General features: G+C 45.3%; 1 protein-coding gene and 1 pseudogene across 1 annotated transcript; both read left to right on the top strand.

The window, feature by feature from the left end:
• The first annotated feature begins 435 nt into the window (after positions 1-435).
• Positions 436-18,829, top strand: THNSL2 (threonine synthase like 2). Its single transcript, XM_065929171.1, has 9 exons — positions 436-552; positions 2,300-2,534; positions 4,841-5,035; positions 6,090-6,242; positions 9,477-9,707; positions 13,241-13,389; positions 13,488-13,613; positions 16,445-16,596; positions 17,104-18,829. Exons 1-9 carry the CDS (start codon positions 451-453, stop codon positions 17,327-17,329), a joined length of 1,569 nt encoding a protein of 522 aa, XP_065785243.1. The 5' UTR covers positions 436-450; the 3' UTR covers positions 17,330-18,829.
• A 25,321-nt stretch (positions 18,830-44,150) lies between these two features.
• Positions 44,151-44,615, top strand: LOC136162861 (ubiquitin-ribosomal protein eS31 fusion protein-like; annotated as a pseudogene).
• The last annotated feature ends 27,474 nt before the right edge of the window (positions 44,616-72,089 follow it).

The raw sequence follows: 72,089 nt of genomic DNA on the forward strand, positions 1-72,089 counted from the left end.
CATCAGGCACTCTATCAGATCTAGTCCCTTGAGCTATAGGGAAACCCCTAGAATAGATCTATGCTTAATAAAAAATGTTTTCCTACCAAACGATGTCATGAATCCTCGTGGATTCTGAATTCCTGACGCACTAGCTCTAGTTTGAGAAATAGCTCGTCAACCATGAGATTTTTGCAAGTGGAAAGTGTGAAGACCAGCGAAGCTAATGGCCTTCCTTCTTTCCACCTGGCGCTGTTTCCTAATCTGAAACATCCGGCGATATGGTACTTCCAGGGCTGCAGTGACGATTAAGAGGCTGAATAAAACGTTTGACAAAGTGGTTTTTAAAAAGGCCAAATGTGGAATACAAGGTTCCGTCTCCTGTTCATTCCCTCCCGTTTCCTCCTCCACTTATTCCGCCCTCGGCCTCCTACCCATGAGGCCCTGCGCATCCTCCGACCCGAAGCCTGGATGCTGCCCGCCGAGTCCCGCCCGCAAGACCGGAGCCTGGCACGCCCGCTGCGCTCGATCCGCCTCCCGGCCGAGCCCCGCCGCTTCCGGAGCCTGGGCCGGGTAACCACGCCGCCCCGGCGCCCGCAGCTCTCGCACCATCCAGCCCAGCCGGCCGATTCCAGGGTGGGGGTTGGGGTTCCGCCCCACGCGAGCCGCCGTCCCAGCGGCCGAGCCTCCGGCGGGCGCGCCGGCCCCGGGTCCCCTCCCCGCCTCGTCTCCCGGCGATCGCGGCGCCCTCTCGGAGCTCATCGGTAGCGAGACTTCTGAGCTCCGAAACGTCTCGCGATTTCGCTCAACCCTGTCTTCAGCGTGGCTGGGTCGGCCTCTCTTCCCCTTTTTTTCAGCCTCTAGTTCGGGCGCTGCGACTTGGAGGAAACCTGGGAGGGTTGAGGGTTCCCGATGCTTCGAAAATTTTGCGGGATTTCTGCAATTCTCGGAGAGCCCCGACACTAAGAAGCCTGTTGGGTTTTCCTAGGCTGGGAGTGGAACTTTATCCCGCAGACCTGATCAAAAACGCCTTGGCCCAAGGCCAGGCCAGCCGGAGGACTGGTGCCAGTGACTTTGGAGAGGCTGGAGGCGCCTGCCATGGCCCTGCCTTGGCCGCCGTCCCAGGGGCGCACGGATTGCCTCCAGGGGTTCGGCCGCCGGGGTTTAAGTCTCCGCCCTGCCCACATCCTTGGTCAGAAAATCTCTTGGCCTGGAGGAGGAGCCCTTCTTGAGATGTTTCCCTGCCTGGCGGCCATCTCTTGTTTCCTTTGCTCTTCATCCAGATTATTGGTCGGATATTTTCTGACCCGTCTCCACCCTGGAATAGGGCCCAGCAGAGTCACAGGAGCAAATTATACAATCATGCGCCAGAGGTCATTAGTCCAGTCCCCTTATTATGCTTGGAGTCCCCGTTCAGCAGTCCAACCCAGGTGCTTGATTTTCCTGGTTAACTTCACCAGTTCACCACGTCCTGTGGCAGCTGCTTCTGCTTCTGGGCTTTTCTATCTGGTTTGTTGTTGCTGTTCAGACTCTTTGCAACCCCCATGGACTGCAGAAGGCCAGGCTCCCCTGTCCTTCTTTATCTCCTAGAGTTTGCTCAAACTCATGTCCATTGAGTCTCATCATCTGCTGCCCCCTTCTCCTCCTGCCCTCAATCTTTCCCAGCATCAGGGTCTTTTCCAATGAGTTGTCTCTTCACATCAGTTTGCCAAAGTATTGGAGCTTCAGCTTCAGCATCAGTCCTCCCAGTGAATATTCAGGGTTGATATCCTTTAGGATGGACTGGTTTGAACTCCTTGCTGTCCAAGGGACTTGCAAGAGTCTTCTCCAGCTTTCACTTCGAAAGCATCAATTCTTTGGCGCTCAGCCTTCTTTATGGTTCAACTCTCACATCCCTACATGACTACTTGAAAAACCATGGTTAAAGTTAAACATATTTAACCACTTAAACAATAGTTAAAGTCAAACCATCTGACTCTCAGTTTTCCAGGTAGCGCCAGGGGTAAAGAACCCGCCTGCCAATGCAGGAGACATAAGAGACTCGAAGTTCGATCCTTGGGTTGGGAAGATCCCTTGGAGGATGGCATGGCAACCCACTCCAATATTCTTGCCTGGAGAATCCCATGAATAGAGGAGTCTGGCAGGCTACAGTCCATAGGGTTGCAAAAGAGTTGGACACGACTGAAGTGACTTAGCACACATGCATGCCTGATGAGTGATGGCCCAGGGGTTAGCTGAGGGAGCTGGGTGTTCTTGGGCTTTGCCCCCATGGGGTACTGAGCTTGGAGATTAAGTGCCTCTGGGGCTGGTCCCTCTGCAGGCCCCTGGGATCATGTGGTATGTCAGTACTCGGGGGATGGCCCCACGGATCAACTTCGAGGGGGCGCTCTTCTCTGGCTATGCTCCGGACGGGGGCCTCTACATGCCCGAGGAGCTTCCACAGCTGGGCAGAGAGACCCTGCGTGAGTGGAGCATGCTCTCCTACCCCAGCTTGGTGAAGGAGCTGTGCAGCCTCTTCATTGGACCTGAGCTCATTCCTAGAGATGACCTAAATGGTGAGCACCCCTCTACCTTTCTACTCTCCCACCTCACTATTCTGCCAGCCCAGCCCCCAGAGTTGCAAATCCATCTTTTAACCTCTAGGAGATCCCTAGTCATCTTTCCCAAATTTTGGAGTTTTTCCCAGTCTCTGAAATCCCAGAGTTGGAAAAATCCTCAAAGAGTTTCATCCATTCCAACTCCCACCCCCAGTGTGGGGAATGCCAAAGTGATCGGCAGAGAATTTGCTTTTAAAAAACCTTTTCAAAGGTTTTTTAATGGTGAAGAGACTTCACCATTGACCTTGAATGAGATGCTTGAATGTTTGAATATTTCCTTCTTGCATATACTTCAGCATTCCTGGGCTTCCCTGGTGGCTAGATGGTAAAGAATCTGCCTGCAATTCAAGAGACCTGGGTTCAATCCCCGGGTTGAAAAGATCCCCTGGAGGAGGGCATGGCAACCCACTCCAGTATTCTTGCCTGGAGAATCCCCATGGAGAGAGGAGCCTGGCGGGCTACAGTCCATGGGGTCACAAAGAGTTGGACTCAGCTGAGCGACTAAGCATAGCATAACACAGCACAGTATATAAAGCACCCAGACCCACAGATTGCTAGTTTGTTTCTTCAAATGGTAACTCCAGAAGGGACTTTGAGAGTGTTCTGGACCAGCTCATTTCAGACTGTTATGTGCCCACAGATTGTCCCTGGGAATCTTGTTAAAATGCAGATTCTGATTCAGTAGATCTGGGGCAGGCCTGAGAATTCTGCGTTCCTGTCAAGCGTCCAGGCTTCCCTGGTGGTACAGGGGTAAAGAATCTGCCTGCCAATGCAGGAGACTCAAGAGATGTGTGTTCTTGATTCCTGGGTGGGGAAGATCCCCTGGAGGAGAAAATGGCAACCCATTCCAGTATTCTTGCATGGAAAATTCCATGGTCAGAGGAGCCTGGTGGGTTACAGTTTATAGGGTTGCAAAGAGTCAGATATGACTGAGCAACTGAGCGTGCATGTATCAACCATCCAGATGATACTAGTGCTGCAGGTCCATGAACCAACTATATAATATAATCCATAACCTAATGGTGAGAGTTTGAGACTGAAAAGAAATCAAAGTGTAGTTTGGGACTTCCCTGGTGATCCAGTGGTAAAGAATATGCTTTCTAGTGCAGGGGACACAGGTTCGATCCCTGGTCCAGGAAGATTCCACGTGCTGCAGGGCAACTAGGCACGTGTGCCACATCTACTGAAATCAGCTCACTTAGAGCTCGTGCTCTGCAATAAGAGAAGCCACTGCAATAAGAGAAACCACTGTAATAAGAGAAACCACTGCAATAAGAAGCTTGCTAGTGCAACTGGAGACTAGCTCACTCACCCCAACTGGAGAGCAGCCCACCCACAGCTACTCTGGGTGTAATAAAAAATAAATTAAAAAATTTTAAATGTGGTTCAGTGACCAGCACTGATGGCATTGCCTGGATATGTGTTAGAATTCTCATTACTTCCTCTGACTTACTGATCCAAAACCTGCATTTTAGGATCCCAGGTAACGAGTTTGCCAATTAAAGTTTGAGAGATGCTACTCTAGATGGGCTTAGCGTTAGGTAGGATCCCAAGTTTCTGACATCACAAGCGTGAGATTAAGTAATGCAAAAACAAAGAAACAACTCTCTATCTTTAGGAAGGAAAATTAGAAGAGATGAAATATTTGATTTGTTTGTTGCATGATTGTTTAATTGAATCTCTACTGGAATACATGCACACAAGAAACCCAAATGGTGAAGAAACCTATAAAGTAAAAAAATGAAAGTCTTACAGCATTAATTCTGCTGTCTGGGAGAATCACTATGAGGAATCCATGAACAGTTTGGTTCATGTTTTTCCAAACTTTTCCCCCTAGGATTATACAATCATATTCATACACAGTATCTCTTATGATAAAAATTTCAGGTTTTTTTATCTGGTAACGAGATAGAAAATTCAAATTTAAAAGTGTAAAGAGACTAAGAATGAACTTGGGGGACGAGAGTGTGTGTGTGTGTGTGTTTATGTGTGTGTGTGTGCTCAGTCGTGTCCGACTCTTTGTGACCCCATGGACTGTAGCCCACCAGGCTCCTCTGTCCGTGTGATTTTTCAGGCAGGAATACTGGAGTGGGTTGCCATTTCCTCCTCCAGGGGATCTTCCCAACCCAAGGATCGAACCTACATTTCTTGTGTCTCCTGCACTTGCAGGCAGATTCCTTGCCACTAGCGCCACTTGGGAAGTCCTAGAGGAGGACGAGAGAATGCCGTTTTCACTGTACAATTTCCCTTCCTTCTCTCTGCAGATCTGATTGATCGTGCCTTCAGCAGATTCCGCCACAGAGAGGTGGTGCATCTGTCCAGGTTGAGGAACGGGCTGAATGTGCTGGAGCTGTGGCACGGGGCCACCTATGCGTTTAAGGACATGTCCCTGTGCTGCGCAGCACAGTTCCTGCAGTACTTCCTGCAGAAGAGGAAGAGGCACGTCACCGTGGTTGTAGGTGTGCATCGTGGGCATGTGCCCTGGAGCCCCACAGCACCCCAGCTGGCCGGTGTCCGCCCATGGGATGCCCTCCACTGATGTCTCCTGGGGAGTGTGTTACTGATTCTTTTAGAGCAACTTTTTTTTTTTTAATTGATTTATAATACTTCTGAGTTTCAGGTATACAGCATAGTGATTAGAGGAGGCAATGGCAACCCACTCCAGTGTTCTTGCCTGGACACTCCCATGGACGGAGGAGCCTGGTGGGCTGCCGTCTATGGGGTCGCACAGAGTCGGACACGACTGAAGTGACTTAGCAGCAGCAGCAGCACAGTGATTCAGTTATATGTATCTATTGTTGTTGTTTAGTCACTAAGTTGTGTCTGACTCTTCTTCGACCCCACGGACTCTAGCCCATCAGGCTCCTCTGTCCATGGGATTTCTCAGTATTACAAAATATTGAGTATAGTTCCTTGTGATATACACTAGATGCTTGGTGGTTGTCTATTTTACATAGGTGAAGTGCTCAGTTGTGCCTGACTCTTTGTGACCCCATGGACTATAGCCCACCAGGTTCCTCTATCCATGGGATTTCCCAGTCAAGAATACTGGAATGGGTTGCCATTCTCTTCTCCAGGGGATCTTCCCGACCCAACAATCAAACCTGTATCTCTTGTGTTTTTTGCATTGCAGGTGGATTCTTTACCCACTGAGACATCAGGGAAGTCCTGTTTTAAATATGTGTATATATATGTTAATCCCAACCTCCTAATTTGTAGAGCAGGATTCTTAATGTTCTCTTCTGCTGCGGACTGTTTTGACAGACTGATGGAGGCTGTGGAATCTTCTCAGAATAATAATTTAAATAAATAAAATACATAGATGATATGGTGCCAACTTTACAGGTGCCTTGATTTCTATCCATGGGTCTCTTGGAGGTTCAAGGACCCCAGGTTAAGTACTGGGTTCCTACCCTCCAGGATATCCCCTCACTTGGCAACTGTGCTTTAGGGGCCCATTTCTTTCCATCTCCCTTTGTCTAAAGAGGAGGGTTCCTCCTTTTTCCCATCCAGGAACTTCTGGGGATACGGGAAGTGCTGCCATTGAGAGTGTTCAGGGGGCAAAAAATGTGGACATCATTGTTCTGCTGCCTAAGGGTCACTGCACAAAGATTCAGGAGCTCCAGATGACAACAGTGCTAAGAGAGAACGTCCACGTGTTCGGAGGTGAGTGTTGGGACTGAGGTTCTAGGGGCAGCGTGGCCCTGCCTTGAGTGGCTCCATGTTGGGAGGTGGACTGGAACCAAACTAATCAATTGTCTAGCTGAGCATCCTTCTTCCTCTCCTTTCTCTCTCCTTCCCGTCCTTCATCAGTGATATTTTGAGGTTGGTATATGCCCTGACTTAGCCCTAAGTAGGCTAGTGGTTACACAGTCTCAGAAACTATTGGAGGTGACTGGTGCATAAACCATTACTAATAAATAGTACATCCAAGGAAGTGCAGGTTTAAACCTATACCCCAAAGGATGCCACCTCCATGCACATTCAACCTGTTTGTGCCCTGTCTGCAAGGCAGCCACCTAGACCCATAGCCTGAGCCAGATGACTTGGATTTTTTTCCAGGGCACTGAAGTTCAGAGGGCAAAAGCACATTGCCCTCTGAGAGAATGTGCTGTTACGTGTTGGCAGCTCACACCCTCCTTTTCAGTGTTGAATCAACTAATGCGTTTGGTTAGCAGGTCTAAGTATTGAAAATAGGAAGCTACTCAGTGGTACCTGTGGCTCATGACTCCTATTTCCTGAACTGCATCATGAATCATAGCATTTTATGCTTGCAGAAAGGCAAAAGAATCTTAATGTCTGGCCATCTATTCTGAGTGCATCTAATCATTATGAAGCCCAAGAGTGTAGGAAGGCAGGGTGAGTTTGAGTGGAGCCATACTTTTTATTGTGGGTTTCCCTAGTGGTTCAGACAGTTAAGAGTCTGCCTGCCGTGTGGAAGACCCAGGTTCAATCCCTTGGTTGGGAAGATCCTCTGCAGAAGGGAATGGCAACCCACTCCAGTATTCTTACCTGGAAAATTCCATGTACAGAAGAACCTGGCCAGCTACAGTCCATGGGGTTGCAAAGAGCTGGATCTGACTGAGCAACTAACACACACTTGTATACTTTTTTGTTGTTTATTTCTACCTGTCACACCCCACTGCACCCCAGGGAGCCCCAAGGAAGGGGTAAGAAAATGAGCAATAGAGATCTTGGTGAAGTTTTGTGCACTGTGGCCTAGAGCAAGCTGTCTAGGGAGCCTGACTTGGTTTGGTCACTCACCCGGCAGGACAACAAATGTGGTAACCGAAAACCCTCCTTCTGTAGCTGACCTGGCCTCCTGTTATAGTCCCATAGATGATGTTTTATATAACACCAGTTTTGTCAAGGACCAAAAACACAGTGAAAACAACCGTTACCCAGGGGAGTAGCATGAGTATTCTTTGTCTATTTGTTCAAGAGCAAACAAAAAGCCTCTCCTACTCTTTTCTTTAGCAAACCCATATACATTCCAGTGAAAAGTTTATTGTTTAGCTAAAGCAAATATTGGCAGAATTAACCTTGGTGATTCATTGCCCATATCTGGCCACATATTGGGCTTTCCAAGTGGCGCTAGTGGTAAAAAATCCACCTGCCAGTGCAGGAGATACAAGGGATATGGGTTTGATCCCTGGGTCAGGAAGATCCACTGGAGTAGGAGACAGCACCCTGGTCCAGCATTCTTGCCTGGAAAATTCCATAGAGGACTCTGGCAGGCTGCAGTCCATGGGATCGAAAAAGATTTGGATGTGACTGAGCAGAGCATCTAGCTACATTTTCATGCAGTCATGACAAGGTTTTAACACACAAGATTCAGGTTCCTAAGGGTTTTTGTTAAACCATAAGCACCAGAATTGCTATTTATGGATCTGCGACTGTCTTTGCCCCTAGAATCAGATCAGAGAATAGCTTTTTGTGCCTCTGTTCTGGACCTGCATCCTTCTCTCCTTGTATACAGATGTTGGAAGTCTTTTATCTAAGGGCATGTATAGAAGCATCATTCCTGATCATGAGTTGGAGAACGGTGCACATTAGAAAAATGTGGCAGACATGTGGATGGTGATGAATACAGTATGTCATAAGTGTGCCTAAATTAGTTTTTATTTCACAACAGTACCGTTCAAGTTCTTCCTTTCCTTTCTGGAATCTTCTGATTTGGTTTCCAGGAGGATATGCATTAGTTCGGGAGCTAGCAGTGGGTGTGTGTTTTCCCCTGGACTAGGGAGCTCAGGGAGCAGAGATGGGTCACCTGGATTGTTGTGTCTTAGACACTGATGTTTTCCGAAGTCATTAACATCCATTGTACATTATATACTCGATTCTTCTTAAGCACAGAATAATCAGCCAATGCTAGTTATATATTATTTGGGATATTTTTGCCTGGAAGTAACAGAAAACCTAACTCAGACTGACTTGAACAGGAATATTTTCTAGCTCATGTACTTGTAAGTCTAGAAATGGAACAGGCTTCTGACTGGTTGTTTCACTGCCTTCTGGGAGCCAAGTAATCTTGGTTCCATCTTACCCAATTCTCAAGCTTCTTGTGGTTCATGATGGTTACTGAAGGTAACCAGGTCTCTCTTCCTGTGGCTGTCTCTTGAAAGCAGTGAATCTTTTCCTTGAACCCCAGCAAATACCCCCCTTGTAACATGGATCTGGAGTTAGTCCTGCAGTCTCAGTGCTACTCCATGATGCAAGGGGAAATGAATGGTAACCTCCATGCTTACTCTGGCATTTACCCCCAGTAATCTTATCCCCCTCCGGCCTCCAAGTTTGGATTCAATGGAGAAATAGACCCAGGTTTTAGATAAGAGGTTAATGTCGGCTTGATTGCTGGTTGGACTGGGTTGAGGGGTGCAACTTGGACTAGGCGCTAATTTGCCCAGCAATTACCCAATAATTCATCCATAAATTAAAGTGCACACACACCCAGCTTAAGGAGAAATCCTGCCCTTGCCAGCTTCCCTGCCACGTAGGCGCCAAGGGCAGAACCTCCACCCTTTGATCTAAATGAGGGAACATGGGCAGACCCCACAGAAAGAGCAACTCTTTCCCCTCAGCCCCTGATGGAGAACCATGGAGTAAAGCTCAGCCTCTCACCATCTTACAACCTGATGAGCTATCCTGTCCTTGTTCCCAGAGCCTGGGGAAGCGGGCATGGACTACAAAGAGGAATTCTTCCCCCAGTGGCCCAGAAAGCTGACATTCAATATCTAATTTTAGATAATGGTAGAAACATTGGACCGTAAGGATATGAGCCATGGGTTGAGTGAAGGTCCCAGTGGGATGGGCTGAGTCTGAAAGGCCTTGTGGGCGCATGCTGACCATCAGGGGGTTCTCCGTGCTCCTGACAGCAACTTCTCCTCTCTCCCCTGACAGTGGAGGGTAACAGTGATGAGCTGGATGAGCCCATCAAGACGGTGTTTGCCGATGTGGCCTTTGTCAAGAAGCACAACCTGATGAGTCTGAATTCAATCAACTGGTCCCGGGTCCTCGTGCAAATAGCCCACCACTTCTTCGCTTATTTCCGGTGTGCACCATCCTTAGATACGCACCCCCTGCCCCCCGTGGAGGTGGTCGTGCCAACGGGGGCTGCTGGTAACCTTGCAGGTGAGGAGACCCCTGGACGGAAATGGGCTTTCCAGAAAAATGCCCATGGTCCTTGTCCTCCCGGCCACCCTTTGGCTATAACCTAGGTTGGGTCCTTTGTTATTGTTTAGTCACTTAGTCATGTTCAACCCTTTGCAACCCCAAGGACTGTAGCCCACCAGGCTCCTCTGTCCATGGGATTTCCCAGGCAAGAATATTGGAGTGGGTTGCCATTTCCTTCTCCTGGGGATCTTCTTGATCCAGGGATCGTACCTTGGTCTCCTGCGTTGGAAGGAGGATTCTTTATCATTGAGCCACCACGGAAGCCCAGGTTGGGTCCTAAGTGATGGGGAACTACACAAAAGAACCTTCCAGAAAATGTTCCTCTGACTTCCTGGGAGGACATCCCAGCCTCTTGCCACAGGGGAGAGCAATGGGTTAACCCCAGTGTGCTCAGCCGCCTGATCTGATGTGTCGCTCAGCAGAGTGTGGGGAGATGAGGTGAAGGTTCAGCTGCTGTTCCCGGATGGCAGAGCCCTCTGCCAGGACGTGGACTTTCCTCCCAGCCCTGCTCTGAGGATAAGGGCTCACCTGGCACGGCGTGTTCTCCTCGGAGACCGTGTGATGTGGAAAGAGTCCTGGACTTGGGCTTCTGGCTCCAGTTCTGTCCTTTACTAGCTGAACGGCTGTCTCTTAGGTTCAGCTCCTCGGCTATCAAAGGGAGACTGGACCGCTTATCATATCTCTCAGGACGAACGTGAGGCTCAAATTAGATTCTGTGTGTGTGTGAACTTTGTGAAGGTCGAGTGCTATAAAGCTGCGTGGCATGAAAATCGTTTCCTGTAATAATTATAGGAACGTTGACCAAGCACTGACTATGTGTCAGGCAGTGCTCTGAATCCTTCCTTCCTATCAATTCATTTAATCCTCACATGGGCCTGTGAGGGGCATGATACTGTTACTTTCATTTTACAATGAGGAGGCTGTGGCACAGAGAACTCCTTGGATGGCCTGTCCTTGGTTATGCACTGGTCAGTCCCAGGGCCGGGATGGCAGCCCAGGCGAGCTGGCTTCAGAGTCTTCGCCCTCTTGAGCTTATGAGGCTGCCTCTTGATGGACGTGACTTTTTTCTGATGGTTCTGTTAGTGGCATCACTTCTGATGGGTGCCCAGGTTGGCTTAGGTGAGACCATGAAAACATCTTAGTGCCCAGGAGTCTTTTTGACTTCAGCTAACACAGGGATGGAAAGAATGAGTTGGCTGTTAGACAAGGACGGCTCAGCCTTCTCACCCGTCTGTGGAGTGAAGCCCACCACACTGCCCATTTGCATCACTCCCCAGGGAATGGTGCCATCTGCCTGTGCCCAGTATCTGCCACAGAGCCTGGCACAAAAGCAACGTTTGCAGAGGGATCTCTGATCTAGCCCTGGTCCATCAGGAACTAGCTGCTCGACTTTAAGCCTGTGGACCTCCTAAGCCTCCATTGTCATACAAGGATATCATGGCATTTACTGAGGATCTCATGAAATAAGACTGTGAAAGTGCTTTGCAAAATTGAGTGACATTGGGTGGTGTGGGTATCCCTAACTCCTTTTACTTACAGAGATAAACTATTCATGGTAACAGGAACCTTCCTAAACTACGTTACCTTTCTGGGCTCTCCATCTCTCGGGCTGAGGCATTCCTTATTTGTTTTACGCAAACAGTTGCTGTCAGGGTGGACAGTGGTTGCTGCTCTGTCCTCCCTCAGCCCCTTCCCAGGAGACTCAGCCTGAAAGCGCTGGCTCTTGGTCTGGGGACTCAGCGTGTGCTCCAGACTTAGACAGACCTCTAAGTTCACATCCTCACTCTGCCGCTTAGCAGGCTCTGAAAGTGAAAGTATTGGTAACTCAGTTGTGTCCGACTCTTTGCGACCCCATAGGCTGTAGCCCTCTAGATTCTTCTGTCCGTGGGATTCTCCAGCAAGAATACTGGAGTGGATTGCCATGCCCTCCTCCAGGGGATCGTCCCGACCCATGGATTGAACCTGGGTCTCTCAAATTGCAGGCAGATTCTTTACCATCTGAGCCACCAGGGAAGCCCAAAGCAGGCTTTGGGTGGGTCTTTCAACTTCTCAGAACCTCCATTTTCTCTTCTGCAAATGGTGTGTGTCAGTACCTGGTGGGGGCAGGATTTGGCATGGAGAACAGCATCAGGGCACAGTAACCCCCTCCTACTCTTTCCTCCTTTTTTTTTTTTTTTTGGTAGCAGCTTTATTGCTCTATGATTCACATACCATACAATCACCCGTTTAAAGTGTTCAGCTTAATAATTTTTAGTGCACACAGATTTATGCAACCATCACCATAATGTTTTACAGCATTTTCATCACCCTAAGAGGAAGCCCTGTTTCCGTTAAGCAGTCATTCCCTCATCTCTCCCACCTCTAGGCAGTCACTAATCTATTTCATCTCTGTAGATTTTCCTATTCTGGACATTTTATGTAAATGGAATCATTCAATATGTGACCCTTTTATGTCTAGCTTCCTTTCACTTAGGATAACATTTTCAAGGTTCGTCCATATTGTAGCACGTGTTAGTACTTTATTCCTTTTTATGGCTGAATATTACTTTATTGTATAGATGTATCACATTTTGTTTATACATTTAAGAGTTAATGGACATTTGGGTTGCTTCAGCTTTTTAGTTATGAATAATGCTGCTATGAGCATTTGTGTGTATGTTTTTATGTGGATCTGTTCTGAGTCATCTTAAGTATATACAAACCAGGAGTGGATTTCTGGGTCATACTGAAACTCTGTGCTTAACTTTTTGAGGAACTGCTGGACAGGTTTCCAAAGTGGCTGCACTATTTTACATGACCACTAATAGTGTATGGGGGTTCCAGTTTCTCCACATCCTGACAAAAACTTGTTTTTTGATTCTAACTATCCTAGTGGGTATGAAGTGGTGTATCATAGTGATTTTGGTTTGTGTTTTCCTGATGATTAATGATGTTGAGTGGGTGTCCCTGGTGGCTCAGTGGTAAAGAATCCACCTGCCAATCTCTGGGTCAGAAAGATCCCTGGAGGAGGAAATGGCACCCCACACCAGTATTCTCACCTGAAAAATCCCATGGACAGAGGAGCCTGGTGGGTTACAGATGTTGCAAAAGCGTTGGATACCACTTAGTGACTAAACAACCGCATCAGTGATGTTGAGTATCTTTTCATGTGTCCATTGGCCGTTTGTATATCTTTTTTGGAGAAATGTCCTTTTTGCCTATTTTTTAATTGGATTACTTGTATTTTTATTGTTGAGTTGTAAGAGTTCTTGATATATTCTTGGCTCAAGTCTCTTATTAGATATACAATTTGCAAATGGTTTTTCCTATTCTGTGGGTAGTCTTTTTATAGTGATAAATTGATAGTGACATATTGATAGTGTCCTTTGAAGCACAAAAGCTTCAAAAAGCACAAAAGTTTCTTAATTTTGATGATGTTTAATTCATCTATTTTTTCTTTTGTTGTCTGTGATTTTGGTGTCATGTCTAAGAAACCATTGTTCTCTCATAAGCTGGGTGCATCGCTCAGAAGATGGGGCTGCCCATTCACCTGGTCGTGGCAGTGAACAGCAATGACATCATCCACAGGACCGTCCAATGGGGAGACTTCTCTCTGTCTGAAGCGGTCAAACCAACCTTGGCGTCAGCCATGGACATTCAGGTGGGATGTGTCGGCAGGTCTGCCCCAGGTGTTGGTTGGGTGGAGGTGGACAAGGGCTGAGGTCAGCATGACCCCTGGGACCCTGCCTCTCTGCTCAGGTTCCCTACAACATGGAGAGGATCTTCTGGCTGCTATCTGGCTCTGACAGCCAGGTGATAAGAGCCCTCATGGAGCAGTTTGAAAGGACAAAAAGTGTGGGTCTACCCAAGGAGCTACACAGCAAGGTCAGTTACCACTCACACCATAGAGAAAGGAAAGGGTATCGCCACGAGACCAGACCTGGGGTTTGAAAATCTTTTCAAGGAAAGGAGATGCTTGGGTGTTTTTTTGAGTACCTGCTATGAGCCTCACACTTCTGTAGTTTATGAGGATTTATTTTTTGAATGGGGAGAGGTGGTTGGTTTAGAGGTTATTGGTTTAGAGTTAGATGCATATAACTCCAAGCCAGTGATGAGACCTTGGATTAGTTTCTTAAACTCTGTGCCTCAATTTCCTCATCTGTAAAATGGGAATCATGAGAATGCCTGCCTCATGGCATTGTTGAAGATTTTAGTCCATCAAGTGCTTTGTATACTGCCTGGCAGTATGGGGCTTAATACATTAAGTATCATTATTTTATTCATTATTGTTGTTGATTTCCAATAATAACAACTGGAAGCCACTTTCCCCATCCAGTATGTGCAGAGACTATTGTTCAGTTAACTTTTTAAAAAAAAAATAAAGGAGAGGGAGTTTCTTGGCAGTCCAGTAGTTGGGGCTCTTTGCTTCCACTTCAGGGGACCTGAGTTTGATCCCTGGTCAGGGAACTAAGATCCTGCAAGTCACAGCACTGCCAAAAAATTAAATTAAAAAAATAAAGAATAAGGAGAAATTTTGTCTCCTAGATGGTTAGGAGTCTAGGGCTCAGTAGCTCAGTTGTGTCTGACTCTTTGCGACCCCATGGGCTGTAGCCCTCCAGGCTCCTCTGTCCATGGGACTCTCCAGGCAAGAATACTGGAGTGGGTTGCCATTTCTGTCTCCAGGGAATCTTCCCAACCCAGGGATCAAACCCGGGTCTCCTGCATTGCAGGCGGATGCTTTACCTTCTGAACTACTAGGAAACCCTCTAGAGAGGGATTGCTTTTATTTTAATGTAACCTGGTGGTGGAAACTTATTTAATATCAAAAAAGGAATTCATATATTGAATTTGACTTTTATTTTCTATACCACATTCCTACCAACTCGTCATCCAGACTGTGTATACCCCCAACAAGGACCTCACTACCTCACATCAGCTATAGTTGTTACAAAGTTCTTTATGTCAAGCCAGAATCTGCTCCTTCTAGCTTGTATACTGGTGAGCTGATTCCCATACTTGAAGAGAATCTTCCTTTACCTGCTAAGCCTTCCTGGTTCCTTTAGCTGTCCCTTACATGGTATAATTTTGAGTGGTTAATGTCCATCTTAAAGAGTTGTTCCCAGAACTAGATACAGTTCTGTGGACTCAGTCACTCATACAGACTGGTGTGGAATTTGTCTCCTGGAATCTATGCCTCTTTTCCTCTCTTTTTTTTGGCCATGGCCTGTGGTTCCCCGCCAGGGATCAGCCCTGCCCCCACGCTGCGTTGGAATCTAGGAGTCTTAACCATTGGACTACCAGGGAAGTCTCCCTATGCTTCTTTGATGCAACCTGTTTTAATCAGTTTGGACTGCTATAACAAAGTATCACAGACTGGTGACTTGCAAACAATACAAATGTATTTCTCACAGTTCCAGGGCCTGGAGGACCGAGGTCAAGGTGCCAGCATGGTTGGATGCTGGTGAGGGTCCCCTTCTGGGTGGTAGTAGGCCTCCTTCTTGTATCCTGATATGGGGGAATATGAGACACTAATAAAGATACTAATTCCATTCATGAAGGCTCCACCCTCATGACCTAATTACTTCCCCAAAGCCTCACCTACAAATACCATCATATTGGGATTAGGGTTTTAATATATAAATTTGGTGGGAACATGACTATGAAGACCATAATACAACTAACGTTCAGCTTATTTAATGGTTTGTTTTGATATTCCTTCTCCTCATGCAAATGAGATGCTATGTGAAGACAGACACCATATCCCCTAGTTCTTCATTCTCTCTCTGCCTGTACATGTAGAAGTTACTCCATCTGCTAAAACAACATTGATTCATTTGTTCATTTATTCGTTCATGTTACTTATCGACCATGAGCCAGGAACAGTGCTTGGTGCTAGAGATACAAATATAAATAAAACACTCATTGTCTGCTGTGAACCATAATGGGTCAGGAAGATGTCTAAACAATTTATAATAACCTGTGGTTTCTATTGGGCTTCCCAGGTGGTGCAGTGGTAAAGAATCCACCTACCAAGGCAGGAGACATGGGTTCAATCCCTGGGTTGGGTAGATCCCCTGGAGAAGGGAATGGCAACCCGCTCCAGTATTCTTGCCTGGGAAATCCCATGGATTTGAGGAGCCTGGCGGGCTACAGCCCATGGGGTCACAAAGAGTCAGACAGGACTTAGCAACTAAACAGCAGCAACATGGTCTTTATTGATTGACGTTGATTGTATTCATGGTTTTTGGCACATGCAGTGCATTTTCAGAGAATGATCAAATAAACCATCTACACCGAGGGAGCACTGCAAAGGGAGTCTTCCTCTTTCTGAGGGTAGTGGGCAATTTTCCTAAAGGAAAGCTGGAGATCTGGGTGGAAACTGATGGGAAGCTATTCCCACACCTACAGGGAGGGGGCGCGCTAACAGCAAAGCACTAGGAATGCTTGAGTGCCCTTAGCCTGTGTTTCCTTTGGTGGTTGAACAATCATATGTGCTATTTTGCTGATTCAGAGCTGAATTCTAACTCAATGTATTGATCTGAAACTCAAACGTGTCCTTCCTCTAACTTGAGTGAATCTGTTTACAGCTGGGAAACATGGGAAACTAGCTTTTTCTCTGAGCTGAATCTGAGCCATGCAATCTGAGTTTCTGACGTGTATCCAGATGGTTGTATTGGGTGGTGGGTTTTTCGTCACCTTTTCCCCACTCCCCTCAGCTTGCGGAGGCAGTAACATCTCAGTCAGTGTCGGACGAGGCCATCACCCAGACGATGGGCCGCTGCTGGCAGGAGAACGAGTACTTGCTGTGTCCTCACTCGGCCGTGGCCGTGAGCTGCCATTACCAGCAGGTGGACAGGCAGCAGCCCAGGTACTGGTGGTGGGCGCCTGAGTTTCGGGGAGGGGGCACCCCTTCGGACCTCTCTGGGCCCATCCTCTTCCCCAAGCAGGAGGGACAGGAATGTGAACAACTTGGTTTTTTGGGGGAGGGGGCGTGCCCCACATGGCATGTGAGATCTTCATTCCCTGACTAGGGATCGAACCCAGGCCCTCTGCAGTAGAAGCACAGAGTCTCAACCACTGGTCCACCAGGGAAGTCCCACAAATGGGTTTTATGAGCATAGTGGGTGCTGAGTGAAGATGTGTCCTGAGACTGTGGTCCCAGAAGAGGGAGCTGGAACTCCAAAAAGGAGCAATTGGCCAGCAGAGTCATTGCAGAGATGAATTCAAGGGACCAAACATGTTTCTTTTCCTCTCTCTCTCCACCCTACCTCTAACCTTCCCCTGTTCCTTCTTCTCCCTCCTCACCTTCTTCCGGTACCTGCCCCACTATCTATTGTCTCCCACCCCCTGTTTTCACCTCCCCCTGTCCCCCCAGCCCTCCCCGCTGTTGTCTGGCTCCGGCCTCTGCAGCCAAGTTCCCGGAGGCCGTGCAGGCCGCCAGGCTGACCCTGGACACCCCGGCAGAGATCCTCGCCCTGGAGCACAAGGAGACACGCTGCACCCCAATGCGGAAGGGCGATGACTGGACTCGGATGCTCCGGGACACGATTGAGGACCTGAGCCAGCAGTGGCAGGGGCGCTTCCAGAGTCTCCCGGCATAGCCCCGCTGGAGATGGCTTCCTTTAGGCCTCGGACCCCGGGAGGTGTCCCCTGTGAGCTGCCTGGTGCACCTTCTCCCCATTAAGAGTCTGAGCAGGAGGTTCTCAGGGGGCTGCTCTGGGGGGGGGGGGGGGGGTCTGTGCTCTGTTCCCGGGATGCTCTGAGCTGTCACCGCCTGGTGTTGCGTCTGATCCCTGGGAGGTGGGGAGGGCTCTTGTAGATGTGGCTGGGGATACACTCCCAGTGCCGGCCAGTGCCAGGAGCATTGCTGCTGCCTCTGAAAGTTTCAGTGGATGAGAATATGCCTGCCAGTGCAGGGGACACCGGTTTGATCCCTGGTCCAGGAAGGCCCCACGTGCCAGGGAGCAACAAAACCCCTGCGCCGCAGCCACTGGGCCTGCGTGCCTGGAGCCTGTGCTCCACAGTTAGAAGCCTGTGCACTGCACGGAAGAGTAGCCCCCGCTTGAAGCAACTAGAGAAAGCCCGAGTAAAGCAATAAGAATAAGTAAATACATAAATAAATTAATAAAAGTTTAAAAAAGGAAAATCTGGGGCTCAAAGTCAACTTTGGCTCCAAGATTTTGGACCCTAGGCCCTAAAACCTATGCAGGTGGGGACCGCTGACTCCGTTAGCACAGGTCTGGCTTGAGTCTTAGTTTATCTGGTCCCCACACCAGATCCAGAGGCCTTGACCTGCCTTGTCAGAGGCTTTGTTGTTGTTGTTTAGTAGATAAGTTGTGTCCCACTCTTTGCAACCCCATGGACTGTAGCCTTTCAGGCTCCTCTGTCCGTGGGATTCTCTAGGCAAGAATACTGGACTGGGTTGCCATTTCCTTCTCCAAGGGATCTTCCCAGTCCAGGGATTGAACCTGCGTCTCCTGCATTGGCAGGCGGACTCTTACTATCTGAGTGTACTAAACTATGTATAATTTCCCTGGTGGTTTAGTGGTTAAGACTCCATGCTTCTAATGCAGAGGCACAGGTTCAATCCCTGGTCAGGGAAGTTCCACATGCCATATGGTGTGGCAAAAAAAAAAAAGACACACACACACATATATATATAAACTACACAAACTGTGTGCTAAAATAGACACGAGGAAATAATAACAGCACTTATATTTATCTCTTCTCCCCCCTTGCCAGTGGATTGCCTGTGGGCCCCTTTGGATGGCAGGTGAGGCCGTGTGGAGAGATTTTGACCACTAGAGGGCACTGTTGGAACTACTCTGAGGGCTGCTATGAAAGGACCCAGTGGCCATCTAGCCAGCAAAGCTGTCTTCTCCCCATAGTAAAGGGGGGTTTGGGACGGACATGTGCACGCTGCTGTATTTAAAGTGGATAACCAACACGGTCCTATATAGCACAGGAGACTCTGCTCACTGTCATGTGGCGGCCTGGACGGGAGGGGAGTTCGGGGGAGAACGAATACGTGTATACGTACGACTGAGTCCTGCTGTCCCGCTGAAACTGTCACAACATTGTTATTCAGCTATGATCCAATATAAGATTAAAAGCTAAAAAGCTGCCTTCCTTCGCCCTGAGGTCTACAGGAGCTCCTGGTCGCCCAGGCTGATCTCTGCCTGCCACCCGATATCAGAACTTCCAGGCCTGCATCTCCATGGTGTCCAGGGGCTTGAAGGGAGAGGCCAGAGGGCACCCTCTTGCTGAAAAACTTGACGTTGAAGCATGACCCTCAGCACAGAGAGAGCAGGAATGCTGGACACACAGGAGGATGGGGGAGCCTCCTAAAAGGATGACCATGACCCTTACACCTCAGCACTCGACAGCTTCTGAGACACTTAAAGAGCAAACATGATGAAGTCCCCTGAACCCATTTATCCATCAGGCATGACAGGCCTGATACTTCGGGGTCATGAGATATTTAAGAGGCCCATGAAGATCTTTTAATTTCTTTTAAAAGCTGAGGAGGGCATGGCAACCCGCTCCAGTATTCTTGCCTGGAGGGGCCCCATAGACAGAGGAACCTGGCGGGCTACAGTCCACGGGGGTCACAAAGAGTTGGACATGACTGAATGACTAAGCACAGCACACAAAAGGAAACAAATGAATATAATCTGGCTTGGATTGTATTCGTGTTTATGCCAACACAGTACTACAAACATTTTTTAATATTTTTGCCCACTCAAAGCAGAAGTGCCCGGGGCCCACCGAAGTCATAATGCAGCCCTGAAAGTACCTACTGTACACCAGGTGATATTTCATCAAATCAGCTAATTTAATTCTGATGGCAAGCTGTGAAATGCATGTTACTATCAACTAGGTTTTAGAACTGAAGGAACTTGTCAGGATGGCACCAAGAGGAAGCAGAGGGGTGGGACTTGAGCCCCATGTGACTTCAAGTTCAGCGTGCATTTTTCATCTCCCCAGGTCATAAGGAGCTAGTCACATTCTGCTCTGGTCTGCCATTCTCCATCCTGCCCCAGACCGTGGCCCTTCTGCTGGGTCCTCTTCCACCCTCCCTTACATGGGAACAGCACAGCCATACTGCTCCAGGAGGCCTGTTACGGGCTTCTGCAAACCTGTTTCCCAGGTCTCTGCCTGCAGCACCCCCCACCCCACCCCCACCCCGGCACCCAGGACCTGCTGCGTGTGGCCAGAGACAGTGGTTCCTTATTCTCTGCTGCCATATTTCTGAGGCCCTCAGGGCAGTGTTGGGAGTCACATGTGCATGCCAAGTTGCTTCAGTCGTGTCTGACTCTGTGCAATCCTATGGGCTCTAGCCTGCTAGGCTCCTCTGTCTATGAGATTCTCCAAGTAAGAACACTGGAGTGGGTTGCCATGCCCTCCTCCAGGGGATCTGCCTGAGCCAAGGATTAAACCTGTGTCTCCTGCAAGGGCAGGTGGATTCTTTACCTCTGACCCACCCTGCTGCCACTGCTGTTGCTAAGTCGCTTCAGTCGTGTCCGACTCTGTGTGACCCCCTAGACGGCAGTCCACCAGGCTCCACCGTCCCTGGGATTCTCCAGGCAAGAACACTGGAGTGGGTTGCCATTTCCTTCTCCAATGCATGAAAGTGAAAAGTGAAAGTGAAGTCGCTCAGTTGTGTCCGACTCTTCGCGACCCAATGGACTGCAGCCTACCAGGCTCCTCCATCCATGGGATTGTCCAGGCAAGAATACTGGAGTGGGGTGCCATTGCCTTCTCTGCTGACCCACCCTGGGAAGCCCTAAATAAGGTGTGCGTGCATGCTTAGTCACTTCATGGGGTCACAAAACCCCTCACCTTCTGGATGATTTGGAGACCTGTCCAGCACTGAGAGGTCACCATATATCTATGAAAGGGACCCAGAATAAAGCCACTGGACACTGCACAAATAGCATGAAACATGAACTTCAGGATATTCTGGCCGTATTCTGGGGCTGATTGGAGGAAAGGATAGGAGTGAGATGAGGTCTGAAGAAACATCTACCCTTGTGAACACATACAAAGGCACACAGACACACACACAGACACACACACAGACACACACACAGACACATACCTACATATACATAATCGTACTTACATGCATCCCCCTCAATGGCAAAAGCAAGGATCCTGTTACCAAAGAAGTTAGAAGTAGGATGAAGTTGTCCTTCTGTGTCATCCACTAACTGGCAGTGTGACCACACACAGGCCGTTTCGTCTCCCCGAGTCTCAGTTTCCTCATCTACTAATTATAACTCTTACCTTGCTGGTTTATTTTGAGAATTACATAAGACCATGCATTTCCAATAGCTAGGTAAATGTTAAAATGTCATACAAATGCTTCTTCTTATTAACATAGTTTAGTCTGCCCTGAACAGTTTAGTACTTCTAAGCTGTCTTGTGTTTTTTACTAATTGCTTCCCAAATTTGTCTTCTCTTGCCTCTTCCTGGAGAATAAATTTCCCTCGTGGCCCCATGGAGTTGGCACAGCTCTGGGTGCAGTGTTAGAGTTGTTCAGGCTTCATCAGCGTGGCCAGCACAGTCTCTGCGAGGGTCAATGGGAGACTGAATGTCAGTAGGGGCTCTGCTGGGCCATTAACAAGTCTTGTTAGTTTGCATTGATGAAGATGATTGGGATGATTCCACTCATAATGGGCTGTTGTTGTTCCGTTGCTAAGTCATGTCTAATTCTTTGAGACCCCATGAACTGTAGCCCTCCAGGCTCCTCTGTCCTCCACTATCTACTGGAGTTTGCTCATATTCATATCCGTTGAGTCAGTGATGCTATCTAACCATCTCATCCTCTGCCACCCCCTTCTCCGTTTGCCTTCAGTCTTTCCCAGCATCAGGGTCTTTTCCTATGAGTCAGCTCTTCACAACAGGTGGCCAAAGTATTGGAGCTTCTGCTTTAGCATCTGTCCTTCCAATGACTATTCAGGGTTGATTTCCTTTAGGATTGACTGGTTTGATCTTCTTGCAGTCCAAGGGATCCTCAAGAGTCTTCTCCAATATCACAGTTTGAAAGCATCAATTCTTCGGTGCTCAGCCTTCATGCTCAGGCTTCCTGGAAAGAGGAGAGGGCCCCCTTCTCACATGATCTCACATCCGACTCTCACATCCAGCTCTCACTACTGGAGAAACCATAGCTTTTACTATACGGACCTTTGTTGGCAAAGTAATGTCTCTGCTTTTTAATATGCTGTCTAGGTTTGTCATAACTTTTCTTCCAAGGAGCAAGCATCTTTTCATTTCATGGTGGGCTCAGCCTCTTGTAAAGCATGTTTCAGACACTGGCCCCTTCAGTCCTGACAAGGACTGAATAAGAAAGTAGCACTATGGGTTCCATTCTAGAGATGAGGAAATGAAACTCAGAGAGGTTAAGTAATTTGCCTAAGGCCACCCAGTCAGTGAGTCCTGGGGGAAAGATGTGAGGCTGAGTGCAAGGTCTGTGAGCTTAACCTCAGGCTAGATCAGGAGAGGAGCTCTGGGCCTGATGGCTCCCATGTTCACTTCAAATCAGAGCCTGCGGGATCGATGGGTCGAGAGCCACGTCTGAGGGTGGAGGAGAAAAGAAGAAAGCACATCACTAGGAGAAGTGCCATCTGGAAGGAGTGGTGGTGGTGGTGGTGCACAGAGCCAGCGCCTTTGCAGGGAGCTCTCCTCCGGCTCAGGCTCCAGCTTGGAGCTGGGTTCCTCCTGGGGACGCCTGGAGCTGGTGTCTGCTGAGTGGAGTGGCTGTGGCCGTGGGACCAGAGGCAGGTGAGAATCATTCGGTGGGAATGTCAGCTGCTGGCCGGGAGGCCCAGCCTAGTGGCTCCCACTGGAAAGACTCAGATGGATGAAGTCAGGGAGCTTTTGCTGAGTTTTCTGTGTCCCCAAATAAACAAAGGGTGAGCAGCACAGGAAGGGCTGGACCACTGGCTTCCCAGAAAGAGGAGAGGGCCCCCTTCTCTGTCCTGCTCATGGCCTTTGCCCAAGAAAGCGTCTTCCCAGAATTCCCTTTTAGGCCCTACCCATCAGTTAATGAAAGAATAATATTCCACAACCTGGGCATCTCCTAGGTGCCTGCTTGGCAGATGCTGAGGGCCAGCGTGCTGGCTTCCTAACAATTGCTGCGGAGAGAGAAAAGGTAGGAAAAGATGGGGCGGGGGTCAACTTATGGAGAAGGGTAAAGTTTGTGGGAGCCCCCAGGGGCTGTCCTAAGGCTGTGAAGTCTGGTTACTGGTTCTCCAGTGCAGGAGACCAGGCGTCCTCCTGCGGCCTCCTCCTCCTCCACCTGCCCTGACCTGTGTCGCAGCGACTGGTTTAGGGCCTGCTCCCCAATTACTAAAACATTCCTTAAGGGCTGCGGTCAAGTACCCCATAAACCAGGACCTGGCCTCCACTCCTAGCCTTCCCTGAATAGAGCTTCATACTCAGTGTAGAACAGAACAGCCAGGGGCACTGCAGGGCCCAGAGGAGGAAAGATGACTAAGCTGGAGAGACTGGGGTGGGGTGAAGAAGGCTGGGCTGGGTCTCCAAAGGTTTGATGCTCCTAGACTCAGGACTATCTTCTCAATGGTTTAGCCATCAAAGTACCTGCCTGTTCAGTCGTGTCCGACTCTTTGCAACCCCACGGACTGTAGCCTACCAGGCTCCTCTGTCCATGGAATTTCCCAGGCAAGAATACTGGAGCGGGTTGCCATTTCCAACTCTAGGGGCTCTTCCCAATCCAGGGATCGAACCTGCATCTCTTGCGTCTCCTACATTGGCAGGCAGATCTTATCACTGCACCACTTGAGAAACCTCAGCCATCACAGAGATCTATTATAAGAAGGTGAGGGACCTCCTGCTGTAGCGAAAGAATCTGTGTACTTGCTCCTTGGGGAGGGGACCTCCTTCCCACTAAATGAATGTACAGAACCTAAGTCACCAAGGCCAAGGTCCTGTGGAGTGTACAGAGCTAAGAACTGAGGCAGGGGTCTGGGTGGTCCTGTCAGGATGAAGCCCCTGGAGTCTCCTTGATTTGGCCGCTAGGGGGACCTACTAAGCGCCAGCTCTCCAGCGTCCCCCTGGTCTCCTCAGTCGCCGGATCACAGCCTTCCACCATCCCTGAGCCAGACCTCATCCCGAGGCAGGGACAGCGCTAACTTGTGCAACCCACGCAATCTAGGTCTTGAGCGTTCAGAACAGTCAAGACCCAGCTCTGGGCAACGCTCCTTAAAATGCAGGTCCTTTCGAGCTGCATTCTCGCCCCCTTCCCCTGTGCCCCTCAACCTCTGGACCAATTTGTTGTCCAGTTGTAAGTCGCGTCCAACTGTTTGCGACCTCATGGACTGCAGCACGCCAGGTTTCCCTGTCCTTCGCCAACTCTGGACTAAAGAGCCCTCCAAATTCTTCTGCAAGTCTGGAATGAGCCCAGCCGATTATTCACGTGGCCAGCAGAGGGCAGCAGAACACACCCAAAGTCTCTCTCCTTCCAAAAATGACTGACATCTCCCCACCCAGCCCCAGTCCCACCCGCACACCCCACAGGCATGCAGGTTTGACTTTGTTCTCTAGAAATTAGAGCCCCTGAAGGTCAGAGGGGTGATGGGCCCCAGAGATTTTTATTTTTAGCTCATTGCTTCTCAAATTTAATATTGGGAGCTCCCTCTTTTAAAAGTTAAATATGTATATAATGTGTTTGTGCTTGTGTGTATCACATGTATTGCCAATATTGTCTTACATGGTTTTTCTTTTGTAATCATGCTACTAAAACATATACAAGGGTAAAACTACCTATGAGCCTGTTGTGCTGATAATGCCCATACAACGAGAAACAGAAATGAACATCCAATTAAACGAGAACAAATCTACAAACAAAATCAACAAAATTCAAAGTAATCCCATTGATGTATGTGATCTCTTATGTACTGCACTCAAATTTCTGGTGTCCTGTGACGGGGCACTGCACTCCTTAGACATGATTGTTGTCGCTCGTTTAGTGTATTTACCTCCCTTTTGAGGTGGAATAACTTCCTCCTCCATCCCTTTTTGTATATTACACATGGGGACACATCCCAAGCACAGTCCGTTGTGATGTCATATAACCTTTACATCTGTTTGCCTCTCCTTACTGGTTTGTGATAATTGTGATATTGTTGCTTGCAACTGTAAATACAGGTACAAATGCAGACAGTAAAATTATGTGTTGACTTATTTTTAAGGTGGCTGGACAGATGGTGCAAAAATGTCTTAAAAATTATCAAATGAAATCACATACACAAATATACTACTAATCAAGAATTCTTAAGCAGCAAGAATATTTACTCTTTGATATTACTTACATGTGGAATCTAAAACCTGATACAAATGAATGTATATGCAAAACAGAAACAGAATCACACACACAGAACAAGCGAGTGGTTATCAGAGGGGAGTGGGAAGGCAGAGGGAAAAATTAGGGGTATGGGTTAAGAGATACAAACTACTATGTATAAAACAGATACACAATAAGGATAAATTGTATAGCACAGGGAGTTATAGTCATTATCTTGTAATAACTTTTAATGGCATGTAGTCTGTGAAAATACTGAATTACTACGTGGTATGCATGCATGTTTAGTCACGTCTGACATTTTGTGACCCCATGGACTGTAGCCTGCCAGGTTCCTCTGTCCTTAGGATTTTCCAGGCAAGAATACTGGATTGGGTGCCATTTCCTCCTCTGGAGGATCTTCCCAACTCAGGAATCGAACTTGTGTCTCCTACGTGAGCAGGAAGATTCTTTACCACTGAGCCACGTGGGGAGCCCTCACTATCCTGTATACATGAAACTAATATAATATTGGTAAATCGACAATACTTTAATTAAAAAATAAATAAAATTTAAAAAGAATGCAGGTCTGGAGCCCTCTTTTGACAAACATCTTCTCCCCCAACCTTTGCTTTTTACAGATAAATGAACAGGCTCAGAGAGAAGAATTGGCTTAGCTAAGGTCACACAGCTAATTAAATAAATGCTTGATAGCTCTGGGTTTCTCTCACTTTGCAAAGCAATACCTCCTGTTATGGGTTGGACCCAAGGAAAGAAGTTTGAGGAATTCTCTTAGGAATTAACCATTGCAGTTCAGGTAATTTCCTGCACATTTCAAGCAGCCATCTTTCAAAGCTTGGAACAGGAAAGAAATTAGACATACACAGAAACTGCCACAGACAGAATGAACTTGTCTAGAGCCCTTCTAGACTCTGGGGTTTGCACTGAAGGCCCAGTCTGCACCTGTCTATATGTTTTCATTTTCTCACACACATACACACACATTCAAGTTTATAGAAAGAACAAAATATGTACTTATTAAGTCTTTCAGGAATTTAGGCCTTATTGGATACTATGGCTAGGGCTTGGGGGAAGCGGACTATCAATGCCCCAGGTCCAGGGGCAGATTTTTAATCTGAGGTCTACTAACTCCCAAAGGGGGCTTTCCTGGTGGCTCAGTGATAAAGAATCTGTCTGTCAATGCAGGAGACTTGGGTTGAACCCTGGGTTGGGGAGATCTCCTGGAGAAGGAAATGGCAAGCCAATCTAGTATTCTTGCCTGGAAAACCTCATGGACAGAGGAGTTTGTTGGGCTACAGCCCATGGGGTCACAAAGAATTGAACACAACTTAGCAACTGAACAATAACAGCTCTCAAAGTGTCCATGGATAGAATTCTGAGGCTTTGAAAACCAAATGGGAAAAAACTGCATCTTTATATTCCCCAGCCTGTACCTGAAATTTAGCACTTCCTTGAAATATAAATCTTGACAACAAACCAGTTAACTTCTAGTAGCACCTGAAACAGAAAAATCACAGATATTTTCACATGGCATTGTGGAAGCAGTTGTAGGTATCTTGCAGTATCATTAACACTCATAACTACTTTAAAATAATATTAGATCTGGCACTATATTATTTATTAATAAAAACATATATTTCTATATTCAATTCAGTTCAGTCACTCAGTTGTGTCCGACTCTTTGCGACCCCATGGACCACAGCACACCAGGCCTCCCTGTCCATCCCCAACTTCTGGAGCCTACTCAAACTCATGTCCATCAAGTCGGTGATGCCATCCAACCATCTCATCCTCTGTCATCCCCTTCTCCTCCTGCCTTCAATCTTTCCCAGCATCAGGGTCTTTTCCAAGGAGTCAATTCTTCACATCAAGTGGCCGAAGTATTGGAGTTGTGGCCTCAGCATCTAGTCTTTCCAACGAATATTCAAGATTTATTTCCTTTAGGATGAACAGGTTTGATCTCCTTGCAGTCCAAGGGACTCTCAAGAGTCATCACCAACACCACAGTTCAAAAGCATCAATTCTCCAGCACTCAGATTTCTTTCTGGTCTGACTCTCACATCCATACATGACTACTGGAAAAACCAAAGCTTTGACTAGACAGACCTTTGCTGGCAAAGTAATGTCTCTGCTTTTTAAAATGCTGTCTAGATTGGTCATAATTTTTCTTCTAAGGTGCAAATGTCTTTTAATTTCATGGTTGCAGTCACCATCTGAAGTGATTTTGGAGCCCAAGAAAATAAATTCTGTCACTGTTTCCATTGTTTACCCATCTATTTGCTATGAAGTGATGGGACTGGATGCCATGATCTTAGTTTTCTGAATGTTGAGTTTAAAGCCAACTTTTTCACTCTCCTCTTTCAATTTCATCGTAGGCTCTTTAGTTCTTCTTCGCTTTCTGCCATAAGGGTGGGGTCATCTGCATATCTGAGGTTATTGATATTTCTCCTGGCAATCTTGATTCCAGCTTTTGGCATTTCACAGGATGTACTCTGCATATAAGTTAAACAAGCAGGGTGACAAAATACAGCCTTGATGTACTCCTTTCCCGATTTGGAACCAGTCTGTTCCATGTCCAGTTCTAACTGTTGCTTCTTGACCTGCATACAGATTTTTCAGGAGGCAGGTAAGGTGGTGTGGTATTGCCATCTCTTTCAGAATTTTCCACAGTTTGTTGTGATCCACACAGTCAAAGGCTTTGGCATAGTCAATAAAGCAGAAGTAGATGCTTTTTTGGAGCTCTCTTGCTTTTTGGATGATCCAGTGGATGTTGGCAATTTGATCTCTGGTTCCTCTGCCTTTTGTAAATCCAGCTTGACTATCTGGAAGTTCACGGTTCACGTACTGTTGAAGCCTAGCTTGGAGAATTTTGAGCATTACTTTGCTAGTGTGTGACATGAGTGCAATTGTATGGTAGTTTGAACATTCTTTGGCATTATCTTTCTTTGGGATTGGAATGAAAACTGATCTTTTCCAGTCCTGTGGCCAAAGCTGTTTTCCAAATTTGCTGGCATATTGAGTGTAGCATATTACATGTACTTAGAAGTGTTTTGGAAAATGTCTTTCAGTATAATTGGTTTCCTTTTTTATCCCGTGCATTTTATGTTATGCATTTAAAAATAGGCTGTTCTAGAAATTCATGCACAAGAGAATTACTCTATATTTGTGGAAAACCTGTAAAGTTATGATTTCTTGAGCATCAGTTATAAATCAGGCACATTCCTGGTTTTATACAGTACATTATTGCTTAATCTTACAACAGTGAGTAGGAAGTTATCATTCCTCTTTTATACATGAGGAATCTGAGGCTCAGAGAGGTGTCTAATATCATTCACTTCACAAAATATAATATGTGCAGTACTATAATAGATATATTGTCTAGTACTGTAAAAGACCCTGATGCTGGGATAGATTGAGGGCAGGAGGAGAAGAGGATGACAGAGGATGAGATGGTTGGATGGCATCACCTACTCAGTAGACTTGAGTTTGAGCAAACTCCAGGAGACAGTGGAAGGGCAGGGAAGCCTGGCAGTCTATGAGCTCCCAAAGAATCAGACACAACTTAGAGACTGAACAACAACAACTGCAATAGAAATAGAGGCAAAATGAGGGGTATACAGTATCTGTTTTTGTTCACTACTGTATCCCCCATGCCTGGCACTGCCTAGATGCTCAGTGGATGTTTCTTGAATGACTAGATGAGAAGACGTCGAGTGGCCCTGCCAGAGGTGGGATAGGAAATGCTTCAAAGGAGAAATGAGAGTTAAGAAGAACCCTGGGACTTGGGGAAATGCAAGCTGATATAAAGCAATCCTGGTCCTCCATTCCCCATGCCAGTTTCACAATGGGCTAGTCACCTGACTTTGGCCCGTGAGATGCAAGGGAAAGCTCATCCAGGACTGGCTCTGCTTCTTGATGTTGGAATGGGAGGTGGGGACACTTGGAGCCACTGCCGCCACTTTGCCCTCATGAGGGTGGCAGAATAGAAAGGAGACAGCGTCCTTAGTCCTCAGAGGCACTATGAACCTCTGGGCTGAACAGCTTAGCTTCCCACCTCTGGATTTCTAGTTAGAGGAGATAACAAGGCTGATTATATTTAAATCCACTTTAGTTGAGTTTTATGTGCATTGTGGCTAAAGGCATCCTAAAAAGAAGGTGTTTGTGAAAAGAATGGTATCAGGAAAGACTTTCATGTTCTTCTAAGAAGCTTGTGGTTTATCCCTAGAGGTGGTGATGTGTGTGTGTGGGTGGGTGCTATGTGATTAAGTGATTGGAAGAAGGGACTGAAATGGTGTGATTTATGTTCTAGAAAGTATACTTTGGAAGTGGTGTGGGGGATGGGAGAGTGTAAATATTTAATAAAATGGTGCAAAGATAGTAAATAAGCAAAGGGTTGGGGTCTTCTTGTGCTTTCCTCTTGAGGAAGAAGAGAAGTGGAGTAAGTAGCATGTTGAAATTGGAAATTTATGGTAGAACTCAACTTCCAGGGGACCCACCATGGGGTGGATCCAATCTTGCAGAACTCAGAGAGGACAGGTTGTGGGGAGGATGCTCAGGACAGTGACCTGAGGTCCTGCCAGGACCAGGCCATCAGCATTATCAATGAAAGTGTCAGTCAGTTTATTCGCTCATGGATCAGTTGTTACGACTCAGCACTTTCACTGACATGACCCAGGTGCAATCCCTGGTCCAGGAACTGAGATCCCACCAAAAAAAAAAAAAAGAGAGAGAGAGAAGACACAAAAGAAAGGGTCAGTCTGCCCATTGCCATTTAGTATCAGGAATCTTGCGTTCTGGTCTACATAATTCTTTGAAAATTTGTAGGGCTTCCTAGGGGCTTCCCTGGTAGCTCAGCTGGTAAAGAATCTGCCTGCAATGCAGGAAATCCCAGTTCAATTCCTGGGTCAGGAAGATCCCCTGGACAAGGGATAGGCTACCCACTCCAGTATTCTTGGGTTTCCCTAGTGGCTCAGATGGTAAAGAATGCACCTGCAATGCAGGAGACCTGGGTTTGATCCTGGAAATGCAAGGTTCAGATTTGATCCCTGGGTTGGGAAAATCCCCTGTGTAGGAAAGGGCAACCCACTCCAGTATTCTTGCTTGGAATATTCCATGGATAGAAGAGCCTGGGGGGCTACAGTCTATGGGATCACAAAGAATCAGACACAACTGAGTATGCCCACACACACACACACACACACACACAAAATCTTTCAATGATGTTTAAAATTTTTTAATCTATTTTATCTTTTGGCTGTGCTGGGTCTTCATCATGGCCTGTGGGCCTTCTTCAATTGTGGCACTTGGGCTTAGTTGTCCTGTGACGTGTGGGATCTTAGTTCCCCAGCCAGGGATTGAACATGTGCCCCTGCATTGAAAGGTGAATTCTTAACCACAGGATGACCAAGGAAGTTCCTCTTTCTACAATTTAAGTGGTTCCTCTCAATGTGACAGAATACACCCTCTCTTTTTTTAGATAAACAAAAACTTGCTGTGTTTGGGTGTGTTGATCTGTGTGTAATGGACTCAAGGAGTTGGACCAGATTGTTCCAGGCATCCAAGCCGATCCTGGGGACAGAAGTGGTCCTTGTAGTGGATGTGGGAGGGGCCTGGGAGTCAGGAGTCCCTCTTCCTGCTCCTGTTTCTGCCACACGGTATATTCTGTCCAGCTGGCGGTCTCAGATGTATCTCATCCCTTCTTGGTGCTGTGCATGGTGGGTTTGGTCCTCTCTCCCTACCCCCAATTTTCCTATACTCTGTGTTCCTTCCCAGTCTCCATGTCCCTCCATTGGGCTGCATCTTTTACTTTCATTGATCCTTCATAGGGAAAGGATGGACTTCCTTAGAATAAAAAGTTGTTCTCAGTGTCTGGTTTGGTATCAGCGGCCAAATGAATGTACAACATTTATAAAGTCCCTACTATGTGCTCAGTACCATGCAAGGCATGAGGAGGCATCCAGAAGAAGGTCGACCCCACTCTCCAGTAGTTGTCTGTACACACACACACACACACACACACACACACACACACATACACACACACACAAAGTGTTGGGAGCCTGGGTAGTTTTCTGTGGTGGTTCTGAGAACAAGGAAAGTCACTAGTGCAGTGTTGACAATTAGTAAAAGCTTCTAGAGGAGGACTTCCCTGACAGTCCAGTGGTTAAGATTCTGAGCTTCCAATGAGCTTCCAATGCAGGGGACACAGGTTCAATCCTTGGTCAGGAAACTAGGACCCCACATGCCATGGGGGCAACTAAGGCAGCACCCTGCAACTACTGAGCCCACGTGCAACTAGAGAAGCCTGCACACGAAAACTAGACAGAAGCCTCCACTTGCCACAGCAAGAGAAAGCCTGCAAGCAGTAACAAGGAGCCGGAACAGCCAAAAAAAAGAATCTTCTAGAGGGAGTGAGTCAAATACATTTGGGGTTTGAAAGTGAAAGTCACTCAGTCATGTCCTACTCTTTGAGACCCCGTAGACTGTAGCCTGCCAGGCTCCTCTGTCCATGGAATTCTCCAGGCAAGAATACTGGAGAGGGTAGCCATTCCCTTCTTCAAAGGATCTTCCCAACTCAGGGATCAAACCCGAGTCTTCTGTATTGCAGGCAGATTCTTTACCACTAGTGCCACCTGGGAAGCCTATAATTTTGGGGTTTGGGCTAAGGGAATTCTTATCAACTGTTATGGACTGAATTGTACCCCCCCTTACCAGATGGATATTCTTATGTTGAAGTCCTAAACCTCAGGACCTGAGAGTGTAACTGTATTTGAAGACAGGGTGTTTAAAGAGGTAATTAAGTTAAAATGAGGTCATTAGGGTGGGCTATAATCCACCATGACTGGTGTCTTTATAAGAAGAGGAGATTAGGTCACAGACACGTACAGAAGGAAGATGACATGAAGACAGTGTAAACATAATCATCTTCAAGCCAATGAGACAGATCCTGCCCTTGTGATCCTCAGAAGGAGCCAACCTTGTGGACACCTTATCTCAAACTCCCAGTGTTCAGAGTCGTGAAACATAGTTTCTGTTGCTTAAGCCACTCAGTTTGTTGTCCTTACTTATGGTCCTAATATATACCTTAATATAGCTTTTAAAGGGGCTTCTCAGGTGACTCAGTGGGTAAAGAATCTGCCTGCAATGCAGGAGACATGGGTTTGATGCCTCGATTGGGTCTATCCCCTGGAGGAGGACATGACAACCCACTTCAGTATTCTTGCCTGGAGAACACCATGGACAGAGGAGCCCGGCACGCTACAGTCCATGGGGTTGCAAAGAGTTAGACACCTTTTACTATATATGTGTGTATTTATTTATTTATTTGGCTGCACCAGATCTTGGACAGCAAGGAGATCAAATCAGCCAATCCTAAAGGAAATCGATCCTGCATATTTATTGGAATGACTGATGCTGAAGCTGAAGCTCCAATACTTTGGCCACTTGATGCAAAGAACTGACTCATTAGAAAAGACCCCGATGCTGGAAAGATTGAAGGCAGGAGGAGAAGGGGGTGACAGAGGACAAGATGGTTGGATGGCATCACCAACTCAATGGGCATGAGTTTGAGCCAGCTCTGGGAGATGGTGAAGGACACAGAAGCCTGCTGTGTTGCAGTCCCTGGGGTGGCAAAGAGTTGGACGGGACTGAGTGACCGAACAACAGAAGGTCTCAGCTGCGGCATGTGGGATCTGCATTCTTCATCACAACGTGTGAGATCTTTAGCTGTGGCATGTGGGCTCTATCTTAATGACAATGGGTCAAACCCAGGCTTCCTGTCTTGGGAACTCAGAGTGTTAGCCACTGGACCACCAGGGAAGTCCCAAAATACCTGTTAAAATACACATAAATATAGCATCCTCCTATCTTCAAGTAAACTTTATGTTCCTGTAGGATACACATACTTCATCTGTGGGCTAAGTTCACCCACTTGGAAAGTCATGGGCTTGCACTCATTCATTCATTCATTCTTCCAATACGTTTAAAAATATATTTATTTATTTGGCTGAACGGGGTCTTAGTTGCAGCATGTGGGATCTTAGTTTTGGAATGTGGGATCTAGTTCCCTGACCAGTGATTGAACCCAGGACCCCTGCATAGGCAGCAAAGAGTCTTAGCCATTTAGCCACCAGGGAAATTCCCATCCAATACATTTTTAAGGAGTGCTGGTTGTAAGCTAGGTAAGGGGTTAAGCATGGGTTTTAGACATGCAGCTATAACAGATAAAGTACCTGTTCCTCTGGAAATTTCATTTGGGGGAGGGCAGGGGGCAGGCAATAGAGGAATAAATAAATAAGGAAGGTAAGTCCAGAGTATGATAAGGCTGAAAAGGAAAGTGAACAGAGACGGTGAAGATGTGATGGAGATCAGAGGAGCAGGGCTGGTTGTGGTGGGGTGGTCAGCAGATAGTCTCTGAGCCACCCCAGATGTGAGGACTGGATATCCTAGCAGGAGAACGTTTCAGGGAGAAGTCACAGCTAGAGGAAGGGCTTAGGGTTGGGGCTTGCTTGGGTGGTTGAGAATTCCCAAGGAGATAAGTATCACTGTGGCCAGGTCTGTAAGGGGACAATGGGATGGAATGAGCTTCTGAGCCCAGCGGGGACCTCATCATGCAGACCCTAGTAGTCCCCAAGAGAGGCTTGGGACAAAATGGTTTAATTTGTATTCTTAAAAGATCAGTCTGGAGCATATGATCCAGGAATTCTACTTCTGGGTACATAACCCAAAGAATAGGTTTTTCCTGGTGGCTCAGCGGTAAAGAATCTGCCTTCAATGCAGGAGAGACACAGGAGATGTGGGTTCAATCCCTGGGTGGGGAAAATCCCCTAGAGGAGGAAATGGTGACCCATTCAAATGCTTTTGCCTGGGAAATCTCACGGATAGAGGAATCTGGTGGGCTACAGTCGATGTGGTCACAAAAGAGTTTGACACGACTTAGTGACTAAACAACAACAACAAGACCAAAGAACTGATAGCAGACTTGAATAAATATTTGTACACCCATATTCATAGTAACATTATTCACAGTAGCCAAGACATGGAAACAACTCAAGTGTCCGTCAAGAGATGAATAAGTAGGAACTTCCCTGGTGGTTCAGTGGTTAAGACACAGAGCTGCCAATGTAAGGGGCATGGATTTGACCCCTGGTCAGGGAGCTAAGATACCACATGCCATGCAGCATGGCCAAAAGACAATAATAATAATAATTTTTTTTAAAGACCCCATAAAAGAGATGAACGGGTAAACAAATGGTATATCCATACATTATCCAGGCTTACAAAGAAAGGAAATTTTGACGTTTGCTACAACATGAATAAATTCTTGAAGATATTATTCTGAGTGAAAAAGCCAGACACAAAAGTGTTAGGGGAAGCACACTGATTGAAACCGCCCACCCTGGCCAGGCACCATAGTAACCATTTGCATGAGTTGTTTTATGACAGGAGATCCTGATAAAGAATACGGAACTAATAAGCCACCACCAACCGGAAGAGTTTGGGAAAGGTCAAAAAGAAACACCGCGTGTCCGTCCACTTCCCAGAATCCCTCTCGCTAGCATCCATCTTGGCTGAGCGATGCGTGCGCCACCAGGAAAGACTCTGGATTAAAATGATTGGCCAAAGACTACCTGGAAACGAATCCCATCACCATAAAACCCAAGACTGCGAGCCACGCGGCAGAGCAGTTCTCCTGGGTTCCCTTACCCTCCTGCTCTCAACCTGGGTGCCCTTTCCCAATAAAATCTCTTGCTTTATCAGCATGTGTCTCCTCAGACAATTCATTTCCGAGTGTTAGACAAGAGCCCAGTTTCGGGCCCTGGAAGGGGTCCCCCTTCCTGCAACAAATGGCGACTCTGGTGGGACATCTTCTTCACTGAGACTGACATCCTGACCACTCGGGGTACTCAGGGGCCAGCTTGCCTGCCAATGGACCAGACCCAGCAGCCGCAACTGGGACCCTTTTGTCCCTGGTCTCCTCCTGACGTGGACAACTGGCCAGAGTGCCCCGACCGGTAAGAAACAAGAGACTTTATTGACCTCCCTCCCCTTCCCTCTCTCTTTCCTATCCTTAGCCCTTCCTATCCTTCCAGTTTTTCTAGTCCCCCGGTCCTGGATGCAGGAATCTGGTCGAAGGGCCTCAGCTTGAGCTGAGGATTGGAGACTGATCACCTCCTCTTGGCAGAGAACTCGAATTTTCTGGTCTGGTTTCTGGTAGGGCCGAGTTCTAGTCCTCCCTTTTCTGGAAGCCCAGGGAAAAGTCCCGTAATGCCTGGGTGTCTGCAGGTGGCAGAAAACGTCTGTAAGGCCACCCCTTTTGCCCCTCTTTCCCGCCTCCTCCCCCGTCTTTCAACCTGGCTTCCTTTCCTCCTTTTGAAATCTTTGAAGACATCTGAAGTTTTGTGTCTCTATAAAAGGTTTTCTGAGAGACTGTATTCTTGTATTTAAGAGAGTGTCTGATGAGGACTGCCAGGTTTATATGTGTGTGTTTTAACTCTGTTCTGCGTTGTGATTTGTGATGATCATTTTGCTCTGTCTGGCCACCATTTAGACCTGCCGCCGTTTTGTTAGAACTTGATTTTCTTTCCCTGTGCCTTGAGACCAGGGCTCTCAGGAACACTTATCTAGACCATCTCTAACTCCTCAGACTGAGAAAAAAAGGAAAAAAGCCTTTAAAAATGTTATTTATTTCAGCTTTTTTTATAAACTAGTTTGTAATATCTAATTCATGACCAAACTTAGAAAATGAAGCTAGATCTTGCAGTGTGTCTGTCTAAATATGTCTTGATATGTTTTTGTCTCTGGGTAATATTTTTTAGGTTAATTTGTAAATGAGCTCTATTTAATTGGCTTAAAAAAAGGTAAGCACTTACAAATCAAATAATTCTAAATTAAACAATAAATTCCAGGTTCAGGTGAACTGGGAAATATTCAGTATTAAATACCTGATATTAATGTTTTTTGTTGACCTATCTAATATAGACATGTCTTAGAGTAATTAACATCAAGTAGACCATTTTCATTGTACCTAGGTTTAATATAAGTTAAATATTATACCTATTACAAGTTTGTCAACAAAGAAATTGCCTCGAGTGAAAAAACTTCTAAAAAATGTAAATGAGGTATGAGTTTGTATATAAACTCTATTAAGTATAATTATTCTTTAAGAATATCTGTCTACAATAGTCTCCCCAGATTGGCGTAACTTGAATTTCTAAGGGTTGTGCTAAACTAAGTATTGGAAGTCTATTAAATAATTAGGTCATTTCCAAATGAAATAAGATTTTGAAACATTTACTACTAAACACTGATTTCCTTTTACAGAAAAACTAAAGAGATTTGGGACTATAAATGCATAATATTTGATGCCATCCTAAAATGTTTTAAGAAAGCAAGGGTTTTAGAAATTATCACTGGTATTTATGCTCACCAATCTATAAAATGCTAATATAAAAGTTAGCTCTTGTTTGCTAAAGGAAAGCAGGAAGTGTGCTTTCAGTAAAAAAGTATAAAAAAATACTAAAAAGAGTTATGCATGATCAGGATTTTCTAAAATTAGATTACAATTAGTTAAATAAATAGATTTTGTTAAAAATGACATGGTCATAAGAAAACTGGTTAGAGCCAACTAGGTCCAAGATGGCGGAGCTGACTTTCACTAGACCTTGAGCCTTGGTATTTACGCCCATTGTGACATATCAACAAGCTAAATGATACAGCCATCAACATTAACTAAATATGACCAAATGTTCTAAACGCTTTTAATTGATCTTTTTGATAAAAATTCCTAAATCGAATTCTTTTGAAGTTCCTTTGACCTCTAGCTAACTTTGGGGTGCTTCAGAGGGCCCCTGTAACATCCCAAAGAGAGATATTAAACTGTGTTTATTTGATTGGTTAAATTACATGAGAAAGATTATCAAATGAGCAATAAATCTACTCATGTTATAATGTATGGTAAAATTACTAATACAGATATCCTAGAAATTATATAGAGTTCTTAACATTTTGATATGTCTTGGTGTTCTAATGAGAAACCTGATGACTTCACAAAAGTTAACAAAAGACTAAATGAACCAGCAAATATGCTTATAATTTTTATGGTTTCTATCTGAAAAATTACAGGTTTGAATCTTGTGTTTTCTGGGAGTAAGGAAAACATTCCTCTCAAACTAATTATAAAAATAATTTGGTAAAATTATATGTTATAAACAAAACAATTATATTTTCTCTCTATCTGACTCCTCCAGAAATTTGAAACTCTTAGGTTTCCAGTAAGTTTATCAAATGAGCTAAGAAGATTATCTCACTAACAGGTACAAAAATCTCAAGAAATTTTCGAGACCTTAAAAAGGGAAGAATTAACCTAGATTTGTTAGGCAAAATCTGTGATAAGCCTTTGGTGTGAGTTTCCCAGCCTTGTTTTATATTAAAAGTTCAGTATGAGATTCTATAAGTGTTTCAGCAAAATAAAAAGTCTATGATCAATTCTGTTATGTGATATTAATGTGAAAGTTTGTTTCTGAAACTTACCTCAGTAATCTATCTTTAGATGAAGGTCGGATGCCTCATGACCTGCAACCAGGACTGGAAAAAGACACAATTTAAGGGACTGTCTCCAACCTGGATAGAAGGACTTTTTATCAGGTACTCTTTACTAGCTCATGCACAATGAAACTGGAGAGAAATTAACTCTTAGATTAATTCTCACTTCCAAAGGTCCCTACACTGGATTGGTCTATAGAGAAGACAGCTGACCTGATCTCACCTTAAAATGATGCTCAAACAAGAGAAACTACAGTACACCAGGATGAGACAACAACGACATCAGAGGTAGACAGCTTGTCCAAGATGCTGGACCTGATTCATATGATCATTTATAATGTTTTCTTGACTTCTTAGACCTTTGCATATAAATCAAATGTTTTTCTATCATAGGCCTGATCCTATGCTAGTTTTAAAAATCAATCCAATTGTTGGGTTTGTGGCCAATTACCTGTATCTAGTTCTGGGTTACCTTGGTAAATTTCTCTACTACAAGACTCTAACTGGTTGGCCCTGAGGATATTTACTTAAAAAAAAAATTATAGTCATATTCAGGTTACTATGATACTACCAGACAGGATACCCTCACTGGGCCAATTAATAATGCCTACTCTGACTCTGGCCATAAATTTGAGCCTTTTTCTATTCCTCAAGCTCAATCAGAGCAACAAAAAAGTTTTAGCAAAAGAAAAAGAAATCTCCCACAATTATGAAATAGATTTATATAGATAACACTAAGCTGTGGTAATTTAGGTTTAAAGTATCCTCTGTGTTAAAAACAATTAAATCATACTAAGGATAATCAGTCTAGTAACACTAGAAAACTGGGCTATGTGCCTTCTAAATGGTGGTGCCAATGTATAATTTCCGTGACAGATAAAGATTCGTACAGAGTAGACTAAGTCAGACGACCTGGGATATACTGGGCTACATCTAATGGAAGCTCTTAAGTCTTACTTGTGACTTTACTAGTATTGCTGACTATGTTCTTTGTATTTCACCTGTTTTACAAAATTGCTGTTTCTTACACTGCCAAATGTGTGACTGAGGCCTCTGATAAAATAATATATAGTTCCCTATGAGATCGATGACAATAACAGTGTAACTCTAGATATGAGAAAAAGCAACGAGAGGGAATGTTTTCCTGGACCAAGAGGCTAGTAAGACAAGTGGTCTAGAGAATTTTAGATACTGTTTTATGGCCTAGTCCAGTAATAGCACATTGAGTGGTCTGTCAACAAAATCTTTGCCAAACCTGAGAATGGACATTCTCAGCACCATAGGATAAAATGGTCATGAAATGCCCCCCTCAAAATCATGGTCAAGTTGATGACCAAAAAGGGGCTCTGCCAACTGAAGATTGACACTTGCCATCTACATCTACAGCGATTATATCATGGCCACTGCAACTGCTGACTTTCAACGGCCCTGAAAGGAGTTCAGGGTAAAAATCAAGAATGAGGCACTCGGTGCTCTGAAAAAACTGGCAGAACAGGCCTTCAGATAGTTAGATCTTTTCAGGAAATTTTATGAGTCCCAATTCTTGCAACTTCTCATACCTAGAGAAACACTGATGTCATTAATGGTGACATCTGCTTTGGCTAGTAAGGAAAATTTTACAATTAAAAGCCAAAATAGAGTACTCAGCTATGGTTCAGACACCCTGGAAAATAACTAGGTGTTACTATGGGTGTAATTTCAGATTAGATGTTGTATTGCTAGACACTTGAGTTTTCTGGGTCATGTCAGGCTTGGATGCCACCATTCTCCAAGCAAAGTCTGCTGAAAGCTAGTAACTTATACCTTACTTTTTATAAAACTAGGCAACTGGCCACCTGGCTAAAAATCTCCCAAAAATGCCAGGTCCAGACTGGGTTTCAGGCCTATTCTTCTAAAAAAAAAAAAAAAAAAAAGACTTAATTTGTCTATTAAAATTCCAGTTATCCCTCCTCCAGCTATTACTAATTAGGTCTGTTACAACAAAATGGCAGACCAAAAGATTGAGATTTTAATCATACAAGGCTCAGATCTAAGACTTGGAACTCAGGAATACTTCCAATTCAGTGTCTCTTCTCCAAGCTGAGGCGGTCCTATGCCCCATTTTGACAAAAAGTTATCACAGTCATAGTTGCCCTGTTCCCTAAATTAAAACTGAACAAGACTCTGTGGGGTGGTAACTCTGGAGTACAGATCTGTTCTGTGTTCTTCATTTCTTGTCTGTAGGATATAGGCTTCATTCAGCCTCCTTGACCTTCCCTGAGTTCCAAAGGGTAGATTCAAATGGTTGCTAATCAGGGAAGGGAGGGAATACAGAAACAGAGGAGAAACAATCAAATGGTGGTACAGCCTTGAGACGGGGTCCTAGTTCCTACTCAAAGAAATATGCATAACAATGTCTTTTGAGTTCTTCTACAGAACTGGAGCCCCCACCCAGGTGGAGGATGGTAACTTCAGACTAAACACAAGATTCCTGGAGCACAGCTCTGTTGCTTCACCACCAGCCAATCAAAAAAAAAAAAAAAAAAAAAGTCACAGACCCTGCAGCCCTCACCCCAAATGCTGTCTCCTGTTTCTGGGGACCAGTGATGACCATCCTTTTAGGTCTGTTTGGCCCTTGTCTATTTCATCTCTGAGAGGCACCAACAGTTTCTAACTAAAATGTTGTTATTACAAGGGTGAAAGCTGGTTTCAGATGTGGAACACCCCAACTTAGATCAGGTAGAGAGAGACTTCTGCTCTGCTAGGCAGGCCTACGCCTAGGCACAGCAGGAAGAAGTTACAGAAGAAAGAGAACTCCGCCCCAATTCCCAAGAAGCATCTTGAGTATGAAGTGTCTCAGGGGGGAGTTGTTAGGGGAAGCACACTGATTGAAACAGCCCACCCTGGCCAGGCACCATAGTAACCATTTGCATGAGTTGTTTTATGACAGGAGATCCTGATAAAGAATACGGAACTAATAAGCCACCACCAACTGGAAGAGTTTGGGAAAGGTCAAAAAGAAACACCGCGTGTCCGTCCACTTCCCAGAATCCCTCTTGCTGGCATCCATCTTGGCTGAGAGATGCATGCGCCACCAGGAAAGACTCTGAATTAAAATGACTGGCCAAAGACTACCCGGAAACGAATCCCATCACCATAAAACCCAAGACTGCGAGCCACGCGGCAGAGCAGTTCTCCTGGTTCCCTTACCCTCCTGCTCTCCACCTGGGTACCCTTTCCCAATAAAATCTCTTGCTTTGTCAGCATGTGTCTCCTCGGACAATTCATTTCCGAGTGTTAGACAAGAGCCCAGTTTCGGGCCCTGGAAGGGGTCCCCCTTCCTGCAACAAAAGGACAAACACCATGTGATTCCACTTAGGTGAGGTGCTTAGAATAGCAAATTCATAGAGACAGAAAGAGACAGGTCGTTGCAGGGGCTCAGGGGAGTTGGGGGGCGGGGATGGGGAATTAATGTTTAACGGGTAGAGAACTTTCAGTTTGGGATGATGAAAATGTTGCGGAGGTGGATGGTAGTGATAGTTACGCAAGACTGTGGAGGCACTTAATGCCATTGAACTGGACACTTGAAAATTATTAAAAGAGCAAATTTTATGTTATGTGTATTTTAACACAAATTTTATTTTATTGTTAGTTTTGTTTTGGCTGCACTGGGTCTTTGCTGCCACAAGCAGGGGCTTCTCTCTAACTGTGGTGCGTGATCTCAGTTGCCCCATGGCATGTGGGATCCTTGTTCCCCAACCAGGGATCAAACCTGAGTCCCCTGCTTTGGAAGGCAGATTCTTAACTGCTGGCGGTGAGTGGTTAAAATCACAAGTTTTTCCAAGGCTGATTCATGTCAATGTATGGCAAAAACCACTACAATATTGTAAAGTAATCAGCCTCCAACTAATAAAAATAAATGGAAAAATAAAGAAATAAAATTTGAAAAGATCTTAAAAAAAAAATTTTAAGTGAAAAAAAAAAATCACAAGTTTTAAAAACCAGTCTGGTTGCATCTCAAGGTGGGGAAAGGAGCAGACCGAAAAAGTGGGCAGGCAGCCCAGACCACTTCCCCATCTCTCTGAACCAGGCTGGCTCCAGGTTTCCCACTCCAAAACCTTCCCCAGTCCCAGTGCCATAGACGCTGAGCCTGGGTCCAAGGCTCCCCGTGTGGGGATCACACTGAGCCCTGGCCTTTGTTGCTGAGGTGGAAGGCTGTGGGGAGGGGCGGGGGAGGGGGAGGGGGCGTGGCCCTGGGCCACCAGCTGCTGCTCAGACCCCCTCACAGCCTCCCAGGAATTCCTTCTTCGGCCCATGGAGCTGCCTGGGCAGGCCCACATGCGGGAATCACCCTGCTTTAAAAAAAAAAAAAAAAGGTGAGAGAGCGAGAAAAGAGAACAATTAAAATCTTAGTGTATGAATAATTACATTTTAAAAATCCCCACTTTTTTTTACATCAAAAAGAATTCTGTAATCAGAGGTTTAATTTGCAGATTTAGTGGCATTTGGCAGGTTAAAAGTAGGTGCTGTGAAGTGAGTAAGCGTGGGATTTGGGGCTGGAAGCAAAGAATGAGAAAATCTGCTGGGCCAGAAATCCTGGCTTTGAGCTGCCTCGGAGATTTGCGGCCTGAATTCCTCTGCCCATAGCCATCCTGGACTACATCCTCTTGGGAGAGGAAGGTAGAGCATGGAGGAGAGGAATGAATGAAGCCCTCCAGGCCCCCTCCTTCTTCTAAAGAGCCTCATTGTATGTTTATTTTTTTAAATAATTATTTGTTCATTGCAAAAAAAAAAAAAAAAAAAAATTCTGGACTTCCCTAGTGGTCCAGTGGTTAAGAATCCACTTGCCAATGCCAGGGACACAGGCTCGATCCCTGGTCTGGGAAGATTCCACATGCTGCAGAGCGACTAAGCCTGTGTGCCGCAACTATTGAGCCCACGTGCTGCCACCGCTGAAGTCCAGGCACCCTAGAGTCCATGCTCTGCAACAAGAGAAGCCGTTGCAATGAGAAGCCTGTGAGCTGCAACTAGAGAACACCTGCATGCAGCAATGAAGACCCACACAACCAAAAATAAATAAATAAAATTTAAAAATTTGGAAAATATAGAAGAAAAAAAAATAGCAAAGATCACCTGTAGTTTCACTGTCTGAAGGTAACAAGAGTACATTCTCCTCTTCTCTAAGATAGTGTGAAAAGACCAGAGAAGCCTGGTGTGCTGCAGTTCATGGGATCCCAGAGTCGAACATGACTTAGCAGCTGAACAGCAACAATGTGGAAAAAGTCCTTTGACCAACTGGATTGGGCTTCACGAGGTTCATGCCTGTTATCCTCACCCCGCTCTACTTGTTCTTTCTCTCTTCTCTTCTGGACGTCTCCCTTTTTTTTTTCTTCCCAGTGAAAACCCAAACAAAACAGGAACCTTGACATATGAAATTCAGGTAGGGAGACTTGGGTTCAAGAACCTTTCCAACAGAGGTGCTAGAGGAGCAGCCTAAAGGAAGGGGCTCTGAGCTGGCGATCCTGGTTAGGGGAGGGGTGTAGTCTGTGGGCAACAGAAGGGTTATTCTAGGGTGGCCTTTTCAGAGGAAGGGAAGGGAAAGATGCAGGCGAGGGTGGTGTTTATCCTCTGTATCAACTAGTCATTGGTTATAGGCTAGCCCCAGGAAGAGGGAAATTGGTGAGGTGATGCCCTTCCACTGAGATGATTTCTGCTTAAGCTTCGGGTTCAGGGTTGTCTGTAGTAGCACTCCCAACAGCTGGGGTGTAGACTGTGTGCCCTTCAGTGGTGCAGGGTGTGTGTATGAGAGAAATAGTGACAGGCAGACAGCCAGGGTGACAGACTGGATTGCTGGAGCGCACCAAGGCCAAAGCCTAAAAGCAGAACAAGGCTGAGAGCAAATGTACGTGCACGGAGGAGGAAAAGGGGCATGGGATGAGTTGGGAGACCGAGAATGAAGTGTAGGTACTAATGATACTGTGTATAAAACAGGTAACTAATGAGAACCTACTGGAGAGCACAGGGATCCCTACTCAGTGCTTTGTTGTGGCCTAAATGGGGAGGAAATCCCCCACAGAGGGGATAATGTATACCTATAGCGGATTTGCTTTGCTGTGAGCAGAAACTGACACGAGATTGTGAAGCAACTATGTGCTGTGCTTGGTCATGTCCGATTCTTTGCGACCCCGTGGACTGTAGCCCTGGCTCCTCTGTCCATGGGGATTCTCCAGGCAAGAATACCAGAGGGGGTAGCCTATCCCTTCTCCAGGAGGACTTCTCAACCCAGGAATCCAACCAGGGTCTCCTGCATTGCAGGCAGATTCTTTACCATCTGAGCTACCTGGGAAGCCCTAAAGCAACTATACTCCAATAAAATTTAAAAAAAAAAAAAAAAAAAAAACACACACATAAAAATTTCCAAACAGTACAAGACAGTTACTCCCTGGAGAAACCTTACCAGTGGCCTCTGTGAAGATAAACGCGGGAAGGAGACCCTAGCTGGGTTGTCCTGAAGCTCATTGGAGAGGAAGAAAACCACTTTAGAGTACACCATCTGTGGTGGAACTGCCACCAGGATGCAGGTTTTTGTGAAGACCCTGACAGGGATGAGCTTCTCTCTCAAGGTCAAGCTCTTGGATACGATAGAAAATGTAAAGGCCAAGATCCAGGATAAGGAAGGAGTTCCTGATCAGCAAAGACTGATCATTGCTGGAAAGAAACTGGAAGATGGATGTCCTTTGTCTAACTACAACATTCAGAAGGAGTCCACTCTTCACCTTGTGTTGAGACGTCATGGGGGAGCTAAGAGAAGGAAAAAGTCTGATGCCACTCCCAAGAAGAACAAGCATAAGAGAAAAAAGGTTAAGCTGGCTGTCCTGAAATACTATAAGGTGGAGGAGAATGGCAGAATCAGTCGCCTTCATGGGGAGTGTCCTTCAGATGAATAATGTGCTGAAGTTTTTATGATCAGTCACTTTGACAGACAGTATTATGGCAAATGTTGTCTGACCTATTGTTTCAATAAACCAGAAGACGAGTAATTGTATACAGGTTAATAAAAGACATGAATTAATGAACTAACAAAACAAGACAGAGAGGAGCAAAGCCAGGGGCAATCTGGCAGCTTGGCAGAATAGGACAGGCAGTTTTAGGAGACATGAAAGCAAAATCCAGAGCGCTAACAAAACAAGATCTTCCCGAGGAAGCCAAAGCTGCCAGCCCCACAGCCTGGAGTTCCTTTGTGGTCCAGTGGTTAAGAATTCACCTGCCAGTGCAGGGGACATGGGTTCAATCCCTGGTCTGGGAAGATTCCATACGCAGTGGGGCAACAAATCCTGGGTGCTGAAACTACCGAAGCCCACGTGCCCTAGAGCCCATGCTCCACAAGAGAAGCCACTGCAATGAGAAACCCTCGCTCCAGAACTAGAGAGTCAAAAATAAATAAATAAAAAATAAATTAATTTTTAAAAACCACTTAAAAAAAGTCGGTTGTTGAATACAAAACACTAGTGGAGGCTGTGTTAGATGTCATATGTGTACGATTAGGTAGTTTCCTGTCATCCTTCAATAAGTTTCATCATTTTTGAAAAACATATTATCACATGCTATTATCAATGGCACCTATGTAAATGCATCCAGTATTTTTTTAGTAGATATATAGGAGAAAAGCAGAAAAGATTGATACAGTTATTAAGGGTTCAGTGATTTGAGCCATGGTGAGGCTAACTCTCCCAAGCAAAGATAACTTGTTCCATCTCGAAGTCCTACTACTGAGAAAGAAACGTAACGCTTGGCAGACTTTGGGTTTTAGAAGTTACACGTGGAAGACTTCTTTGGATTTTGGAGGCTACGTATTCTATACTTGGGAATCCTGCTAAGATCCATTTATCAGGAGATACAGAAAACAAAGTTTTGAGTGGTGTGGTACATGCATGCTAAGTCTGACTCTATGCAACCCTATGAACTGTAGTCTGCTAGTCTCCTCTGTGGGATTCTCCAGGCAGGAATATTGGAATGGGTTGTCATGCCCTCCTCCAGGGGATCTTCCTGGCCCAGGAATGGAACCCAAGTCTCTTATGTCTTCTACATCAGCAGACGAGTTCTTTACCAACAGCACCATGTGGGAAGCCCTAGTTTTGAGTGGGGCCCAGAGCAAAAGTGGTTCTCCAGTAGCTTCAGATTACAGCACAGGCTGCCTTGCTCCCTGGTTTGTACAACCTGGGAGATCACACAGCATCAGACTTTTCTGTGGTAGAGAAAGATGCCAGGTCAATCTTCTGTACATCCCAGTAAGAGCGACAACACAATATGAGGGCTCAGGAAACAGGTAGAGGATTTACAGCAGAGAACTATGTACCTTTATTGCAAAAATAACTCCTGACATATACCTGGGTTCTTGTAGAAATATAGCTTCTGACCGTGGGAAGTCAAGTGGCCATGCGGTCAGGAGCTGGATACTGAGAGAACCAACAAGTTATAGGCTTGGAAAGGAGGCAGTAGAAATCTATCCCGTAATGAAAGTGCTACATTGGGGATTGGGCTGTAGAGGAGGCAAGTGGATGGCCTGGACATCCACGCCATCTCCTGCTACTGCTCTAAAGCACCTCCTTAGTTCACATCTGTGATCTTATGTAAGGAGGAAGTGCTCCTTATGATCAGCTGACAGGCAAAGCAGAAAAAGAGCCCAGTGTGGATCATAGATGGGTCAACTGAGTGATAGCTACCAGCCCAAAGTGGACTGCAGATACACCACGGCCTCTCTCAGGGGTGGCCTTGAACGGTAATGGTAAGAAGACCTACCCATGGACACTTGATCATCTTCTGTAAGACAGAGAAGTTGCCTGAGGAAAGTGTCAACATAGACTCCTGGTGTTTGTGCTGTTTCCTCAGTCATGTCCGACTCTTTGTGGCCCCACAGACTGTATCCTGCCAAGCTCTTCTGCCCATGAAATTTTCCAGGCAGAAATCACTGAAGCCATTTCCTTTTCCAGGAGATCTTCTCAACTCAGGGATTGAATACAAGTCTCTTGTGTCTCTAGCATTGGCAGGTGGATTCTTTACCACGAACACCACCTGATAGCTCTGATAGACTCCGGGCTGTGGTAAATGGCTTGGATGGTTTGTCAAGGGCCTGGAAAAGCAAAATTGGAAGCTGAAAGAGAAGTAAGTTTGGAGAGGAGCCCTGTGGATAGACCTTTGGGGGTGGTCACTAAGCGTAAGAATCTTTGTATTGACCCATTAATGCCCATCAGAGAACATTCTCTGCAGGAGAAGGAGATAAACAACTGAGTGATTAGGACTTCAGTCAAAGCTGTCAGCCCACTTTTTGTTCTCATCCTCCCCAGTGTTTGCACACTGGCTCATGAGCAGAGAGTAGATCATGCATGGACCCAGTAGCATGGACTTCAGCACACCAAACAGTTCCCTCCTCTCCATAACTAGCTTTGTGATCTACATCAATCCAGCCTCTGGATCCGAATACTAGTTTACAGGGAATACAGAAGAGGGAGGAGAGAAAAGCACTTTAAATCACACCAGAAGGATGTAATCAACAAAGTCCAAACTGTGGGGAACACATAGGAAAAATGCCTGAATTTCTTCAACAAATAAACTGCAAGATTAGAAACAGCATGGGGGCTTCCTCGATGGCTCAGTGGTAAAGAATCCACCTGTCAATGCAGGAGACTCAGGTTTGATCCTTGGGTTGAGATGATCACCTGGAGGAAGAAATGGCAACTCACTTCAGTAATCTTCCCTGGGAAATCCTATGGACAGAGGAGCCTTGTGGGCTACAGTACAGAGTTGGACACGACTGAGGGACTAAGTGCCTGAGAGAGCATAGATTAAAAGATCATTTAAAACCTTAACAAATTATAAAGTCAGGTCATTACTTGGATTATGATTTTTTTAAATGGGAATAATTCTGACATTTATCAAATAATTGGAAATGTGAAAATGTAATAGATATTTTTTGATACTAAAGAACTATATTTAGCATTTAAAATATGATACTGGTATGGTGGTTATGTTTTAAAGAGTGAGAGAAGAATCCTAACCTTTTAATGAAATACACAGAAATATTTATGGATGAAATGTTATGATGACGGGAATTTGTTTCAGATCAAATCAGATTGAGGACATGGATAAGGTACAGATAAGGTTGAACTATATGGTTTGATGTTTATTGGAGTTGGACAATGGATACTTGGGGGTTCATTATACCCTTCTGTTCACTTTTTGGGTTTTCCTTTTATGTTTGTTGTCTTTAGTCATGCCTTGTAGCATGTGGCATCTTAGTTCCCTGACTAGGGATCGAACACAATGTCCCTGCAGTGGAAACACAGTGTCTTAACCACTGGATTGCCAAGGAGGTCCCTTACTTTTTGCACATTAGAAATTCTCCACTTAACCCTCTTACACTTTTGGTGGGAATGCAAACTAGTACTGTCGCTATGGAGAACAGTGTGGAGATTTCTTAAAAAACTGGAATTAGAACTTCCATATGACCCAGCAATCCCACTCCTGGGCATACACACTGAGGAAACCAGATCTGAAAGAGACACGTGCACCCCAATGTTCATCGCAGCACTGTTTATAATAGCCAGGACATGGAAGCAACCTAGATGCCCATGAGCAGAAGAATGGATAAAGAAGCTGTGAAACACATACACCATGGAATATTACTCAGCCATTAAAAAGAATTCATTTGAATCAGTTCTAATGAGATGGATGAAACTGGAGCCCATTATACAGAGTGAAGTAAGCCAGAAAGATAAAGACCAATACAGTATACTAAGGCATATATATGGAATTTAGAAAGATGGTAACGATAACCCTATATGCAAAACAGAAAAAGAGACACAGATGTACAGAACAGACTTTTGGACTCTGTGGGAGAAGGCGAGGGTGGGATGTTTCGAGAGAACAGCATTGAAACATGTATATTATCTAGGGTGAAACAGATCACCAGCCCAGGCTGGATGCATGAGACAAGTGCTCGGGCCTGGTGCACTGAGAAGACCCAGAGGAATCGGGTGGAGAGGGAGGTGGGAGGGGGGATCGGGATGGGGAATACATGTAACTCCATGGCTGATTCATGTCAATGTATGACAAAAACCACTACAATATTGTAAAGTAATTAGCCTCCAACTTATAAAAATAAATGAAAAAAAAAAAAAAAGAAATTCTCCACTTAAAAATTAGTTGTGTGATCAAGATGTGTTTCCTTACCTATAAAGTAAAGATACAAGAGATATCTTCCAGCTTCATCAAGAAACACTGGGTGAGTAAACTAAGATAATAGATATGAGTGGTGGGTGGAATTTGAAAAGTTAAAATGACTAAGCAAATAAAAATGAAATAATATTGAAAAGGAGAAAGACCTTATGGTCCTTCTCCCCCGAACCCCCTCCGCCCATGACCTCTGCCTGCTTTTTGTCTGTGGAAAACTTTAGTCAAAGAATAAGTTTAACAGAGAAGTGAGAAATGTAGAAACAAAGGAAAACCATCAAAGTAGACTAAATAATAATAATGTAGTTATTAAGCACAATCAAGGACCTTTAGCTCTTTCTCAAGGGCTATAGATAATATTCTGAGCCACATCCTGTGAGCTGTCTTATAGACACTAAAACACCAGGTGGAGAAATTAACTACATGATGAACAGACTGTACCCGGGACATGAGCTGCCACAGTTCCAAGACCTGACTGCCAAGAAATGGGAACAAATGGACCCTGGAATTGAAGATTAACTGTACCTAAAACAACCAAGATGATGCTAGTCAGACCCCTGATGACCAATTTGAAGATGACTGTGTTGTTTCTACATGTAAATACTCCCCCCCAACACACACACACACACACTCTGTCTATGAAAGCTCTCTCTGCCTGCTTGTTGGGACAGGTGGGGGTCGGGGCTGGTCTTTGGTCAGACATCCACCACCCCACCCCAGTTGCAGGCATTGGAAAGAAAGCAAACTTTCCTTTCTACCAGCCTGGCCTGTTTATTGGCTTTTGAGTGATGAGCAGCTGGACCCCACCCCCACCATCCCCCACCAACTCTTCTGGTAACAATATGGTAGATGAAACTCTAAGAGGGTCTTGACTTGAGCCACTGTGGCAGATGGGAAGAACTGCCCCTAATCCCAGGACTAGAAGGATGCTCTGGGATTTTTCAGGCTGGGCTCCAGGACTCTCTAGGGGTCCTCAGAGTCCCTGTAGGGGCCTCAGTGGGAGGCCTGTCGGGAGGAGGCTCCTGGCTCTTTCTCCTGCCGTCTCTAAAGCATTTCGGCTTTGATCTGTTTGTTATAATCAGCTCAGGACCAGATTAAGACTTTAAAGGCACCAAATACTGAGAAACTACTATGCCTCCATGCCGACATAGAACTTGTTTTTAGTCCCTGACATTAAAGTAGCCCGTTTCTCGTTTTGCTGATGGAAACATCTTCACTGTGTTTATTTGAGTGGAACTTTTCTCTCTCCCTTTTGCTACTTTACTGCTGCTCTGAGCCTATGCTTAGTATGCCTTTTGGGTAATTATAGCATTGACTGGGGTTTCACAGTACATTTCATTTAAAAGGGAAGTTTCACTGCTAAAACTTTTGATCAAATCTAATATCCGTTTAAATCCTCTCTCCAACAGCTCATCAAGTATTCCTCCAACTTTGGCTTTAACGCCTCCCATTCTGAAGATTTACTATCCACTAAATGACCCTGGCACATCTTCAGATTATTATTAGAAAGTCTCGTGTTGAGGCCAAACATGTCATGTTGAAGCTTTCACCATTGGTTGGTCCTCTGCCCCCAGGGCCACACTGAGCAAATTTAATCCTTTTTGCACCCATCTGCCTCTGCTTAGCCAGGTGCTCAGGCAGAGTTCTTGGAGTCAACCTGTCTCCCTCTGTCTCCCCAATCCTGACTCCTCAAATAGTCTCCCCAGACAGTAATAGTAATGATGATGACAGTAATAATAATAGCCACAATTAGCTGAACTCACCAAAGTCACACAGCTGGAGGACTATCTTTTACTTCTGCTTTATTTATTATTTTAATTTTTTTAGACTTTTTATTTTATGTTGAAGTGTAGCCTAGTAGGGGCTTCCCTGGTGGCTCAGATGGTAAAGAATCTGCCCGCAATTCGGGAGACCTGGGTTCGATCCCTGGGTCGGGAAGATTCTCTGGAGAAGGGAATGGCTACAGACTCCAGAGTTCTTGCCTGGAGAATTCCTTGAACAGAAGAGCCTGGTGGGCTACAGTCCACGGAGTTGCAAAGAGTGGAACATGACTGAGTGACTAACTCCTTCACCATAGCCAATTAACAATGTTGTGATAGTTTCAGATGAGCAGCAAAGGGACTCAGCCATACACAGACATGTATCCATTTTCCCCTAAACCCCCCTCCCATTCAAGCTGCCACATAACACTGAACAGAGTTCCCTGTGCTATATAGTAGGTTCTTGTTGATTATCCATGTTAAATATAGCAGAGTGTATGTGTTGATCCCAAATTCCATAACTATCCCTTTCCCCCTGGTAACCACAAATTTGTTTTCTAAGTCTGTGAGTCTGTTTCTATTTTGCAAGTAAATTCATTTGTATAATTTCTTTCACTGCTGGACTGGAGGATTTTATTTATTTATGTTTCTTTTCTTTTTACATATTGATTTGTTATTTATTGAACTGCAGGATTTTAGAACCAAATGCTAGTTTGTCTGATTCTGGGGTCTATGTTTCTGGCCTCTATATTATGTTTTTAACCTCCCCTCCAATATGAAATAAGCTCAAAGTTTTATCTCTTCAGAACATTCAGAAACCATTGGTTTAAGAAAAAGCTTTCAAGTGTTCTTCAGCTTTTGACCGTGAGGCGTTATCTAGAGTCTAAAATACGGAATCAAGGAGTCTTCACTTGTCACTCGAAGGCCATGCTCCTGGGTTGAATGGCTGTGAAGGGTCTGTTCCTCTCCTCACTTATGGAGGCCTCTCTTAGGTGTGGAAGTGGGGCTGTCATTTATGATGGCCTTTTGGCGGCAGGATTGGATCTGTCATCGGCCCTCTGGATCATCGTTGGTATCTTTGGTGATGTCCTGTCCGCCCAGGGGACATGTGCCCTGTAGGAAGTTCATTGCTGAGTATGAGATGGTGTCATTGGCACCTCATTAAAGCCAAGGAAGGTGGGGGCTTCTAGTTGGCTTGCTTGGGTCCCATGCCAGTGCTCTGGCTTATAAGGAAAGCTGGGCAAGCAATTTCATGAGTTTCTGCTTCCTTGTTGTGAGGTGGGCTTCTCTCATCAAAATTTATAAGGATGAGAACTCTTCCAACGTAGGAAGAGAGAACAGATGCGATGAACTGAAAATGCCCATACCTCCATAGGTATGCTATTCCCCAGGTCTTTTTGTTTAATGAATCAACATATATTTATCAAGTCCAAGATCCCTGTAAGGCACAGCAAATGCGAAGGTGACTGTCACATTTAGTTGAAACCTCAGATCTCCAAAGAGCTCAAGACCTTTCAGTTCCTGTATGTCTTAACTGGGTTCTTCATTTACATGACCAGAGGTCAGACTGGGAGCTGAGGGGACTTCCCTGGCAGTCCAGTGGTTAAAACTGTGCTTCCACTGTAAGGGTGTGGATTTGATCTCTGGTCGGGGAACCAGGACTCTGCATGACAAGGAAAATGGCCAACAGGGGATTTAAAAAAATTGGGGTGGTGGTGGTGAAGAAAGATTGATGTGACTTGCCATGTCTTCTCAGATTTAGAATGCCCAGCTAAAATCCCCAAACTCTTACCCTATAGCCAGGGCTTACACAGGGCTGTCAAGGTGATCGTTCTAAAACACAGGTAAAATTGTGTTTTCACACAATTTTGAATTTCACCTCCACAGCTTGGAAATCCTTGATTAATCTCCCTTACTCAGAGACTTCCCTGGTGGTCCAGTGGTTAAGAATCTGCCTTCCAATGCAGGGGACATGGGTTTGATCCCTGGTCAGGGAACTGAAATCCCGCATGCTGTGAGGTAACTAAGCCTGACCGATGCAACTATTGAGCCTGCACACAACAATTAAGACCCTTCACAGCAAAAAAATTAATTAATTAAAAATTGTGCTTTCTTAAAAAAAAATTAAAAAGAACTCCATTACTTACTCAGCTGCTAATCCATTCATTCACTCAAAGCATATGGGTACCTATTATGTGCCAGGTACAGTGCTAGAAAAGTGAAAATATTAGTCTGCTCAGTCATGTCCAACTCTTTGTGACCCCTGTAGCCTACCAGACTAGACACTTGGACTATAAAGATGAAAGCCATGCGTCCAGCCACCAAGAAGCTCAGGGTGTAGCCAAGGAGACAGATAGGAACACAACCACACTTGGAGAGATGGAGCACCCAGGGCTTGTCCTTGATGGCCCTTGCTGAAATGCCCTCCCCAGGACTGCAGCCCCTGGCCCCCACCCATCCCCATACTCGTACCTTGTGAATCTTGTACTTCCTTCAAATCAGATTTACTAATGAGAACCAGCTGTATAGCCAGGGAACTCTGCTTAATGCTCTGTGGGGACCTAAATGGGAAGGAAATCCAAAAGCGTGGGGATATATGTATATGTACGACTGATTCATTTTACGGCACGGTAGAAACTAACGTAATATTATAAAGCAACTATATTCCAATAAAGATTAATTTAAAAAAGTGAACCCTAAAAAAAAAATAAAATCTAGTTTCCTCCTTGGGAGATCTTAGATGGCTTGATGTGTTCTGAATGCTGAAATCCCCCACAGAGCTATATGGGTAGGGGGCATCTTTACTGTGAGTTTCCGGCAATGCCCTGTAGAACACACCCTCAGCGGCTAATAGGATGACCCCTCTGATTTCTCTCTTCCTCCCCAAATGAACACAGGTTTGGTAATGCCTCTCAGGAAGATGGAACACATTTTCATTTTTTAGTACTCAAAGTATGATGAGGCTGTTCCCAAGGTTACATTCACCATGTGCTCCACGTCCAGTTGGCACCCAGTGATACTCTGTGGGGTTTGTTTGCAGCCTCATCTTCCAATGCAATCAGGCCTGTGTGGGGCAAGACTAAGTGGGGGGCTCCCTAAGCCGACTTGGGGCTTAGAGAGGGCTTTGCTGCTGGGGGGATGTTCCACCTCCATCAGTTTTCAGTGAGGAATCTGGGCCTAGAAGATAAAATGGTTTTCTGCCTGACTGAACTTGCCACTTCTCAGATTGGCCAGCTAGCTTTGGTTTCTGGCCAAGTCCACGGTGGGCTTCCCTGCTTTGATGTGGTTTTGCAAGGGAAACATCCGCAGATGAGCAACAACCAACACATTTTTTCTTTTCTCTCTTAGTCCACATTGAGTTTTTCAAAAGCAGTACTAATTAGCTTCTTGGAGCTGGTGGAAGCTGGGAGGCCACAGCCCTCTATAGGAGAGAGAGAATGGATACAGGTCTCAGAGTCTGAATATCAACAGAAATGTAGATTAATTTAGGATATCAAGTACAGACGTGAGAGTTAGATCATAAAGAAGGCTGAGAACTGAAGAACTGATGCCTTTGAACTGTGGTGCCAGAGAAGACTCTTGAGAGTCCCTTGGACTGCAAGGAGATCCAGCCAGTCAATCCTAAAGGAAACCAACCCTGAATATTCATTGGAAGGACTGATGTTGAAGCTGAAGCATCAATACTTTGGCCACCTGATGGAAAGAACTGACTCACTGGAAAAGACCCTGAGGCTAGCAAAGATTGAAGGCAGAAGGGAGTGGCAGAGTATGAGATGGTTAGATAGTATTACCGGTTCAATGGACATGAATTTGAGCAAACTCTGGGAGATAGTGAAGCACAAGGAAGCCTGGTGTGCTTCAGTCCGTGGGGCTTTAAAGAGTCAGACATGACTTAGCAACTGAACAACAGCAAAGAATTTCCAAACAGTTATTCAAATGTATGTCATTGGTGGAAAGGGGGAAGAGGGGGACATTTGGAATCAGGAGAACTGGGTCCTGAATCACTCATGCTCCTCCTCTTAGTGAAGGTGTGTGATTTTAAGGTTTGAGCCTTTGTTTTCTCATCCATAAAACAGAGATTCTGATCAAAGGACTGATAGTCTCCAGGGAAATGATGCCTGTGGAAGTCTGTGTGATCCGTAAAGCACCATCCATGTCGAGTATTAATCAGGGAGAAATACCAGTCCCCAAAGAAAACAATTGTTCATTGATATTAAAGGCAAAAGACATTGATGAATTATTTTTGAAAAAAGCTTTTAGTTGAATACCACATACTTTATACTGCAATGGCAACATTGCCTATGGAAATAGGTTTAAAAGCATATTCATAGTGTACACACACATGTACCGTGCTGTGCTCCGTCACTCAGTTGTGTCCAATTCTTTGTGATCCTGTGGACTGTAGCCCACCAGGCTCCTTTGTCCATGGGGATTCTCCAGGTAAGAATACTGGAGTGGGTCTCCATGACCTCCTCCAGGGGATCTTCCCCAACCCAGAGATTGAACCGAGGTCTCCCTCATTATAGGCAAATTCTTTACCATCTGAGCCACCAGGGAAAGTTCATGAATATTTGAATGAAGAGCTTATACCTTTTCCAGGGGATCTTTAACCAGGTTCTTCTGCATTGCAGGAAGATTTTTTTACCAGCTGAGCTACCAGGGAAGCCCTAAAAGCATATTAACTTGTCTTTTTATTTTATTATTTATTTTTGACTGTTCTGGGTCTTTGCTGTTGCACTCTGGCTTTCTCTAGTTGCAGTGAGAGAGAACTATTCTCTATTTACAGTGCTTGGGCTTCTCATAGCAGTGGCTTGTCTTGTGGTGTAGCATGGGCTCAGGAGTTGTGGCTCAGGGGCTTAGTTGCACCATGGCACGTGGGATCTTCCTGGAACTGGGATGGACCCATGTCGACTGCATTGGCAGGTGGATTCTTAACCATTGGACCACCAGGGAAGTCCATGTCTTTTTTTCTTAATTGTAGGGAACATATCTTATTTTGAAACAATTGTGGATTCATAGGATGTTGGGAAAAAATGAATAGGCAGGTCTAGGCAGCCTTCTCCCAGCTTCCCCCAGGGGGAACATTTTGCTTGCCTATAGTACCGTATCAAAACCAGTAAATTGACATTGGTATAGTGCACGGAACTTATTTCACCAGTTTTACAAACACTCTTCTCTGTATATGTGTAACAGTTCTGCATAATTGTGTCCCACATGTAACTTTGTGTAACCACCTCCACAATCAAGATCCAGACTGTGGGACTTCCCTGGTGGTCCAGTGGCGAGCTCCCAATGCAGGGGCCCAGGATTTGATCCCTGGTCAGGGAGCTAGAGCCCTCATGCCACAACTAAGACACAGTGCAGCCAAATAAATAAATGTAAAAAAAAAAAAAGAAGATCCAGAACTGGTCTAACACACCAGGGCTCCCTCATGCTGCCCCTTAACAGACTCACACTCTCCTCCACCCAATTCTCATCTCCAGGCAACCACTCATCTATTTTCCATCACTATAATTTTGATATTTCAAGTGTTATATAACTGGAATCATATGATATGTAACCTTTTGAAATTGCCTTTGTTCACTTTATTCACCCAACTTAGTTCCCCTAAGCTCCCACACTCTAGTACAATTGCCTGGAAAATCCCATGGACAGAGGAGCCTGGTAGGTTGCAGTCCATGGGGTCGTTAAGAGTCGGACATGACTGAGCGACTTCCCTTTCACTTTTCACTTTCACATATTGGAGAACGAAATGGCAACCCACTCCAGTATTCTTGCCTAGAGGATCCCAGGGACGGGGGAGCCTGGTGGGCTGCTGTCTATGGGGTCGCAAAGAGTCGGACACGACTGAAACGACTTAGCAACAGCAGCAAGCTCCCATACAAGTTGTTACATGTATCAACAGTGTATACCTTTCTTTGCAGTATCATGATGTGGGTATACCACTATTTGTTCAAGCATTCACTCTCTGAAAGACATTTGGGTTGTGGCTATTTCTGATAAGAGAAGAGAAGCATTTATTGGTTCCCATGGGTGTGCTCAGTCTTTAAGTCATGTCTGACTCTTTGAGACCCCATGGGCTGTAGCTCACCAGGCTCCTCTGTCTGTGGGATTTTCCAGGCAAGAATAGTGGAGTGGATTGCCATTTCCTTCTCCAGGAGATCTTCCCAACCCAAGGATTGAACCCATGTCTCCTGCATTGGCAGGCAGATTCTTTACCACTGAGCCACCTGGGCAACCCATTTATTGGTTCATTCAATAAATGTTAGAGGAGTTGCCCCATGTGCCAGCTTCTACGGTAAGTATTGGTGATGCAGCAGTAAATTAGAGAAAGACGATCAACCTGTAAATATAGAGGATGATTACAGGAGTGACAAAGGATGCAAAAGGAATAAACAGACTGGCGGCCAGAGTGCGTGTGACTCCTTTAGAAAGGAGGCTGGCAGAGGCCCCATGGAGGAGGCAACATTGAAGTCAAGACCTGACTGGGAGGAACCAATAATTCAAAAGCCCCAGTAAAGAGCCTGTAAGACAGCAGGCAGCGGGAGCAGCAGGTGCACCCTGAAGTGGGCACGGGCCTGGTTGCTAGAGGAACAAAGAGGAAGCCAGAGAGGCTGCAACAATTGTGGAGGTTGGGGGAGGAATGGTGGGAGAAGCAAGCAGGACCCGTGGGCTGCAGGGAAGAATTGGGGTTTTAATCTAAGGCTTTCAGGCAAGGGGAGGCAGGATCCCATTAACATTTTAAAAGAGCACTCTAGAGTTGAGACAGCGGAGGTATCACTTTGCTGACAAAGGTTTGTATAGTCAAAGCTATGGTTTTCCCAGTAGTCATATAGAGATGTGAGAATTGGACCTAAAGAAGGCTGAGCACCAAAGAATCAATGCTTTCCAGTTGTGGTGCTGTAGAAGACTCTTGAGAGCTCCTTGGACTGGGAGGTAGGACATGTGGTGTCCAATTGCAGCCTCAGAAGTGGGGAGCAGTCTCTTTGTTCCTCTGAACCTAGGGTCCTCATCAGTGGCCTGTATATTCTGGTCAAAAGATGCTTTCCAGTCCCAGGACAAGTCAGTTCAGGACAAAGAAGCATTTCTCTAAGTCTAACTTCCCAGAGTAAAATTGAGGAGGGAATTTGAGGCGCAACAAATTCAGGGACTATTTACCTCCTTTAAAATAGTCTGGGGAAAGGACTTCCCTGGTGGCCCAGTGTTTAAGACTCTGCACTTCCATTGCTAGGGTCCTGGTTCAATTCCTGGTCAGTGAACTAAGATCCCACAAGCTGAGAGGTGGCCCAAAAAAAGAAAGAAAGAAAAGAAGAAGTGGAAGGGAAGAGATTTAAACCAAACAATCTCTAAAATCCAACAATAGGAACTGACTGCATGCAGAGAGGTTATCCAAAAGCATCTGATGCTAGAGCAACACAGATTAATAAAACTTGATATGCTCATTTTTAAATAATTCAGGAGTGGGGAGGCGGGGAATCAAAAGATGACTAGTATTTTATGACATGCGAAAGTTACCAGAAGCTCAAATTTCAGTGTTCATAAAGTTCTATTCGAACCTGTTTGTTTGTTGACATCCTGTCTATGGCTGGGTTGGGAAGATCTCCTAGAGGAAGGCATGGCAACCCACTCCAATGTTCTTGCCTGGAGAATCTCCATGGACAGAGGAGCCTGGCAGGTTGCAGTCCATGGAGTCTCAAAGAGTCGGACATGACTGAGGGACTAAGCATGCTTGCATGCATAGCTGATTTTGCATTATGACGGCAGAGATAAGCGGTTGTGATAGAAATGTGTACTCTCTAGGGTTTATACAGGTTTGGTCACCCCTGTGGTGAACAGACTCCCTCCCCTAGCCACCCCCCACCTTTTTGGCCACTACATGGTATTCATGCCTCACCCTCCCTTTGAGGGAGGGTGAACCTTATTTCTAGCCAACAAATACATTGAAGGCTGTCACTGTCATGAGTGACACGGCACTGTGACTTCCATCTTTCTAGCAGACTCTCTCTCTCCCTTTTCTCCTTTGGCAAAGCCAGCTGCTGTGATATAAGCTGTGCTATGAAGAGACCCATGAGACAAGAAACTGGGGCTATCTGGATCACTGCCAAGAGGAAACTGAAGCTTTCAGTCTGGCAACCTGTGAGGAACTAAATCCTGCCAACAACCACATGAACTTGGAAGTGGATCTTTTCCACCTGGAGCCTCAGAGACCCAGCCTTGACAGACACTTACTTCATTTGCAGCCCCTTACTTCATTTGCAGCCCCTTACTTCATTTGCAGCACCTTACTTCATTTGCAGCCCCATGAGAGACCCCACAGTAGAGAGCCCAGCTAAGCCATGTCCCATCTCCTGACCCACAGAAATTGTGAGGTAAGAAATGTGTAAGTTTTTTTCTTTTGTTAAATTGGCTTTACCAGTTATTAGTTGAGTCATGCGGGGTCTTTGTTATGGTGTGCGAGTTTTTTTGCTTGTTTGTTTGTTTTGTTTTTCAGTTGTAGTATGTGAGTATGTGAGATCTTTTTGGTTGTGGCAAGTGGGATCTTTAGCTGCAGCATGAGAGCTCTTAGTTGAAGCATGTGGGATCTAGTTCCTCGACCAGCAATTGAACCAAGCCTCCCTGCCTTGGGAGCTCAGAGTCTTAGCCAATGAACCACCAGGGATGTCCCTCAGATGTGTGTTGTTTTAATTGCTAAGTCTGTTGTACTGTCATTTTGCAACCATCAATGATTACAAAACTGGGATTCAGACTTCCTCAAATATGGATGGTCTATGGGCTTTCTTCCACACAGACAAGATTTCTACATAGTTCCTCAGGAGCAAAGCAGAGGAGTGAAGCCAGGCTATGGCAGCCTTGGAGTTGTTGGAGGACCAGGTGGATGAAGATGCTTCACCAAAGACCCTAGGACAGCCAGAGATCCCAAATGCTCCCATTTAAATGAATCACCAAAAAGCCTGTTACTAAATGGAACAACGTGAAACCCCTAGATGTGTTTAGGATCCTAGGGTTCTGTGGCCCAGAGGCACTCTGGTCGCTTGGCTTGGAATGGTGAGCTGGGCTGAGACTTGAGGACCCCATGTGGCCTGTTACTGTAGGTCTTAGGCTGGAGTAGGAATCATGCTGTCTACACCATGGCTGCTCACATCTGTTCCCAGTGGTCATCCCTTAATCAGGAGGAAACCCCTCCCCAGCCCACCCTCAACCAGACAGTCAATACCTCAGAACCATCTAAGGCAAGAGAACAGAGATCAGGATGGCCTAAACGGGAAGACAATCCGTGGAAGAGGGGGTGTATGTACATGTTTAGCTGATTCACTTTGCTGTACAGTAGAAACTAACACAGTCTTGTAAAGCAACTCTACTCCAGTAAAGCTTTTTAAAAAAACAAAGAAGGAAAGCAGAGCCCAGAGGAATTGAGGGCAAGATGTAGGGAGCTCCGGCCTCTACTTAGAAGTTAAAGGACATCATCCAAACATCAGGATGCAGAGAATGATTTGATTATGAAATTCAGGACATACAATGAAAGATGAGGTAGATATTCTTAAAGGAAAAGTTCTAAGTCTTCCTTAACCCTTGGCTTAGTAAACATCACCATGGAAGTGGAATCAGGACCAATCGCCAGGACATCTAGAGGAAGTCATATATGGTCATTTTTGGAACGCTGTGTCCTTTTGCTTTAAAACTCCTGAGCCAGTGTCACCAGGTCAAACTGTTTGTGGTGAGTGTGACTTAGAATCTAAACAGAATTTTCATTCATTTCTTCAACTGATATTTCCAAAAAAGTTCATTGAGCCTCTTCTGAGCTCCAGGCACCCTTAAATGCTGGAGGGACAGAAGCAGCCAGAATGGATTTGCTTCCTCACCAGCCGAGGCAGCCTCAGGGAGTTTCAAATCACACAACAGCAGGAATAATCTCTTTTGTTATTAGGAGTGTTACCCTCATTATAGCTAGTAGTGTAAGTCTTTAATAACTGTCTTTTCTGTTCTCTTCTTAAAATTCAAACACCCGTTAGAGTTCCCCATTAACAAAATTAACCATCAGGCCTCATGAGCCCCCACCTGCCACATAGTGAGGCTGCTTGTGGATCTAAGAGAGGCATCTCTGTAAACTGTAATGTGCAGTCTCTGAGGATGAGATAGATACTTCAGTGAAGACCAAATTAGCATGCACTTAACTGTAACTCTGAAATGTTTGGGCTTTGAAATCAATACCATTTTCCGGTAATGCTTTGGTGTATGTATATCTTTTCAAGCAAAATATTTCTTTATTACAAAATGAAAATCTGTAATGTAAAAGTGAAAGACTCCTATGATCTTTCTAACTTTCTGCATTGTGAAAAAAAAAATCAGTAAAGTGCAGAGAGCAAACTTTCCTTTTACTCATAACCCTTGACCTTCCCTACTTCCCACACATTAAATAAAAGATCACCTCTGTTGATAAATATTTTGCACATCTAAAGCACACACACACATATATTTCTGAAATTAAAATAGAAAATTATATCTACCTTATAAAAAATGTATTTCACTCCCACTCAACACTACATGACTCAGCCAAACAGGATACACATGACTTCTATGAATATACATGAATCACTTACTCTGTTTTAGAAGCTGTGTAGACAGACACAGAAAATAGACTTGTGGTTGCCAAAGGGGAGTAGGGGTGGGGAGTGATGGATTGGGAATTTGCGATTAACAGATGCAAACTAGTATTTATAGAATGGATAAACAATAAGGTCCTACTGCATAGCACAGGGGACTAATTATATCCAATATCCTGTGATAAACCATAATGGAAAATAAATTTTTAAAGAATGTGTGTATATGTATGGGCTTCCCAGGTGCTCAGTGGTAAAGAATCCACCTGCCAATGCAGGAAATGCAGGAGACGGGTTCGATCCCTGAGTCGGGAAGATCCCCTGGAAGAGGAAAATCCCCTGGAACAACCCACTCCAGTATTCTTGCCTAGAAAATCTCATGGACAGAGGAGCCTGGAGGGCTATAGTCCATGGTGTTGCAAAGAATAGGACAAGCATGAGCATGCACACATATCATTATTGGTATTTTTCCCTTCCACAGACCATCATCTTCTTGACAGTATAGACCCTGTTCATCTTCACATTCTCAGATATTCAGTGAATGAACCAAAGAATCAATCCATCCATTATCTCTATATGATTCACCCATTAGACTTTAGGGGCAAAGTTGTCTGAGGCAGATTCTTGGAGTCCTCGATGAACCAAAATAGACTTGCTAAGCACATAACTTCCAAAGCAACTCCCAAATCAGGGCCACCCCAAAATCCAGGGAATCATGCCTCAGTGTGCAAGTGAAATCCACTTGCCACCTTTACTGTCACTTCTTGACTCCTATAAGTTTGTAAATAGTGAGGAGTTGCTTTGAAGGGAAAGCACTAAACATGTAGGAATGGGTGGGGATCTTATTACTATTGCCCTTTAGGTGTGTGAGCCTGGGTTTCATAGAGGTTATGAAATTCCCTATGTGATTTTAATTAAGTTTATTTTCTAGACTATGCCAGAATATTCTGGGAATAAGATGGTTATAGGTGCCAGGGCTGAGGACTCAAGACAAACACAAGACTTTGCTGGTAGATACTCTGAAACTTGTCTGCAAATACCCAGAGAGCTCCTGGCCTAGACTTATCCTGGGGCCTTGGAGGCCATGAGAGACCAAAGACAAGAGTTTATCCTCAGAGGGGAGCCCCCATCACTGGAAGTACAATAAGTCCCCTACATATGAATGTGTTCTGTTTGAGAGCGCATTCGTTAAGTCCAGCAAAGTTAGCCTAATGACCAACACAACCAACACAATCGACTATATAGTACTGTACTGTAATAGATTTCTAATACTTTTTACACAAATAATACAAACACAAGAAGACGTTTTTAGCCTTACAGTACAGTACCTTGAAAAGTACAGTAGCTGGCACACAGGGGCTGGCATCGAGTGAAGAGGCAGGAAGAGTTACTGATGGAGGAGGGAGAGGAGGTGGGAGATGGTAGAGCTGAAGGGTCACCAGCAACAAGAGATGGAGGGCAAGCTGCAATTTCACTGATCCCTGATGCTGATGGAACGCATGTTCGCATCTTTGAAAGTTCATAACTTACAGTTTGTGTACAGGGGAGTTACTATACTCAAAGAGAGGCAGATGAACCCCTGTAGGGCTCACAGGAGAGGTTTCCAGTGGGAAAATTGCCACCAGGAGTCTGTGATGGAACTTCTTCTCTGAGAAGCTATCAGTCTTACTCAGAAGGTGGCCAAGGGCTCTGCCAACAACCCGCTCAGCACTGCTGTACTGCCTCACTTTGGAAATTCACACTTTACTGTTTCTGAAATGTTGCAATCCATGAGGGTATTTGGTGTGGTCTGTCTTCTACATTGTACTTTCTGTGGGATCATGGATCAGTCTCCATCAGTGCCCAGACGTCCCTGGCAGCCCCTCTCCACACAGAGCCCAGGGGGTCCTGAAATCAACTGGATAAACTCTGAGCACACTATTTAAAGTGGATGACCAACAAGGGCCCTGTACAGCACAGGGAACTCTGCTCAATGTTATGTGGCAGCCTGGATGCAAGGGGAGCTTGGAGGAGAATGGATACGTGTCTATGTGTGACTGAGTCCCCTTGCTGTTCACCTCAAACTATTACAATGTTGTTAATCAGCAATAACCAAATACAAAACAAAAAGTAAAAAAAAACACTGAGCATATCTTCTCTTTATGGGAAACTGAGGCCCAGAGCAGGTGAGTAATGAATCTAGCGTCATGCTGCCAGAGCAGGCATGAGCAGAGCCTCCCAGACCCAAGTCCTCTCCAGGATTCCTGAGGGAGTAACTCTCTCGTCGTTGGGAACAGAGGTAGGGCTGCTCCTTTCAGCCTTCTTAGGGGGTCAGACCTCAAGAAGTTGGAGAGGAGACCTGGGCTAGTCATCAGAACCCTGAGCAGCCACAGCGGTAACATATGCCAACAACATGCCAGGCACGGCGCTGAGCTCCTGGCACTCATCTCTCAGAGGTAGAGACACAATCATCTCATTTTACAGAGAAGGAGTATAAGGCTCAGATAAAGGATGTGTCTTGGCCAAGGTCACACAGCCAGGAAGTGGTGGAGTCAGGATTTGCAGCCAGTGCTTATCCCAAAATGTCATCAAAAACAAGAGGGCATCTGGGGGGAAAGATACAGAGAAGGGATAGTTAGGAAGTTTGGGATGGATGTGTACAACTCTTATATTTAAAATGGATAGCCAACAAGGTCCTACTCTATAGCACATGGACCTCTGCTCAATGTTATGTGGCAGCCTGGATGGGAGGGGAGCTTGGGGGAGATTCAGTTCAGTTCAGTCATTCAGTTGTGTCTGACTCCTTGCAACCCCATGAACCACAGCATGCCAGGCCTCTCTGTCCATCACCAACTCCCAGAGTACCCCCAAACCCATGTCCATTGAGTCGGTGATGCCATCCAGCCATCTCATCCTCTGTCGTCCCCTTCTCCTCCTGCCCTCAGTCTTTCCCAGCATCAGGGTTTTCATCAGGGTCTTTTCAAATGAGTCAGCTCTTCTCATCAGGTGGCCAAAGTATTAGAGTTTCAGCTTCAACATCAGTCCTTCCAATGAACACCCAGGACTGATCTCCTTTAGGATGGACTAATTGGGTCTCCTTGCAGTCCAAGGGACTCTCAAGAGTCTTCTCCAACACCACAGTTCAAAAGCATCAATTCTTTGGCACCCAGCTTTTAAAGTCCAAATCTCACATCCATACATGACCACTGGAAAAACCATAGCCTTGACTAGATGGACCTTTGTTGGCAAAGTTATGTCTCTGCTTCTTAATATGCTGTCTAGGTTGGTCATAACTTTCTTTCCAAGAAGTAAGTGTCTTTTAATTTCATGGCTGCAATCACCATTTGCAGTGATTTTGGAGCCCAGAAAAATAAAGTCAGCCACTTTTTCCACTGTTTCCCCATCTATTTGCCATGATGGGACCAGATGCCATGATCTTAGTTTTCTGAATGTTGAGCTTTAAGCTGACTTTTTCACTCTCCTCTTTCACTTTCATCAGGAGGCTCTTTAGTTCTTCTTCACGGTTCTGCCATAAGGGTGGTATCATCTGCATATCTGAGGTTATTGATATTTCTCCTGGCAATCTTGATTCCAGTTTGTGTTTCTTCCAGCCCAACGTTTCTCATGATGTACTCTGCATAGAAGTTAAATAAGCAGGGTAACAACATGCAGCCTGGATGTACTCCTTTTCCTATTTGGAACCAGTCTATTGTTCCATGTTCAGTTCTAACTGTTGCTTCCTGACATGCATACAGGTTTCTCAAGAGGCAGGTCAGGTGGTCTGGTATTCCCATCTTTTAGAATGGATACATGTATATGTATGGCTGAGTCCCTTCACTGGTCCCCTGAAACTATCACAACATTGTTAACTGGCTATACTCCAATACAAAATAAAAAGTTAAAAAGAAAAAAAAAAAAGCAAGAGGAAGATGATATGCATCCTTGTGGTTGGTCAGAGGCTAAAATAGCTGAGGTCAGGAGAGGTGGTTTGTGAAGGAACCACCATGAGGTGGTTTGGACCACTCATTCTGGTTAGTGTCATGCCACCGGGCCTACACTCAGCCCTCCCAACCTGGGAGCCCCCACTCAGCCAGGGCACCCCAGCCCAGGCCTAAAGGGCCACAAGCCTTAGTTAGACCCATGTTCTCCAGCTCCAGCACACATCGGAACCACCTGCAGGACTCATTAACACAGCGATGCCTGGGCCCCACCCCAAGGTTTCTTTTTTTTCTTCTTTCATTTTTATTTTTTAAGTTATGGAGGTATGAAAACATGTTTACAGGAGACTTGGAAAATACAGAACAAAGTTACATGTAGTTCCACTGTAGATTACAATTATTTTTTAAGTAGGTAAATTAAGCTTTTGTAGTTGGAGTTTCAATATCAAGCTCTCAAAAATTGCTAGAATGAGTAGATAGAAAAGTAGGATATAGTAGACCTGAAAAGTCCTGTGAACCAATTCAACATAATTACGATTTATACAAATTTTCACACAACAACAGGATATAGATTCTACTCAAGTTCCCATAGACTATAAACCAGGAGACACTGGAACATAACCAGGGTGCAAAACAAGGTGCAAACATTTCATGGTCTAAAGATATTGAAATCATACAGAGTTTGTTCTCCTATCACTGGACTTGTGTTAGAAATCAATATCAAAAGATATTTGAAAAATAACCCACATATTTTCAAGTGCAGTGTGACATTTACCAAGAGAGATCTTTGACTAAGCCATTGAACGCCTCTATAATGTTAAAAAGACTGAAAAAACATAGAAGGTGAAAAATGCATTTAAATGAGAACTTAATTTCAGAATGAGAAATTAATATCAAAGGTACTTAAAAAACCCCATTTATTTGAAAATTAATGTGCACTTCTAAGTCCCATCCCAGGTGTCTGACTCAGGAGGTCGACGGTGGGGAGGGTGCCTGAGACTCTGCATTTCTAGCCAGGTCCCAGGTGATGCCGAGGCTGCCAATTTTGTACCACACTTTGAGAACGACTGTGATACATCATGCTTCTCCCCCTCTGCTCCCCACCCAAGCCCCATCTGGACTAAAAGAGGGAGATTTAACCAACAGCAACCTCTGGGATTGAGATGAGAAACAACTTTCAAGTCACACTAACTAGGTTTTGATTTTCCTGTTGGCTTTTTAGTCCCTGTGTAAACTTTGTTAAGTTACCTAACTCCTCTGAGCCTTTGAGAAGTCCCTAGAAAATGCGGATGCTAAGACCAGCTTCATAGAGTTGCTGAGACTGTAACTATCAACCCACTTGGCACATAGCAGGAGCGCAGCTAATAACAGTTATACTGAGTCTGGCACACAGGAGTTTCTTTCTTGTTTCTGCTTCTCCGTCAGGCCTCTGGCCTCCTGGGTCTGGATGCTCAAAACCCTGGAGGCTGACTGTGTTCATTAGAAATGAATCCTAAAGGTATCACCAGCCCGATGAAAAGGCCGTAGCAATCCCAGAGCCTCCAATGGACCAACCAGCCAGGGAGAGCAGGAAGGCAGCAGACAAAAAGGCAGGGGAGACAGCTGGGTGCAGAAGAAGGAAACTGCCTGGAGTTTAACCCCTTAGTGCCCCAAGGCAGTGCACTCTAATCCCTGACAGCTGTAGGCTCGGGGCTCTGTCACGTGGGAGGACGCACCTGGCTCCTGGGTCCCTACTTGTTGCAGCAGGGCCAGCTGCCTGGCGCACAGGTGCTGGGACTGGGGTTTGATCTTGCATGGAGCCTGGCAGCTTGCAGATGGGGCCACCAGCATCTGTTCAATGGACTGGGTACATGCCCATTTCAATCTACTCACGTGACCTCTGCCGATGTTCCCTCTCTCTTGGGGGGCTGCCAGAGGGTCCCTAATGGCAGGCTGGCTCCTTCTTGCCCAAATTCCAGAGAGAGACTCATGGGCATGTCCCAGTGTGCCCACATCCTTAGCCATTGTATGTCCTTTAACTTGGCTTGGAGTTTCACTCCTTCAGGGGCCACACCATAGACCTGTGCAAGAATCTCTCCAATTCTGAACCAGTCCACTGTTCCATGTCTGGTTCCAACTGCTGCTTCCTGACCTGCATACAGGTTTCTCAGGAGGCAGGTAAGCTGTGCAAATATTAAAGTGCTTGTTCTGAAACTGGATTTGTAATAGCTGGTATTCATAATTCTCTTCTTCCACTGTCCATTCCATATCCATCCACCCTGAGCAAATACCTTGGGCGGTCGAGGCTCCTTGCTTAGGAGGATATCGTTGCTGTTGTCGCTCAGTTGCTCAGTCGTGTTTGACTCTGTGCGGCCCTATGGACTGTAGCCTGCCAGGCTCCTCTGTGCATTGGGTTCTCCAGGCAAGAATACTGGAGTGGGTTGCCATTTCCTACTCTAGGGGATCTTCCTGACCCAGGGAATGAACCTGGGTCTTCTGTGTCTCCTGCATTGGCAGATGGATTCTTTACCACTGAAACACCTGGGAAAACCCTGGGAGGGTGACCTGAACCTTTTTCTTCCTGAAGGGCCTGGGTGGATAGCAAATTTGCCTGCACTGGGCTGTTGTTGTTTTCTGCTGAATTTTATCACAGCCTACAGGAGGCCTAAGAGGACCCCAGGGAAACCCCTGCATTCCATACATATTCCCCCTGACCTCCACTATGTGGCTGCAGCCTGATTACCTCTTGAGAGTCAGGATCAATCACTCCAGACAGTAGTGACCTCCTTTCCTGTTGATTCACTGGAGGGAGGAGGCAACGTGGCCAGGTGGCCATCCTGGCTTCCTCTTCAGTGGCCCCTGTGCTGTGTCTCCTGTGGGACATCTCCCCCTGGGGACTGACGCCTCTTCACCAGCATGGCCCAGAGACGTGGAGGTGGGAAGCCAAATGCTGGCTGTGGATCAGCAGAGTTGATAATGAGAGGAGCCACTCCCATCCCCTGCCCCACGGTCCCCTGACTGAGGATCATGGAGGAACTGCGGTATAGTGGGCCACTGATTTTTGCCACAGCTACAGGGTTTGAGAACCAGCCCATCATCTGCCTTTCATCTCTGGGCTGTCTGGAAGGGAGATCTCTCGCCTGTCTGTCTGTTTCTCGCTCTCTCTGGATGGAAATCTTTACTCAAATATTGGGCAAAACTCCAGGGGCTCATAGGCCTCCCCTCACAGCTGAGAACCACTGCCCCTCCTTAGTTTACCCTCATGGTCACCCTCTGATGGAGGAAAGGAAGGAAACTCAGTTCTTTTATTTTGTTTATTTTTGTTTTTTGTTGTTGTTTGTTTTTCCTTTTGTTTTGTTTTTTAATTTGTTACTTTGTTTTATAAACAAAAGAGTGCTCTTGTCTCTTACATCTCCTGCATTGGCAGGCAGGTTCTTTACCTCTAGTGCCACCTGGGAAGCCCAATCAAGCAACAGGTTCACTGATGTACTTGAGGTTACCTAGCCAGCTGGCGGGCAGCGGGGGTGTGGCTGTGCAGGGGAGGGGGGAGCGGTGTCTAGCTTGCAGGGCTTCTGACCCCTAACTTGGCAGTATCTTTCTAGACAACAAAGGACTTCACTGCTTCTGGAGCTTTTGCCATCAATAACAATAATAACATTTGCTGACAATATGTGGTTCAGGACCCCATAGTCTCTCTCTCTCTCTCATTTTCTTTGGCTCTGCTAGGTCTTTTTTTCATGCGCAGGCTTAGTTGCGCAGCACGTGGGATCTTATTTGCCCAGGGACCTAACCTTCTTCTCTCTCCTTGGAAGACAGATTCTTTACCACTGAACCACCAGGAAAGTCCCTGGATTGCATAGTCTGATTTTGCACAACCAGGTGTCTCCTTTTTCTGACACCTCCCTCAGCTGATGAGTCATGAACCAGATTTTCTTCCCAACCCGGCCTTGTAGTGTAGCCAGAGGAGTGAGAGATTTGAAGTCAGAGTCTCCCCCAACTTTCCGTGGGTGAACTTTGGGGAATCTCTTTGCTTCTCTGAGAGTGGATATTTGTCCATAAAAATGGCAGAGATGGTGCCTTCTGCATTAAAGGGATTTGGAAAAACTGAAGAGATATGGTGGATATGAGAGGGTTTTGTTTTGTATCAGTATGACTGCTTATTACCAGCATGAAATGCTTGTGTTGTGAGGAGGCAGTAAGTCTGCTCTGACCTGCATGTGGGTTTTGCATAATGGAGTCACGTGGGTTGACAGTCTCTTGGAAAGGGGCATCTTTGGTGATGTGACGGTCAAGTTGTATGGACCAATGGGCTCCAAGTTCATGTGTGCTGCTAACAATGAGAGACAAGGGCGGGGGCAGGGGTGTTTACAGAACACCCAATGTATACCAGGACCCTTCTGTTGTTTCTAACATTTTTCTCATAACATCCCCCATTCAGACATTCCTTCAACAAGACATGATTTTGTTGGGCACCTGCTCCAGGTCGGGGTCAGTGCCAGTTTAAATACATCACAGATGCCAGGAACAAAACGACAGACTCTACAGACACCATCCCAAGTCCCAAGGAATGCAGACCTTCATGAGGAAGATGGGCTTTACACAGCACGGCTGGCTCCATTCTGGTCTCTGTTGCTGCCTTTGTAAGGGTGCCTCAAGCCTTCTCCCTAAGTCCCCATCTCTCCCTTCTCCAGAGTCATCTTTCTCTTGCCTATCACTTTCCTTCATAAACTTATCATTATCTGAAGCGACATTTTTTATTTGATTAACATGCTTAGAAGCTTTTGTCTCCCTTGAGCCACTGGAACCCAGGCTCCCTGAAAGTAGGAGTTTTGCTTGTCTTGTTCAATGATGTATCCTTTGGGCTTAAAACAATACTTGACCAGAAACAGGTGATCAAAAACTAGTTTGGGAAGGACTGAATGGCAGAAGAAAGGGAGGCATTTTCCCTGCCCTCACAAAGCCTCTGCTGTGTCCCCTGTGGAAGTGACCCCCTTGACGAGTGGAGGAGATGGATAAGTGAGTGATGGGAAGAGGCAAGCACAGTTGGGGTTTGGTTGGCAAGGTGGTGCAGGGGAAGGCTCCCCAGGGGGAGTTGTATGCTTAGCTCTGAAGGAGGAGTCTGCCAGTTTCCAGTGGTTGCTATAACCAAATACCACAAACTGGGCTACTCAAGAGAACTACATTCCCTTGTAATTCTGGAGACTAGAAGCCTGAAGTCAACATTTCCGCGTGGCCCTGCTTTTGATTAATGTTTGCATGGTATTTTGGAGGTATCCCTTTTCTGTTTTTGTTTTGTTTTTAAAAATAGCAAATGGTTGTAGGATCTTAGTTCCCCAACAGGGATCAAACCTGCACCCTTGGCAGAGAAAGCAAGGAGTCCTAACCATTGGGCTGCCAAAGAATTCCCAGGGTATTGTTCTATATTTGACCTGCCTATATCATTATATTTGAAGTGAGTTTCTTGTAGACAGCATATAGTTGGGTCATATATATTTTTAATCCCCTGGATCAATCTCTTTTTAAACTGGTGTATTCAGACCACTTACGTTTATTGTAATTATTAATATATTAGGGTTTATGAATCATTTTTTGTTTTTTGCTTATTCCCTCTGTTTTCCATTCTTCTGTGTCCTTTTTCCTGCCCCTCTATGGATTATCTGTATATATTTTTTGAATTTCATTTTCATATATCACCGGTGTTTTGGGATGTATATTTATGTATAGTTTTTTTTTTTTGTAGTTGCTCTTCATATTACACACACACATATATACATATATATGTAATATTGCAGTCTACTAGTGTAAGCATTTTATTGCTTTGTTTGTGCGACATGTAGAAATCTTATGTCCATTTAGGTCCCTTTACCTTCTTGCATGTATAATTGTTTTAGATATTCACTATACATACTTTGCGAAACAGATCACACAATGTTATAATTTTGTTTCAACCATGAAATAATTCAGAAAACTCAAGGAGGGAAGAAAATCTTCTGTATTTACTCACATTTTACTTTTCCCATATTCTTTCATCTCTCTTGGTGTTCTAAGAGTCCTTTCTTTGTAGAGAACATAGGTAAGCTATCTCCTAAGGCAGGTCTGCTGGTGACAAATTCTCTTAGTTTTTCTTCATCTGAGAATGTCTTAATATCCCTTTTATTATTGAATGATATTTCTGTGGACATAGAATTCTGAGTTTTCTTTCATCATTGTAGATGAGAAATCGTTGTTGAAGCTGCCATTTCTCACTTGATACTTCCAATATTTTTCTTTGCTTTTAGTTTTCAAAAGTTTAACTATGATGAGCCTTGGCATTAACTTCTTTGGGGTTGTACTGTTTGGAGTTTTATCAGTTTCTTGAATCTGTTTATGTCTTTTGCCAAATTTGGGTCAACTTCAGACATTATTTTGTAGAATATTTTTCAGCCCCCTACTCTTTCTCGTCTTGTGGTACTCCAATAACATCAAATGCTAAATCTTTTGTTATTGTCTTAGGGATTCCTGAAATTCTGTTCTTTTTCAGTCTATTTTCTCTGTGTTGTTCGTATTGGATAATTCATTTTATCTTGAAGTTTACTGATTTTTTTTCCTTTGTCACAACATTATGCTATTGAGTCCATCTAGTGATTTTTTCTTTTAGTTATTTTATTTTGTTTTTAAATTTCCATTTGGTTCTTCATTATACGCATCTTCTGTTTCTTTGCTGAGGTGTTTTTCATTTGCTTCAAGTATGCTTCCAACTGCGTGTTAACACAAACAAACACATGTGTGCTCAGTCATATCTGACTCTTTGTGACTCCGTGGACTGTAGCCCGCCAGGCTCCTCTGTCCATGGAATTTTCCAGGCAAGAATACTGAAGTGGGTTGCCATTTCTTCCTCCAGGGGATCTTCCCCTACCCAGGGTTAAACCTACACCTCCTGCATCTCCTGCATTGGCAGGCAGATTCTTTACCACTGAGCCACCAGGGAAGCCCAATTTGTATAATTAAGCCCAGGGTTTTTAGCTATACTGGAAAGAGGAAGAAATCAGTCT

This window comes from Muntiacus reevesi, chromosome 3 (genome assembly GCF_963930625.1).
Source record: "Muntiacus reevesi chromosome 3, mMunRee1.1, whole genome shotgun sequence".
NCBI classification, from domain to species: Eukaryota; Metazoa; Chordata; class Mammalia; order Artiodactyla; family Cervidae; genus Muntiacus; species Muntiacus reevesi.

What these genes read in the sequence shown, in the direction of transcription:
- THNSL2 (XM_065929171.1), top strand. Translation starts at nt 451, where the DNA reads ATGCTGCCCGCCGAGTCCCGCCCGCAAGACCGGAGCCTGGCACGCCCG. An exon ending in GAACGTCCACGTGTTCGGAG is followed by an intron (nt 6,243 to 9,476) that starts GTGAGTGTTGGG and finishes CTCCCCTGACAG; the next exon opens with TGGAGGGTAACAGTGATGAG. An exon ending in CCAAGGAGCTACACAGCAAG is followed by an intron (nt 13,614 to 16,444) that starts GTCAGTTACCAC and finishes CACTCCCCTCAG; the next exon opens with CTTGCGGAGGCAGTAACATC.